Here is a 64,660-nt window from a genome sequence, read left to right on the forward strand (position 1 = left end):
ACAAACTAAACAAACAAAAACATGAGGACCTACCCATCCAAAATGGAGATGTATGGGTAAACCACTTCTCCAATCTCTATAGCCCAATACAAAAAAATGAACAGCAAAAACACATACAACATAAACTACAAAGTCTAGAGTCAACAATAAAAAACTACCAGAACCCGCTAGACTCCCCAATTACTATACAAGAACTACAGGACAAAATAAAATCACTTAAAACCAAGAAGGCCTGCGGTGCTGATGGTATCCTAAATGAAATGATCAAATTCACAGACTCCAAATTCCAATTGGCTATACTAAAACTCCTCAACATTGTCCTTAGCTCTGGGATCTTCCCCAATATTTGGAACCAAGGACTAATAATACCGCTTCACAAAAGTGGAGACAAATTTGACCCCAATAATTACCGTGGGATCTGTGTCAACAGCAACCTCGGTAAAATCTTCTGTATGATCATCAACCACAGACTTGTAAATTTCCTTACAAACAATAATGCCCTGAGCAAATCACAAATAGGCTTCCTACCAAATCACCGTACAACAGACCACATTTTCACCCTCAGCACCCTAATTGACAACCAAATTAACAAAAACAAAAGCAAAATATACTCCTGCTTTGTTGACTTCCAAAAAGCATTCGACTCAATCTGGCACGAGGGTCTGCTATACAAATTGCTAGAAAGTGGCATCGGAGGGAAAACATATGACATCATAAAGTCAATGTACACCAACAACAAATGTGCAGTGAAGATTGGTGAAAAACATACAGACTTCTTTCCTCAAGGCCGTGGGGTTAGACAGGGATGCAGTTTGAGTCCAACCCTCTTCAACATATACATCAATGAATTGGCAAAAACATTGGAACAAGCTACATCACCTGGCATCCCCCTAGAAGACACAGAAGCCAAATGCCTACTGTTTGCAGACGATCTGGTGCTGCTGTCTCCAACAAAAGAAGGTCTACAACAGCACCTTGATCTTCTACACACATTTTCCAAGACCTGGGCATTGACAGTCAACCTAACCAAGACAAAAGTTATGATATTCCAAAAAAGACCCAGCCTCCATCACCACAAACACAAATTCCTCCTAGATACAACTGCCCTAGAATACACAAAAAACTATACCTATCTCGGCCTAAACATCAGTGCCACAGGGAATTTCAACCAAGCTGTGAACGACCTGAGAGATAAGGCAAGAAGGGCTTTCTACGCTATCAAAAGGAACATCAAACTAGACATTCCTATTCAAATCTGGCTCAAAATATTAGACTCCGTCATAGAACCCATTTCCCTGTACGGCTGCGAGGTCTAGGGCCCTCTTGCTAACCAAGATTTTGCAAAATGGGACAAACACCAAATCGAGACTCTGCATGCAGAATTTTGCAAATCCATTCTCCGCACCCAACGGAAAACACCAAATAATGCATGCAGAGCAGAATTAGGAAGATACCCACTAATAATCAAGATCCAAAAGAGAGCAGTCAAATTTTATAACCACTTAAAAGAAAGTGACCCAGACACGCTCCATAACAAAGCCCTCACCTACAGAGAGACCCTAGAGAGATGCCCGCTCAGCCAGCTGGTTCAGGGACTCTGCTCACAAACACAAGCAAAACCACCAGACAGAAACCACACTGGACTAAACCAAATTATAAGAAAACAAAAAGAAAACTATCTGACACATTGGAAAGAATCAACCCAAAACCAGAGCAAATTGGAATGCTATTTGGCCCTACACAGAGAATACACATTGGCAGAATACCTGAGCACTGTGACCGATCCAAAACTAAGGAGATCCTTGACTATGTACAGACTCAGTGAGCACAGCCTAGCCATCGAGAAAGGCCGCCATAGGCAGACCTGGCTCCCAAGAGAAGACAGACTGTGCAACCAATGCACACAGGGTGCGGTAGAAACTGAACTGCACTTCCTAACAACCTGCCCACTGTACCAAGACATCAGAGACATATACTTCCCACAAATGGCAAATACCCAAAGAGAGTTTGAAAACATGACAATTAACGACAAACTCCCATACCTACTGGGGGAAGTAAAGCAATGTGCAAACACAGCAGCAAGATTCGTGAGCCGTTGCGACAAGAAAAGGACATCCAATGGAATACAACCACCATAAAGACTATTCCTGCACTATTTGTACTATACGGACATCTGTACATAGATCTACCCACAAACAGAGCATATACGTTCAAATACACTTGGAAAACTGCTGCTATTTTTAAGCCATCTTTACTTGAATGTATACATATATGCATCTTTATTTAAACGTTTTGCACAACTCTATAGTTTATCTTATTTTATTACTATAATGTTATATTTTAATTAGTCTTAACATTTTTAAAGTTGCAATGTGACACAGCTCTGTTCACACAGCTCTTTAGTATAGTAGACCTATATTTTAATTGTACATAGTTTTAATTTCAATTTCAATAGGTGCTTAAGTTTGATACATTTTAATTGTTTTGATCCTTACTTGAATGTATACATATGCATCTTTATTTAAATGTTTTGCACAACTCTATAGTTTACCTTATTTTATTACTTTTTATTATTATAATCTTATATTTTAAATTAGTCTTAACATTTTTTAAAGCTGTAATGTGACACAGCTCTGTTCACACACATCTTTAGTATAGTAGACCTATATTTTAATTGTACATACTTTTAATTTCAATAGGTGCTTAAGTTTGATACATTTTAATTGTTTTGATTGATTGTTTTAATGCTGGCTTTGGCAATGTAAACGTTTGTTTCCCATGTCAATAAAGCCCCTTTGAATTGAATTGAAATTGAATTGAATTGAATTGAGAGAGAGAGAGAGAGAGAGAGAGAGAGAGAGAGAGAGAGAGAGAGAGAGAGAGAGAGAGAGAGAGAGAGAGAGAGAGAGAGCAAGATTGCATCAAGCATCAGATCACTTACTGTACGGGAACGGATGGTTACGTTCTGGCCAGGAACGCAGGTCTGCATTGGCTTAAGAAACCCAGCCAGATCATCACCGACAGGTGCGCTGATTGCATATTGAATGCAGCTGCCGGCTGCGTGACGCGTGCAGGAGAGGAGCGGCCGTGGGCATGTCCCGAGGGATCCACGCCTAAAATCCACGGGGCTCCTTGAGGAATGGGCATTGGCATGCGCCCGTGCCGTGACAGTACGCATGTTTGCTACGAGTGATTCGAAAAACACCAACTCGGCCTGTCTAAAAGCGATCAATCAATTGCGAGCAAAACCTAGAAGAGTTAAGCGTTTACTAAAGGCAGCAATTATAAATGAATATTTCAGCACATACACAATGTTGACATCTGTGGTTATAGTTTGATAAATACGGGGAAACACGCTACTCGTAAGCGGCGTGTGCAACAGCAACAAACATGGATGCATTTTATCTGGGAGAGTCTTGATAACAATTTCCTTGACCCAGCAGCACACAAAGAAGTTGTAGACCTCCATGTTTTTCCAAGTTTCCATCTGTTTTGTCATGTAGAATGACATCTGGAGCGCAATAGTTTGACATGTCTGGGAACGCATCCAATGTAAAATCCTTGATATCACCTGACAAATCTATTCCATTGCATAGTTTGATTTTTTTACTCGCATTTGCTTTTTGCAGGAATACTTAGGCCTCTTTTGTACTCAGATAGTTTGCGCGCTGCTTGCTGTACAACAGCCATCTTGGCTTGGTCGACCACCACTGGTTTTCACTTCACGTGTCGGAATACCAGCTGTATTGGCTTTATCTTTGTATTTTAATACTTAAGTTACAATAAAATGGTTGAAAAATACTGTACATATTGGAGCGCATGATATCACAGTAGTGTTTCATAACATAAACGGTTACAAATGAAATTGGACTCACCAACACATGAGATTCTTTGGCTGAGCACCGAATATTGAAGTATTATTGTAGCAAAATTATTTGCAAACATCTATCTCAATCTGTGCGCGTGTAATCCAATTTGTGTGTGTGTGTACTAATATGTGTGTCCATATATCAATCCGAATGTGTGTATTCAGATCCGTCGATCTAAAACACATTGATATACGGACGCACAAATTAGTACACGTGCACGCAAATTGGATTACACGCGCACAGATTGAAATACATTTTTGCATATCAATTTTGCTACAATAATACTTCCATAACCAGAGTCTGTAGAACAGGAGTGTCAAATTCAAGGCCCGCGGGCCAAATCCGGCCCGCGAATGAATGATCTATGGCCCCCGGGAGGATATTTGATTAGTATTAGAACCGGCCCGCAGGCCACAGCCACCTGCTGCTGTTTGGTATGCACCAATACTCCCAGAGACCCCATCAAGTCATAAAAATGGGGTCCCGCAGTAAATATTTGGGGTCCCACTTTTTTGTAAGCGTTTTGAAAACAAATGATAAATTATCCTGTTATATCTCACATTCTATATTGTGTTTTGGAAAAAGGTTGTCATAAAGGGGGAATTGAAGCGCTTTTTCTCAAGTGACTCAAAGCGCTTTACATAGTGAAACCCAATATCTAAGTTACATTTAAACCAGTGTGGGTGGCACTGGGAGCAGGTGGGTAAAGTGTCTTACCCAAGAACACAACGGCAGTGACTAGGATGGCGGAAGTGGGGATCGAACCTGCAACACTCAAGTTGCTGGCACGGCCGCTCTACCAACCGAGCTATACCGCCCCATAAACATTAATTCATAATAAAAAAAAATTATACAAAAGAAAACACATTTTTATGGATATGTAGATGTATTCAGTTATAAACATTCATTCACTTTCTTCTTTCCTTCATGGATCTAAAATTTACCGCTGCACATAGTTTTTTCTATATTTTTATTGTAATATTTTCAGAATGTGTTTGCTCTATTTTTGGCCAAAGTAAGGCAAAGAAAACAATCTGAAGTTGTCTTTATTTTTTAGTTTTAATGCCATGATTTTAATAGTCCGGCCCGCGTGTGCACAGATTTTCCTCCTGAGCTAAAATGAGTTTGACACCCCTTCTGTAGAATGATACACGCACAAACGGACGATAACCCTGGCGGCACGCAAAAACTGGGTCAAACATTTGGCGGAAATTTTCATCAAAAACAGAAATTGGGTGTATGGAAACAGAGGTACTCCCATGGAAGAATAATGTCATAATGTATAAGGCAAACATTATTTTTCTTACGAGGAAAGCTGTGATTTTACTAGAATTGTCACGGCCAGAGCGGACACTAGTGCGCATTCATGTATGCGCTGCGGGGGGCACATTTGCTGGAGCGCGCCGGGCGCTAGTCAGTCCGGTTGCAGCAAGCAGCTGCAATCAATCGCCAGCAATCAGCGCACCTGTCACAGATCAGAGGACCTGCCTTCATAAGCCTGCACAACCTGCTATCCCATGCCAGAACGTAGCTACCTGTCCTGTACAGTAAGCCGTATATCATACTCTATGCAAACCTGCTCTCTCTGTGTTTTCTCCCCGGTCGTGTTTATTGTCTCATGTCCTCCTTGTCGTTCCAACAGCAGACCTCCGCTGCCGTGTGACGAGCTGTGTGTCTTGTCTCCCCTTGTTCCCTCTGCTTTCCTGACTGCCTCTTGGATCTCGACCTCCCGCCTGGACACGGACCTTCGACACCTCGCTGTAGCCCCTGACTTCCTGCCTGCTCACGGACCTCCGAGCTTTTCTTGTCCCCCTTTGGACTTCCGCACCTCTCGCTCAACACTCCCGGTAACACTCATTTAATTCCTACACATAGACGCACACCATACACATCTTGGATTAATACACACACTTCGTTTACTATATATATACACTACCGTTCAAAAGTTTGGGGTCACCCAAACAATTTTGTGGAATAGCCTTCATTTCTAAGAACAAGAATAGACTGTCGAGTTTCAGATGAAAGTTCTCTTTTTCTGGCCATTTTGAGCGTTTAATTGACCCCACAAACGTGATGCTCCAGAAACTCAATCTGCTCAAAGGAAGGTCAGTTTTGTAGCTTCTGTAATGAGCTAAACTGTTTTCAGATGTGTGAACATGATTGCACAAGGGTTTTATAATCATCAATTAGCCTTCTGAGCCAATGAGCAAACACATTGTACCATTAGAACACTGGAGTGATAGTTGCTGGAAATGGGCCTCTATACACCTATGTAGATATTGCACCAAAAACCAAACATTTGCAGCTAGAATAGTAATTTACCACATTAGCAATGTACAGAGTGTATTTCTTTAAAGTTAAGACTAGTTTAAAGTTATCTTCATTGAAAAGTACAGTGCTTTTCCTTCAAAAATAAGGACATTTCAATGTGACCCCAAACTTTTGAACGGTAGTGTAAATATTGTGCATATGTATAAATAAATATAGTTTTAACAACGCCTCTCCTGTCTGTGCCGTCTCCTCCTGTACATGTAACAAGAATGAAGTCATAATATAAGGGGGGACATAGATGCATTATGTTGAATTAGTGCACTAAGCATCGAGTTGTCGTTTGGGGTTAAGTCCAGCCTTTTAAAGGGTATTTCAACAAGCAGTACAGTATTTACTTTATTTTGATATAGACTATGTTACTCTCCTAGAGGTAATCTAGTAAGATTTGCACAGAAACGATGTGTCAGTATCAAAATATTATATTGAATCATTTTTGCCAGGCAAGGCTCTAGTGTGTGAATGTTGTCTGTCTATCTGTGTCGGCCCTGCGATGAGCTGACAACTTGTCCAGGGTGTACCCTATCTTCTGCCCGATTGCAGCTGTGATAGGCTCCAGCACCCCCCGAGACCCTGATAGGGACAAGCGGTAGACTATGGATGGATGGAAGAGTACACTGAGTAACATCGGCTCTCTTCTTTTCTCCATGTATATAAACGACCTGCCATCTGTATGTGAGGATGTAAATATCCAGATGTATGCCGATGACACGGTTATTTATAGTTGGGGAAAGGACGCTGAAATGGTTGCCAAAAAACTTACAGCAGCCATGGAGAAGATGGCCAGATGGCTACATGACTCTAGTCTTACATTAAACATTAAGAAAACGGCAAGAATGTATTTTGTAAACAAATATAAAATGTCAATATTTCCAAATATAACTGTTAATAAGGAAATAATACAAAATGTTAGTGAATATCGTTACCTGGGTGTCATTTTGGACCCAACACTTGGCTTTTAAAAAACATATCAAACAGATGTGCCAGAGACTTAAGTACAACATAAAATTGTTCAAATGTATCAGGAATTTGTTAACACTGGAGGCAGCTCAAACTTATTTCAATGCAATGATTATGTCTCGTTTTCATTATTGTATAACATGTTGGTCACAGGCAGCACGGTGGCAGAGGGGTTAGTGCGTCTGCCTCACAATACAAAGGTGCTGAGTAGTCTGGGGTTCAATCCCGGGCTCGGGATCTTTCTGTGTGGAGTTTGCATGTTCTCCCCGTGACTGCGTGGGTTCCCTTTGGGTACTCCGGCTTCCTCCCACCTCCAAAGACATGCACCTGGGGATAGGTTGATTGGCAACACTAAAATTGGCCCTAGTGTGTGAATGTGAGTGTGAATGTTGTCTGTCTATCTCTGTTGGCCCTGCGATGAGATGGCGACTTGTCCAGGGTGTACCCCGCCTTCCGCCCGATTGTAGCTGAGATAGGCTCCAGCTCCCCCCGTGACCCCGAAGGGAATAAGCGGTAGGAAATGGATGGATGGATTGATGTTGGTCACAGGCAAGCAAAATGACACTTAGGCCAATGGAATACTTGCACAAACAATCTTCTCAAAATCTTTGACCAAAAACCACAACACCACCATCACTGTTTAGTTCTCCAAAAATATAGATTGTTAAATTTTGCGAACATTTAAAGATTAGCATCAATACGAATGGCCCATCGAATCCTAAATAACGCTGCACCAGCGCCACTTAAGCACTTTGTCCAGTTTACATCTGCTGTGACAACTATAAACGCACAAGCCTCCACCAGGGGGCAGTGTAGCGTACCCAAGTGTAAAACCTCTTTTGCACAATCCATCCATCCATCCATTTTCTACCGCTTGTCCCTTTCGGGGTCACTGGGGGTCGCTGGAGCCTATCTCAGCTGCATTCGGGCGGAAGGCAGGGTACACCCTGGACAAGTCGCCACCTCATCACAGGGCCAACACAGATAGAGAGACAACATTCACACTCACATTCACACACTAGGGCCAATTTAGTGTTGCCAATCAACCTATCCCCAGGTGCATGTCTTTGGAGGTGGGAGGAAGCCGATCAGCCTTTTCATATAAAGCGAAAAAGGAATGGAACGACCTCACAACAAACTTGAAAAGTCTAACAGATTATTCTTCATTCACCATTGAAGTTAAAAAGTGGCTGTGGAGCAATCAAAGCTGCTCACACAGTCACTGAGGTGGGAACTATGTTTGACACATCAACTTAATGTGTATTACATTTATGCATAAGAACATTTTGTTGTAAGCTGTGAGGTGTTTGTGTTAAAATCATGGTTGTTATTACAAATGATGACAGACGTGAACAAGAGCATGTATTGTATATGTGTTATGATGTAAAGGAGGGGTGGTTGTAATGTATAATAAGTATGTGTCAATGAAAGAGCATTTTAAGACGTTTCTTAATTTGATTATATGCTATAGTTTTATTGTTATAATTGTATTGCATGTTTTTTGTATCTTTTTAATTTAGGTAGCCAGGGACTACAGGTGGAAATGAGCTATTTAGCTATAATCTGGTGCAGAACATATCTGTCTTTGAGCGTAATGTTTCTGTGCATTGTCCCTTCAAATAAATAAAGACTAAACTAATTGATACATCCAAACATCAGTGGCGGCGTGACACAGATGGTACAGCGGCCGTGCCATGCAGCAACCTGAGGGTTCTATGGGTGCGATTCTAGCTTCCGCGTCACCGCCTTTGTGTCCTTGGGCAAGGCACTTCCCCCACCTTGCTACCTGATAGGCCGTGGTTAGCGCCTTGTATGGCAGCTTCCGCCGTCAGTGTGTAAATGGGTGAATGTGACTAAAATGTAAAGCGTTTTGGGTATCATTCCAGGCATAGGCACATTGTCAATTCATTCTTTTACATAATTTTAGAAAAATCTATCCTGTTAATTTTAGTGGCGTGTTTGGTTCGTTTCCCTCTCCCTGTGCTGGTACCTTGCCGTGGTGGAGAGGCTTGTGTGTCTCAATGACTCTTGAAAGCTATACCGGTGGGGGTCTAACCCCTGGCAGGTCCTACCATGCCCGGCAGGTTTCAGAGTAGAGGCCAGACGAAAGACAGCACCTGATCCTCCAGGTTGGGGGTTGGGCGTGGGGTTAACAACCCCACCCTGGAAAAAACACTTTGTTACGGAAACGACAACGACAAAAACCCAAACATACTCGGGACCTAGAGTAGACTTGAGCCAGCCAATTGGCGGAATGACTATCCCTAATGAAAGCCCTCAGGAGGAAGTTAGTGATATGATGACAAGTCTGCTCAGTCCCAAAGCCAAGCTTCGAATAGGAGCATGGAATGTACGTACCATGTATGAGACATCAAAATCAGCCCAAGTGGTAAGTGAAATGAGGAGGTACCACCTGGACATACTTGGAGTTAGTGAGTGCCGCTGGACCGGATCCGGACGCCAAATTATGAGTGATGGCCCGACCATCCTGTACTCTGGACACGAGAAGACTCATACCAATGGTGTAGCCCTGATTATTGCCAAGGAGAAAGTAAACACCTTGATGGATTGGGAGCCAACCAGTGACCGAATGATAAGAGCCCGCTTCAACTCAAAACACTGCAAGCTTACCATCATCTAGTGTTACGCGCCAACAAATGAAGCTGATGACGAGGTGAAGGACGAATGGTACGAACATCTAAACCAAGTCATATCCAAAGTCCCTCGTCATGACATGGTCTTGATCACGGGAGACCTGAACGCCAAAGTAGGAGAGGACAATACCAATTACGAAAGGGCCATGGTTAAACACGGATGCGGTGTTATGAATAACAACGGTGAACGTCTTGCAGACTTCTGTTTAAACAACAACTGCGTCATCGGAGGTACCATCTTCCCCCACAAGTCAATCCATAAGCTCACATGGAGGTCACCAGGTGGTAGATCATTCAACCAGATCGACCATATCATCGTCAATGGAAAATGGCGACGGTCACTTACAGATGTTAGAGCTTTCCGTGGGGCTGACGTTTTCAGTGACCATCACCTAACAACAGCTACAGTGAAGTTGAAACTTCGTAAGGTGAAGAAACAGGGTCAGCAAAGGAAACAACTTGACACCACCAAACTCAAGTGTCCAAGAACGAAACAGCAGTTTGTGCTAGAGATTATGAATCGCTTTCAAGCACTTGCCGATATGACAGAGGATGATACCTCAGTTAACACCAAGTGGGATGTGATCAAGCATACCTATGTGGATGCAGCAACTAAAATCTTAGGATATATGAAGAAAAACAACAAGAAATGGATAACACTTGGAACATGGCAAAAAATTTAAGAAAGGAAACAACTGAAAGCAAAGTTGCTAAGCACCAAGTCCCCAAGACTCCAGGAACAGGTCCAAAAGGCCTATACAGCAAAGGACATAGAGGTCAAAAGGAGTGCCCGGAAGGACAAGCGGTCTTTTGTAGAGGAAATGGCGTGTGAAGCTGAGCAGGCTGCAGCCAGGGGAGAGTTGGGGACCGTCTATAAGATTACTAAACAGCTCTGTGGCAGAAACACCAGCAAGTCAGCCCCCATCAGATGTAAAAACGGGACCGTTATAACAACTGAAAGGGACCAAGCAGCAAGATGGCTCCAACACTTTCAGGAAGTGCTAAACTGCCCTAAACCAGACACACCGGCCAATCCTCAACCAGCAATAGATGTCCTTAACATCGACATTAGCCCAATTACAGCCTCTGAGATCAAGGATGCTCTTAAAGCCATGAAGAGTGGCAAAGCAGCAGGCATCGACTCCATCGAAGCAGAGATGCTCAAGACTGACCCTGTCACAGCAATATCAGTGTTGGTTGATCTCTTCAGAACCATCTGGGAGAGTGAAACCATTCCAAGTGACTGGGATAAGGGACTAATTGTTAAACTTCCCAAGAAAGGCAACCTACAGATCTGTGACAACTGGCGTGGTAGTACACTACTTTCCATCCCCAGCAAGATCTTCTGCAGAGTGCTCCTCAAACGGATTGAACCAGTTATCGACAACAAGCTGAGGGAAGAACAAGCGGGTTTCAGAAGAGGCAGATGATGCATTGATCAGATCTTTGCACTAAGAAACATCCTTGAACAGTGCATTGAGTGGAATGTCCCTTTATATATTAATTTCATAGACTTCAAAAAGGCCTTTGACAGTGTGCACAGAGAGACCCTTTGGAACATCCTGAGGTCATATGGAATCCCGGACAAAATCATCACCCTGATTAGCCTGTTTTACAACCACTTTGAATGTAGTGTGATCATTAACAACAAGACACTCTCAGAATGGTTCCCAGTGGAATCAGGTGTACGACAGGGTTGCATCCTCTCCCCCTTTCTGTTCCTAGTTACCCTTGACTGGATCATGCGTAACACTACATCTGGCATGTGCAGAGGAATTCAGTGGACGCCTTTCTCCCACTTCGAGGATCTCGACTTTGCTGACGACCTGGCGGTCTTGTCCTCAAAGAGAGACCACCTGCAAGAGAAAACAGATAGGCTTAGTAAATATGCAAAACAGACAGGTCTGAATATCAACACCGCAAAGACACAAGTCATGTGCATAAACACCACCAACCCTACACCTATCACCGTCAATGGCGTGCCATTTGATTTTGCAGAGGACTTCACATACCTGGGGAGCCTCATCAGCAAGGACAATGGAGCGAAAAAAGACATCCAAGCAAGGCTCTCCAAAGCTCGTGGGGCTTTCGCAAGACTGCAGCCAATCTGGAAGTCCCGACAGTACCATCTTAGGACAAAGATTCAACTCTACAACAGCTGTGTGAAATCAGTCCTCATGTACGGCTCAGAATGCTGGCGAGTGGTTAAAGGAGACATGAATAAAATCAGTGCCTTCCACAATGGGAGCCTTAGAAAAATCTGTCGAATCTTCTGGCCCAACAAAATAACAAACAAGGAGCTGTACACCAAAACAGGATGCAGAGATGTGGTCCGTGAAATAAAACTTAGGCGACTCAGATGGCTAGGCCATGTTCTAAGAATGGACAACGAGAGGATACCAAAAGCAGCGTTAAGATGGACACCACCGGGAAAACGTAAGCCAGGGCGGCCAAAGAACATCTGGCGAAGAACAGTTGAAGGGGAGCTGAAAGAGATGAAGCTTACATGGGGCGAGGCACAGAGACTAGCACAGCAGCGAGATGAATGGCGTCGAATCGTCGAAGCCTTATTTCCCATCCGGGAAGAAGAGGATTAAGTAAGTAAGTAAGTTGGTTCGTTTCACATAATAAAATAGTCACAGATCAAATAGTCTATAATTAACAAACTCTTACCAAGGCTTTATTTTGCCCGATAACAAACTAATGACACAATCATCTTGACTTTAAACACACTGCCCACGAACGAATGAAGGGCATACTTACTCAACAGCCATACATGTCACACTAAGGGTGGCAATATGAACAATGCCAACACTGTCATAAGTATGTGCCATATAAACCACACTAAACAACAACTAATGTAACTAATGTAAAGTATCAAACAACAGAAGAATAAGTGATTATTACATTTTAACAGAAGTGTAGATAGAACATGTTGAAACTAAGGAGATGTTAACAGTAAATGAAAAAGTAGATTAATAATTCATTTTCTACCACTTGTCCCTCATAATGTTGACAAAATAATAGAATGGAAAATGACACAATATGTTACTGCATATGTCAGCAGACTAAATTAGGAGCCTTTGTTTGTTTACTTACTACTAAAAGACAAGTTGTCTTGTATGTTCACTATTTTATTTAAGGACAAACTTGCAATAAGAAACATGTTTCATGTACTGTAAGATTTTTGTTAAAATAAAGCCAATAATGACATTTTTTGTGGTCCCCTTTATTTAGAAAAGTACCGAAAAGTACCGAAATACTTTTGGTACCGGTACCAAAATATTGGTATCGGGACAACACTAATACACGCACACACCAAGCACCCACTGGCAGATATGTAGATTGGCGCCTATGATTCCAGGTATAGTAAAGCGCTAAATAAATACAGACCATTTATCATTACACTTTATAAAATATTTATTATGCGCATTAACAAAGAACAGTTAATTATATATGTCGATTCTAAACAAAAAATAACTTTTAGCACATCAGTAACAGCCCTGTACAATCTACCATACATAGAGGCCAAAGGCCGTAGTTGCCATAACTACTTTTTGATTAATTTTTGGTTAAAACATTGTAAATTCATTTGGAAAGAAGATTGATTAAGTCCATGGGGTGTAAAATTTATTTTAGCTCAGGTGCCGCATGGAGGAAAATATATTCCCACGTGGGCCCGGGCGAGTAAAATCATGGCATGATAACTTAAAAATACAACTTGGACAAGTTGAGATTGTTTTATTTTGTTTTACTTCCGCCCAAAATAGAACAAGCAAATAATCCTCTTGACAAAACACTTCAAGTTACTTAAATTCTGAAGGAAAAATTGGTGGAGTTTCAAAAACACCATGAAGAACACAATCAACTTAGACGTCATCTCCGTGTATCTACAAAGTAGTGTTGTAACGATACCAGTATTTTGGTACGGGTACTAAAATGATTTCGATACTTTTCGGTACTTTTCTAAATAAAGGGAACCCCAAAAAAATTGCATTATTGGCTTTATTTTAACAACAAATCTTAGGGTACATTAAACATATGTTTCTTATTGCAAGTTTGTCCTTACATAAAATAGTGAACATACAAGACAACTTGTCTTTTAGTAGAAAGTAAGCAAACAAAGGCTTCTAATTTAGCTGCTGACATATGCAGTAACATATTGTGTCATTTATATTCTATTCCGGTACTTTTCAGAGAAGGTATAGTACCGAAAATGATTCATTAGTATCGCGGTACTATACTAATACCGGTATACTGTACAATCCTACTACAAAGCAATTAAACTTTAAGTCACAGCCCGACTAGGATAGAACAAAAAATAAAATAAAGAATAAATGAAAATTATTGGATGTTTTAACTACTTCACTTGTCATTTCCACTCTTCACTTTCTTTCAATTTGCACAGAAGACAATCATTTTCACAGAACTATATCAATGTGCAGCATATTAAGTGTTTATTATACTCCTGTTTGTTTTTAAAGCCCAGCTTTACCGTGTACCTCTCTCTCTGTATACTTGCTCGCACCGGTATTAACTATTTCGAACTACAGGGGTCGGAAACCCACGGTTCCGGAGCCGCATGCAGCTCTTTGACCACTCTGATGCGGCTCAGTTACATACTTTCCAACCTTCCCGTGGTACCCGGGAAACTTCCGAATTTCAGTGCCTCTCCCTGTAATCTCCCGGGACAACTATTCTCCGGTTTTCACCCTATCTACAATAATGAGGGCACATTGTGTTGACACATCATTTAGCACTTTCTACGACCAGCTGTAGCATGCCAGTCTAGATACAAGTTGTTTGCAGTTTCTGCTTGCACACGTAAGTGACAGCAAGGCATACTTGAACCACAGCCATACAGGTTACACTTGCGGTGGTGGTATAAACAACTTTAACACTCTTACTAATATGCACCACACTGTGAACCCACACCAAACAAAAATGACAAACACATTTCGGGAGAACATCCGCACTGTAACACAACATAAATACAACAGAACAAATACCCAGAATCCCATGCATCCCTAACTCTTCCGGGCTACATTATACACCCCGCCCACCTCAACCGACGCACAGAGGGGGGGTAGATGTGTGGGGGGGCGGGGTTTGGTGGTAGCGGGGGTATATAATGTAGCCCAGAAGAGTTAGGGATACATGGCATTCTGGGTATTTGTTCTGTTGTATTTATGTTGTGTTACGGTGCGGATGTTCTCCCGAAATGTGTTTGTCATTCTTGTTTGGTGTGGGTTCACAGTGTGGCGCATATTAGTAAGAGTGTTAAAGTTGTTTATATCACCACCGTCAGTGTAACCTGTATGGCTGTGGATCAAGTATGCCTTGCTGTCACTTACATGTGCAAGCAGAATCTGCACTAAACATGTACCTGAACCTGCATGCTGGTTGTAGAGGGCTAAATATCGTGTCATCACGTTACGCCCTTATTAATGTTTATTGGGCATATTTATCGTTGTTAGGGTAAAAATCAGCAGATATTGAAGAGAAAAGGGGGCTTGAATTTTGGGGATCTCCCGGTAAAATCGGGAGGTTTAGCAAGTATGACGCTGTCAAGCGCCATTCACATAAAACATTATGTGAACATTACATTTTCTTATTAAGGTGCGGGCCGCATGTTTGAAACCCCTGGTTTATACAAAGCAAAAACAAACTTTGTATGCAGCGTTATTTCATTTTAAATTTCAAAACAGTTTTGTGGCTCCCATTGTTTTCTTTAATTTGTGAAACTGGTCAAAATGGCTCTTTGAGTGGTAAAGGTTGCCGACCCATGGACTAACAGAATTGCTATTGCGACATCCAGTGGACTCATTTAAAACAGCAGTTGCTTTCATTTAAATATGCAGCTCAATTTTACACTTAGCAAACTCATCTCGCGGGTCGGATCGAACTTGTCGGCCCGCGGGCCGCATTGATTGATTGATTGAAACTTTTATTAGTAGATTGCACAGTGCAGTACATATTCTGTACAATTGACCACTAAATGGTAACACCTGAATAAGTTTTTCAACTTGTTTAAGTCGTGGTCCACTTAAATTGATTCATGATACAGATATATACTATCATCATAATACAGTCATCACACAAGATAATCAGCAGAGTATGTACATTGAATTATTTACATTATTTACAATCCGGGGTGTGGGATGTGGAGGGGCGGGGGCATGTTTGACCTCCCTGGTTTAAGTAGTTTAAGTCCTGTGCCTCGGAGTTTGATTTGGGGTTGTTTGGTTGTTGAATAAAGACAGAAGAAGCACTGTGGGATCTGAACTGAGGATGTCGTTGTGGCTTGTGCAGCCCTTTGAGACACTATATAAATAATCTTTGATTGATTGATTGACTGTCTGTCTTTACTTTTGGAAGAAGGCTAGCTCATGTGTTTAGTGAATGCTTGTAAATGGTGGAACAAGTGTGAACAGCGTCAGAAGGCAAGAAGACTGCTGTTGAACTAGCAAAGTCATACTGAGGATAGAAAAGACACCGTGGAACTCGACAAAGACAACCGGCATCGTTACAATAACCACGGATAAAAAGTGTCTGTCCCACACGTACTGAAACAGTTGTGTACAGACCAAGCCCCGGTTTTAAATCAAGTTTTGGCACAACACCTGTGCAATTAAAAGTAGACTACAAAACTACAGAGATGGGGACAAGGTCTATGGTTTCCGGTTTAAAATGGTGACCCTGACGTCATTAGCCAGGTGGTCTATGCCACGCCCCTGACCAAGTGACGGCATGTATGTTTATTTACATAAACTGGAAATAAACACATGCACTGTATGTTTTTGATTTCTTATACTTAGTGCATATGTTACCATATCTGAGTTATCATGTAAAATATGGGGAAATAACTACAAAAGTACACTTCATTCACTGTGTTACAAAAAAGGTCAGTTTGAATAAAACATCATGTTGGATATCAAGAACACGCACACCCTTTATTCATTGAAATTCAATGATTTGGTGCATTTGCAAACCTCTAAAACGATGCACAAAGCAAACTATATTAAAAGTTAAAGTACCCATGATTGTCACACACACACTAAGTGTGGTGAAATTAACCTCTGCATTTGACCCATCACCCTTGTTCACCGCCTGGGAGGTGAGGGGAGCAGTGAGCAGCAGGGGCGGCCACGCCCAGGAATCATTTTTGGTGATTTAACCCCCAATTCCAACCCTTGATGCTGAGTGTCAAGCAGGGAGGTAATGGGTCCCATTTTTATAGTCTTTGGTATATAAACTGCTATACCCAAGAATGTGCAGCAATTCTTAAGTGAAATACAACCTTAGGGAATAAATCAAACTCAAAACATTTGTATGCACGTACAACATTTAAAACCTCCAGCATATCAGTATGTGGAAGTAAATTATGGAATGGATTAATAAACAATGTACTAATATGATCTCGTTTTGGAAACTGTTCAAAGTCAGTGTTTAAAAAGTACAAGGAAGAATTCTGATAACCAGCTAGAACACAGGTATCAAACTCAAGGCCCGCAGGCCAGATCTGGCCCGCCACATCATTTTGAATGGCCCGTTAAAGCTTGGAAATACAAACTGTAATATGCCTCTATGAAGTACTTTATCTTTCTTACTTTTTCTATTTTGACAGAAAAAAAGACATACGGCATGCAGTTATATATCTTTTAAATTTTATCTATCTAATAATGCAACAGATATATTATCATTTTTGGGGCAAAAACATACATAAATATATACTTAGCCTTATGATTTCAGAGCAAGTTATCCATCAAATTGTACACTATAAACATTACAATATATAGATTTTTTTAAAACAGCTCGGTCTTCAGAATCCGACCAGAAGAAGAAAAAAACTGTGGTACCATGTTTACATTTACGGTGATACACTGTGAAAACAGCAACCGTATTTTTTATGCAAAAAACAAACAAAACACTGGCAATCACCAGAATTTTACAGTAAAATAGAGTGAGACCATTTTACTGTAAATTTTATGGTAAAATTCAGCCATTTTTTTGACCGAAAAATCCACAATTTTTTTTTTCTTACAGTGTAGGTAAAATATACATTTACTAATCAAATGCATAGGTAATCATTCTTTTATTAATGTTACAAGCGGCCTCTGAGGGCAGCCAAATCTGCAACGTGGCCCTCAATGAAAACGAGTTTGACATTGACCCCTGATCTAGAACCTTCCTGAAAATTACATTATCTTACTTATCTCATTATGTGAGTCCTAATTGACTGAACTATTTATGAAGAGAACTGTTATATTTATTATTCGTTGATTTAAAATTTCTTACAAAATGAGAACAGGAAGTCAGCAAGTGTGTTAGTAATTGCAAAGAATTGGAAAAGTTGTAGGATTAAATAAGGTTTGCTTCTTCCTACTCCTTTTCGGACATGTACGGAGAAATGAACACGTGAAATATGTGATGGATCTGATTATAAATGTTCGAAATAAACTTACTCCACAACAATATGGCATAGTTTTAAAAGTGCACAATGTCATCAACTTACATTAACATGCATTTGACCAGTGATGTAAAAAAAAATTAAAATACATAATCAAATCTCACATTTAAATGATCTTTTATTTATTTTTTTTAAACTTAAATTTTTATTCTGTCACATGCATACATATATCAACAGGGTCAACATCTTACAATATATACATAGTCAATTTATATTCCATATCAAGCATTTGTGGTGTCATTTTCCTGAGTTTTGTATTCAGTCCATTTTGTCCATTTCTCAAGAAATAGTTCCTCCTGTATTCTGAGTCTATGTGTAAATCTTTCCATTACATATAGTTCTTCCACAATGCACAGCCACTGTTCACAGGTCGGTGAGCTGCTACTACGCCACAGTCTTGTAATTGCCTTTTTGCTGGCTGCTAACAAAACCTTGACTAAATAGAAATCATCGAATTGCATATATTCCTGCGTCAAGTTTCCCAAGTATAGTATCATACTTGTTTTTGGAATGTCATATTGTAGTACTTCTTTTATCACTGACCACACGTCATACCAATATTTTTCAATATTGGGACAGTTCCAGAACACATGTTCGTGGTCAGCGTCCATATTTCCACATAGCCTCCAACATGGTTGTTTCTTTGCTGCGACTCTTCCGCTTATTTTTGGAGTTATAAAGTATCTAGTCATGTTTTTCCAGCAAAACTCCCTCCATACCCTAGAACTCGTGGCCGTGCACTGCGTTTTACAAATATTATACCAGTCCTTTTCAGTGATCTGCTCCCCAAATCCTCTTTCCCATTTCTCTTTAATGTACATGGTTGAAGTCCCCTTGCTTGTCATCAATCCCTGGTAAACAGCTGAGATCACTCTACATTTTTTATTATTATAAGCTTGTACCATTATTCTAATTAGCGGGTTCATTGATGCCCTTTTAATTTTTTTAATATAGTAGTCCCTTATCTGTAAATACCGGAAGAACTCATGTTTGTCTAGATCATATGTCGCCCGTAGGTCTTCGAAACTCCTCATCTGCCCATCTTCCAACAGTGTGCACATTGCCGTCAAGCCTTTTCGTTCCCACTGTTTAAACCCATGATCTTCGAACCCAGGCTTGAAATTGGGATCACGTGTCAACCATCCTAGTATCTTTCTTTCATCCTCTAATTTGTATTTTTTTGAGATATTATTCCAAATTCCAATTGTAAATTTAGTAATCGGACTCAGTTCTGCCTCTACTCTCTTTTCTATTGTTTTATTTGCCAACAAGTTTTGGATAAGATCTCTCCCCTGGTCTAATTCAATTCCCTTCCATTTCGCTTCGTATTCTGGTCTACACCAGCATACTAGATACCGAAGTTGGGCTGCATGGAAATATTCTTTCAGATTTGGCAATGCCATTCCCCCTTTTACCTTGGGCAGCTGGAGAGTTTCGAACCTAATTCTGGGTCTTTTACCCCCCCATATGAATCTCGATATATTTTTATCCCACTCATCAAATTGTATTTGTGGTACTGCTACTGGTAGGGATTGAAACAAGTACAAGAGTCTCGGCAACACATTCATCTTGATTATTTCTATTCTTGAGCTTAAGTCCAGACACAGCACCGACCATCTCTCCAGATCCATTTTAAGCCTCAGATTTATCGACCCATAGTTGGCTTCATATAGTTTATCTCTTTCCTTTGTTATATTAACTCCCAAATATTTGACCATTTCCAGGTCCCAATTTAGTTTATACGTCTCTCTAATTTCTAATGAGGGGTTATAGTTTAACAATAATATTTGTGTTTTTGTGACATTTAACTTATACCCCGAATATCGTCCATAATCTTCGAGGGTTCTCATTAATCTAGGGAATGTTTCTTCTGGATCTCGGAGATAGATCAGTACATCGTCTGCAAAAAGCCCCACCTTGTGTTCATTATGTCTAATCTGTATACCTTTAATTTCCTTGTTTTCTCTAATCAGTTGGGCTAATGGTTCTATAAATAATGCGAATAACGTCGGGGATAAACAGCAACCCTGCCTGGTAGACCTCTCCAATTTGAAGCTTTTCGAAAGACTTCCATTTATTTTGACTCTAGCTGATGGTTCTTGGTATAGTGACTTTATTATCTGTACTGATTTTTTGTTAAAGCCTAGTCTTTCCATTACTTTATACAGGTATAACCAATTTACACTGTCGAATGCTTTGTGAGCATCAACACTCACGAGCATAGCACTTGTTTTTGTCTTCTGTATTTCATCAACTAAATGTAAGGCTCTCCTTATGTTATCCTGAGTTTGTCTTTCCCTAATAAATCCAGTTTGGCAGTCCTCTATTAGATCCGACATTAAGTTTTCAAACCTTTTTGAAATAATAGATGTATACAACTTGTAGTCCACATTCAGTAGCGAAATAGGTCTATAATTGTTACAGTCTTCTTTATCTTTACCTTCTTTATGTATTACTGATATAATCGCTTCTTTCCATGAGGGGGGAATTTTTCCTTTTTTAAGGGTGTAATTAAAGGAGGTCTGTAATAAGGGAATCAACTCTTCTTTAAATGTCTTGTAAAATTCGGCACTAAAGCCATCTGTCCCCGGGGATTTGTTATTTTTGGTCCTTTGTATAGCTTCTTCAATTTCCCCAATTGTTATATTAGCGTTTAGCATCTTGTTTTGGCTAACTCCCAATGAAGGCAGGTCCAATGAATTTAAGAGAAGTTCCATTTCCTCCTCTCTTGCCGCAACTGGTTGTGTATATAGTGTTCGATAATAATTTTCAAATACGTTTTCAATCGCTTCTGGATCGTATAATAGGTTGTTGGTCTTGGGGTCCCTTATTTTGTGAATATTATTTAATGTTTGTTGTTTTTTCAGTCTCCTAGCTAACATCTTTGTTGCTTTAGAGCCTCCCTCGTAGTATGTTTGTTTCACAAACCTGGTCTTTTTTTCGACCTCATCCATAAGCATTTCGTTTACTTTTTTTCTCATGTCTTTAATCTGATCCATTATCTCAGAGGTTCCCACTGTTTTATGTTGTTGTTCCAAATCTTTCAATTTTCCGATTCGTTTTTGATATAATTCTAATCTTGCCTTTTTCATAAAAGATGTTTGAGCTATCAACTTCCCCCTTAAGACCGCCTTCAGAGCATCCCATAAAATTGTCGGCTCCACCTCCCCGTTATCATTCTCTTCTAAATATGAGGTTATATTTTTTTTTGTTGATTCTATCACACTTTCACTATTCAGGATGCCCACATTCAATCTCCATAACGTGTTTTTCTTCCTACTATTTAGATGAATTGTCAAGTATATGGCACTATGGTCTGAGAGATCCGTTACTCCTATGTTGCACTCCTTCACTCTGTGTATTTCTTCTTTGTTCATCAGATACATATCTATTCTACTGTACATTTGATGTGGTGCTGAGTAATGAGTATAGTCCTTCTCCAACGGGTGTAGTTCTCTCCATATGTCTATTATTCCCAATTCCTTCATCATTATGTTCACATATTTGCTAATGTGTTCCTTACTTCTAATCGTGCTTGTCGTGTCTAAGTTATAATTCAAAGTCAGATTAATGTCACCTCCACACAGCCAAACCCCCTCTGCTTCTTTGTTAATAACATCAAATATTTTCTCATACGTGGATTTACCGCTATCTGGGGGGACATAGACATTAATTAACGTTACTGTTTGGTTTTCCAATTTCCCTTTCACTATTATATATCTCCCCTCTTTATCACATATTTCCTTGATTAATTCAAATTTAACTGAGTTCGATATTAATATGGCGACACCCCTCCTATTACTCTGTTTTAAGAATGTACTGTAAAATGTATTGTTGTACCCGAGTTTCCTGAATTTTTCATGTTCCTGTTTAGATAAGTGCGTTTCCTGTAAATATATTACCTGCATCTTTTCCTTTTTGAATTTAGCCAAGACTTTGCTTCTCTTAATCGGATTGTTTAACCCATTAACATTCAATGACACCACCCTTACTTCATTACTTTGCATAAAGGTTTTCCTTTCGTACTTTTTCTGTCTTCCCTGTATCACGTCTGTTGCATGTTTCAGTTAAATTTTTTTGAATAATGAAGAAAATAAAAATAAAAATAAAACAAGAAACAAAAGATGACCCCCAAGGTACAGAGGCTCGCTCGCGTGATCCTCTCCAATCCTCAACCTGGCTAGCTTTAACCATTTCCTATCTCTATCGCACAGCGAGCGACTCTCCTCTACACAGGTCCCTCAACCATAACATTGTGAGTTAGAATAAAAGAAAAGATAAACAAAAACCCCTAAGAGGGTATATAGGAGAAAAGTCAATGTTCCAATAAGAAAACAAAAAGTATCAATATCCACGGTTCATGATTCTATATCAAAGTTAAATCCCTGGGATTATATCTATATCAGGACAGAGAGCATATTCCTAGTTATACTACCTAGTAACCAGTGTTCTTTTTTGAACATGAGAGACAAAAAAACAAAACAGAAAAAAACCGGTAATATATATGCGGACCTATATGTGCACATACATGTAAATACATATACGCACTCACCCACAACCCCGCATATATTCACTTGAAAAAAGGAATGTGGTAGTATTCATTTCGCATATCAAACTACTTCCATTGCACCAGGGTACGTATAGACCTGTCTCCCGAGCGCCCCAACGGGCGCCACCGCAGCACCACAACACTAAACCGGCTGTCGACCCAGCTACGGCAGCACCCACCACAGCGCCCCGGAGACAAGCCCACCGGGGACGAGGACAGGGGAGCCCCTCTGCGCTAGCATGTCCAGTGTAAAACAAAGTCAACAACTTATCCATAATATTGATGTATATATAGATCGGTCTCATCCTCAACATATATGCAGTACAACTGAGTAATAAAATAGAAAATAATAAAAAATATAAACAAATAGAAAAATATAGAGGGAGAGAGGGAAATAGGTGGTGAAAGCAGAGACAACAATCGAGCTGAGACGAAGGGGAAATGCCTTCCAGATCCCTCTTTTAGTACACAAGAGTATGAAAAGATATTCAAGTTGAACCCTGTACAGATCAGGTTCCATAATGTTTTGTCGCCTGTATGATATCCAATGTTCAACCAATTTAGTCCCTTAAATATTATACATTCTCCCTTATACCGTCATCTTTCCTCTCTCCCTCCGTGGAAAATATAAATAAAAAAGGTTTACCGTAAAATACATAAAGGATCATTACAAACATGTAGTGCTTCTAAATGTTTATCAGATACCCACGTAAAATCCCATTCACACATACATATGCATACAAAAACATGCGAACTTGCCCACATTCCCACAAAAGCACCCACACACGATCCATGTCCTGATGTGGATACTCACGCACGCACCCACACACATATGTATGAATGGATACACACACACGCACACACCCACACACACCCACACCCACATACACACACACACACACAAACAGAACAAAACAAAAAAAAAGGTTTGTATTCTATCTGATTCCAGATCTAATATCTTATAGAATGAGAGTTCAAACATAGACTAAACCAATAAACCATACCAGCGTTTCCCTTATTTCCCCTGACCATCCCCCTCCCCCCCGTGAGTCCCAAGTTCTTGCAAAAGTCCAAAAGAAAGTAAATCTCTGTCCGTTTCCCATCCGTCTATTCCCTTCAATGTGTCCATTTCCTTGGCAGGCAACCGTGGATGTGTCTATTTACATAAGTGTCAGTTGTAGTGGTGTTCTTACCCCATTTCTCGGATCAATGCTACTCAGTACCGTCATTCTCGTCCAGAGCCCCCATGTTGTCTCCGGACTCGCTGCCGCTGCCGCCGTCTTCTTCTTCGCCGTCGTTCACCTCGTCGTTATATTCTCCTTCCACGCTGATGCCTCCCATCGCCTCGTCCTCTCCTCCCGGACCGTTCTTCCCGTGCGTTCCATCCTCTTCGTTGCCTAGTCCAGCGCCGTTCTCCTCCTCTCTCTCCCGGCCGGTGTCGCCTCTCTCCTGGGTGGTGGCGCGCCCTCTTCTCGCTGGTTTGGTAGTTGTGTTTCTCTCCATGTCCGGGAGTCTGGCTATACGCCGGTCATAGAATCGTTGTGCTTCATCAGCGGTCTTGAATGCATGCGTTTTGTTTTTAAATTCCACCTTTAAAACAGCTGGAAAGACGAGGCGGAATCGGACATTCTTCTTCCACATTTGAGCTTTTACCTTGGTGAATGTGGCACGAAGTTTCACAGTAGCTGGCGCATAATCTGGATAGAGCATAATTTTCTGTCCCTTCCATTGTAGCAGGCTCATGTCTGCCCGTAGTGCACGCATCTTGTCCTGAAAGTAATGGAAGCGGACAATCATCACTCTAGGCCTCGGGTTGGGCCCCGGATTTTCCTTGCCGATCCTGTGCGCTCTGTCTAGTATGGGTGGCTCGGTGAACACGTCCCCAATTACTGTGGCAAAAAAGTTTTGCATGAATTGAACACAGTCGTTCCTTTCCCCAGGACTCGGTAGTACGTTCGTGACGCGCAGGTTGCAGCGTCTAGACCTGTTAGAGGCGTCTTCCATGCGTTCGTTCAGTGACTCGTTCTGGGTCAAGAGCTGCTCACATATAGCCTCAAGAGCGGTGACTCGTTCAGTTAGCTGCGTTGCGTTTTCTTCCAAGTCGACGATCCTTTTGCCTTGATCCTCCACAATTATCTTCACTTCATCCATGGTCCTCTTCAGCGGAGCTATTATATTCTCCATTGATGCGGTCATGAGTCGGTGTAGGCTCTCCATTTCTGGGGGTAGGCTGGCTGCGGTCATGCTACCAGCATTAGCCTCTTTAGCAGCTACAGAGCTACCAGCTGGAGAGGCTAAGCTAGTCCCACTGTTTGTAGTGGTAGTTTTACTATGCCGAGTAAAGTGCGCCTTTATCCCCTGCTGTGGAGTTTTGCCGCCCCGCGAAGCCATAGTGTGCCTATAATCACTTATGTTCTCCTTTCAGCTCGAATTTCCTCACAATATGTGGTTTTTATACAATTTGAGTGTCAAATTCACGGAGAGTCGCTCGGACGCGTCCTCCCTCCTTCACATCTTAACCGGAAGCAAATGATCTTTTATTTAAAAAAACAAAAGGGATCTGAAAAGATTATACAAAAAGGTCAAACGGTGTAATTTCTTTTATTGCATTTGAGTAAAGTAAGGCATTAGAAACATAAAGGTAGTGACAAACCAAGTGATTACAACAAAACTATTATTGCATTGTGAGTACGCCCGTCTTGTACCCCAGTCAAAAAAAAAAAAACGTCATGTGACGGAAAACGTGTTAAAGTGCAGAATGTCATTACGTTTGCAGCATAGTAAACATTCCACTGCCTTTTGTGATATTCCTTTTAGGCAGTTAATTACCCTTTTTTGACATTTTGGCATGGAGAATAAATACAGTACCTACTGTAGATGTAAACTTCCCAGAGAGCCCCAGCTACCAAGAATAACAGAAATAGTATCTATGGTGTCATCACAGCTGCATTGACAGGAACTCCAACATCAAAGAAAATAATGACGCAATTTAAAGTCAGGCAGTTAAACCATTTAGAACTAAGTATTGACACATATGTACCGTAATTTCCGGACTATAAGCCGCTACTTTTTCCCCTCGTTCTGGTCCCTGCGGCTTATACAAGGGTGCGGCTTATTTACGGCCTGTTCTTCTCCGACACCGACGAAGAGGATTTGGGTGGTTTTAGTACGCAGGAGGAAGACGATGACACAATGATTAAAGACTGACTTTTCATATACCGGTAGGCTGGTTATTTTGATAACGTACAGGCGAGCACTTTGTATTACTTTGCAGCGTTGTATTATTTGTACTCTGCACGAATGCTGTTCGCCATGTCAAAGATGTGAAAGTTTGATTGAATGATTGAAAGATTTATAGTTAATAAATGGGACGCTTTGCGTTCCCAAACAGTCATCTCTGTCCCGACAATCCCCTCCGTGGTAGCAGGAACCCCTATATACTACGCTAATTACACTATATACTACGCTAATTACACATCAAAACTCTGCGGCTTATAGTCGGGTGCGGCTTATATATGGAGCAATCTGTATTTTCCCCTAAATTTAGCTGGTGCGGCTTATAGTCAGGTGCGGCTTATAGTCCGGAAATTACGGTAGTTCAATATGGAGAAAGGTGTTTTTTCCCCCCGGAAACAGGACGGCAACTTAAATATCCATCAGTGTTTGTTTTTTTTCCATACTCATACAACTTTCACAGCTCTACATGAAGGGATAGGACGATCATTTCCTTGCACGTTGCATGCCACTGTTAACCAGCAGGATGCTGAGATGAAGACTGCAATAGAAAGATGTCAATTATGACATCTGTAAACATTCAGGTTCAGTCATGAGGTTTTGGAAAATTGCTCACAATAAAGAGCACATAATACAATAATAATCTCTTAAACTATTTTGGTTTCTTTCAGGAGGAATGAAATGCTGAAACCAACACGATGAGCTTGAATAAAATTCCTTAGCCAGCTGGATGATTTGTAATAATTGATCATCTTTTCGTATTGTATTGTTTAGAATGTGGAAATGCTGTTTGTGTAATACAACCTGAAAACTATGAGGTGTGTGGTCATTTGTTACCACTCACGTATCCAGCATGAAATTTGACTAAAACAAAAAACAGCAGAGCTGCAGGCACAGTTGAGCGGGCCCTGGCATCGCTACGCAAATCAGGGTTTCTGCCAGGACTCACTCAAGGAAGGGACATCATGTCGTCAGGGTGGCATCTTCATCATACACCCTGATTACTATTCAAGTCTGACCATGTGAAAGCAAAGTTGTTCAGGTTTGGTATTGCTGAGCTAGGCATCAAAGCCTCCTCTGACATCTCATGGGAGAGCCCAAAATACTTCACAATTTGTGTGTGTTGTATCCGTAATATTAATTTGGGAGAAGTATAACCACAGTTTTTGGCGAAAAATGGCCAACTTCCTGTATGTCTACAAACATGAGCTCTTGAAGCTATTCCTGAACCAGATTTCGTGACGGTCCATGAAACAACTGTCAGGGGCTGATTTTTAACGTACACTATATTGCCAAAAGTATTTGGCCACCCATCCAAATGATGAGAATCAGGTGTCCTAATCACTTGGCCCGGCCACAAGCGTATAAAATCAAGCACTTAGGCATGGAGATTGTTTCTACAAACATTTGTGAAAGAATGGGACGCTCTCAGGAGCTCAGTGATTTCCAGCGTGGAACTGTCATAGCATGCCACCTGTGCAACAAATCCAGTCGTGAAATTTCCTTGCTCCTAAATATTCCAAAGTCAACATTCGGCTTTATTATAAGAAAAGTGAAGAGTTTGGGAACAACAGCAAGTCGGCCACCAAGTGGTAGGCCACGTAAACTGACAGAGAGGGGTCAGCAGATGCTGAAGCGCATAGTGCAAAGAGACTTTCTGCACAGTCAGTTGCTACAGAGCTCCAAACTTCATATGACATTCCAATTAGCCCACGTACAGTACGCAGAGAGCTTCATGGAATGGGTTTCCATGGCTGAGCAGCTGTATCTAAGCCATACATCACCAAGTCCAATGCAAAGCGTGCGATGTAGTGGTGTAAAGCACGTTGCCACTGGACTCTGGAGCAGTGGAGACGCCTTCTCTGGAGTGATGAATCACGCTTTTCCATCTGGCAATCTGATGGACCAGTCTGGGTTTGGAGGTTGCCAGGAGAACGGTACATTTTGGACTGCATTGTGCAGAGAGTGAAATTTGGTGGAAGAGGAATTATGGCGTGGGGTTGTTTTTCAGGAGTTGGGCTTGGCCCATTAGTTCAAGTGAAAGGAACTTTGAATGCTCCAGCATACCAACACATTTTGGACAATTCCATGCTCCCAACCTTGTGGGAACAGTTTGGAGCGGGCACCTTCCTCTTCCAATATGACTCTGCACCAGTGCACAAAGCAAGGTCCATAAAGACATGGATGACAGAGTCTGGTGTGAATGAACTTGACTGGCCTGCAAAGAGTCCTGACCTGAACCCGATAGATCACCTTTGGGATCAATTAGAACGGAGACTAAGAGCTAGGCAATCTCGACCAACATAAGTGTGTGACCTCTCCAATGCGCTTTTGGAAGAATGGTCGAAAATTCCTATAAACACACTCCGCAACCTTGTGGACAGCCTTCCCAGAAGAGTTGAAGCTGTAATAGCTGCAAAAGGTGGACCCACATCATATTGAACCCTATGGGTTAGCAATGGGATGGCACTTCAAATTCATATGTGAGTCAAGGCAGGTGGCCAAATACTTTTGTCAATATAGTGTATATTAACTGTATTTTGAGTTTTTTTTCTTCTACAGAACTGCTGAAATGTGACATTTTTCACCAGGCCTTAAGCACTTTTATGCACATTTAAGGCCCTCAGAAATGCAAGGAGAAACAGAGAATATAATAAACATTGTTCTTTTGTTCCCTTATAAAGCAAGTGTGGTCGCTCATCCGGGTTGGTAGATGTGGGGAGGGAGACAACATGGGGAACTGAAGAGTTTTTTAGGGATTTTTTGTAACGTACAATCTGTCACAGGGTGTGATCCAGCTCTTGGAAGATCTTCTGAAGCATTTTGCCAGGCTTACATCGTTTGTTGTCGTGAGCACATTTGGAAAATATGACTACTGTAAGTAACAAGGAACTGATCTTTAGGGATTTTCATTTTACACTCAACAATCCAAATATTGTTGTTCTGGTTGTTGCTTGGCACGAGCGGTGATTATTTTGGGTTGCTGCACTTCCTCAGTGTAGCAGCATGAGGAGTCCTAGCGGGAGTACGAAGCTAAGCGACCAGGTTATTAGAACAGAGGGAGCTCTATTTTGCCCCGTCTGTTTCTGAGCACAGGCCTCGCCCTGGTACCCGCTGTAGCACTGGCACTGGAAACGTTTGCGCAAAACCGCCAGTTCGGCCTTGCCGAGCTCGCCACTTGCCTTTAGGCGGCCGCCCTGGCGGCTGATAGTGTGCTGAGAGGCGCTGAGGTGGAGGTATGCGTCGTCGTCCGCCCGCTTGCGCAAACAGCGGCCGTGGAGGTGGCACAGCGCCCGGCTGCACTGCTCCGCCGCCGTGGACACGTTGAGCAGGTAGTGGCCCAGCGGTCCCTCGAGATAGACTTTCAGGGCCGAGCAGCTGCTGTTGCTCGAGTAGGAGGAGTCCCCCCAGAAGATGACGCCCGCCGCTCCCAGTGCCACGCTCTCACCAATGGTGGACACCAGATCAGTCTAGGAAAAAGGCACACACAAAAATGACAAACGACAGGGCGCTTCATATGAAATGTTTACCACAAAACATGTTCCTCGCCCCTTCCTGCTCCATCACTTGTAAGAATATAATGACACATTTCTCTAGACATTCTCATTGTTCCCCATGGTGTGCAGCATTAGTGCTGGTCTTGTAAGAAAAAAAAAGAGGTACCGTATTTTTCGGACCATAAGGCGCACTTAAAATCCTTTCATTTTCCCAAAACTTGACAGTGCGCTTTATAACCCGGTGCGCCTAATGTACGGAATAATTTTGGTTGTACTTACCGACCTCCAAGCTATTTTATTTGGTACATGGTGAAATGATAAGTGTGACCAGTAGATGGCAGTCACACATAAGAGATGCGGGTAGACTGCAATATGATGGCAGTCACACATAAGAGATACATGTAGACTGCAATATGACTCAAATAAACAACACCAACATTTTATATGTTCCATTGAAAATATAGAACATTACACACGGCGCTCAAAAATCTATCAAAATGTTTTAGTACGACTTTGGTAAGCTATGAAGCCTCACCGCTTGATGGATTGTACTGTGCTTCAACATACGAGTATTATTATGGTGTGTGTATAAGGTAAAACTTATTATCTGGCGTTTTGTTTCGCAATATTATGCAATAGCAACTTTTCTTACCTTCTGGTACCTGCTGATCTGTATTTGTAGTCCATGCCAACCCCGTAGTCAATAAGTTTCTTCTTTTTCTCTATCTTCTTGTTATGTAACATTCATCCTCCGCTGTTGCCATTTCTAATATAAAGTAGTGTAAAGTTCTTACCTATATCTGTCAGTAAACTCGCCATGAAAGCGCTAAAACATACCGGTATCGTGAGTTTACATTATGCACCCAAGGAACTTTAGTTATTAGAGAGTTCCGGTCGGACGGTTTTTCACGGGACACATTTCCGGCATTGTTATTTCCCTTTTGAAGTAAAGTCTGAATGTCATTAAAACAGTTAGCTCCATCTTTTGACACTTCTTCCACTCCCGTCCTGGCACGCTACACCGCTACAACAAAGATAACGCAGAAAAGACCGAAGATGATCTGTAAAACATAATCCTGAGATCGGTAGGTTGGAGTTCAAATCCCAGCCGAGTCATACCAAAGACTATAAAAATGGGACCCGTTTCCTCCCTGCTTGGCACTCAGCATCAAGGGTTGGAGTTGGGGGTTAAATCACCAAAATGATTCCCGGGCGCGGCGCCGCTGCTGCCCACTGCTCCCCAAGGGGATGGGTCAAATGCAGAGGACAAATTTCACCACATCTAGTGTGTGTGTGACAATCATTGGTACTTTAATCTTTAATAACCTATGCAACATTTTGACCAAAGAACCACCATTACATGTTATGTAGACCACAAGGAAGTGTTTTCCTTTTAGACAAAAATGAAAATAGACCTGACTAGACCCGCTCATCGGCAGTGCGCCTTATAATCCGGTGCGTCCTATGGTTCGGAAAATACGGTACCAGTGATGACACAAAGAGGAATTGTGATAACCATAGAACACCATGTTGTCAGTATCTCATCTTGTATAACAATGATTGCACACTAATTGATTTCTATTTTTCAAGTTAGACAATGTTAAAAGTTTGCTAGTTTAATGATGTGTTATGGTGGACTATATCATAATTACATGCAGTATGAAAGCAATTCATACCTTCACATTGCAGCCACCATTTTACCAAAACCATTAGAGTAGTCTGTGTAAAGCTTGGACATGTTCACTTATGAGGTGTACTCAAATTTAGACAAAAATGTTTGTGTGTTGACTTGATTTTAGTAGACATGTACACCGTTATACAAGCTGTACAGTGACTAGTCCAAAGTATATCCAAGTTTATTTCCTACAGTATTGTCCCTTGATAAGGTATAACAAAATGGTGAATCCAATGTGAAGGGTAAGAAGGGATTTCATTCAAATAAGATAATGACTATCAGGATTTTATGCTGCCGGTTCTGATACCCATTACTCATGAGGGAGATCGGCTGAGACTAATACCGATACCAATTACATGTATTAACTGTACATTTTAAAGTGTATTTATTATGAGTGCTATTGACAGTTTAAAGGCCTACTGAAACCCACTACTACCGACCTCGCAGTCTGATAGTTTATATATCAATGATGAAATTTTAACATTGCAACACATGCCAATACGGCCGGGTTAACTTATAAAGTGCAATTTTAAATTTCCCGCTAAACTTCCGGTTGAAAACGCCTTTGGATGATGACGTATGCGCGTGACATAGCCAGTGAAACAGAAGTATCGGTACCCCATTGAATCCAATACAAAATAGCTCTGTTTTCATCTCATAATTCCACAGTATTCTGGACATCTGTGTTGGTGAATCTTTTGCAATTTGTTTAATGAACAATGAAGACTGCAAAGAAGAAAGTTGTAGGTGGGATCGGTGTATTAGCGGCTGGCTGCAGCAACACAACCAGGAAGACTTTGACTCGGATAGCAGACGCGCTAGCCGACGCTAGCCACCGACCGCACGGATGATCGTTGTGAAGTCCTTCGTCCTTCCGTCGATCGCTGGAACGCAGGTGAGCACGGGTGTTGATGAGCAGATGAGGGCTGGCTGGCGTAGGTGGAGCGCTAATGTTTTTATCATAGCTCTGTGAGGTCCCGTTATACTAAGTTAGCTTCAATGGCGTCGTTAGCAACAGCATTTTTAAACTTCGCCAAGCTGGAAAGCATTAACCGTGTATTTACATGTTCATGGTTTAATAGTATTGGGGATTTTCTGTCTATCCTTCCCAGTCATGGGTTTATGTATTTTGTTTCTATCTACATTTGAGCCCGATGCTATCACGTTAGCTCCCTAGCTAAGTTAGCTTCAATGGCGTCGTTAGCAACAGCATTGTTAACCTTCGCCAGGCTGGAAAGCATTAACCGTGTATTTACATGTCCATGGTTTAATAGTATTGTTGATCTTCTGTTTATCCTTCCAGTCAGGGATTTATTTATTTTGTTTGTAAATGCAGTTAAGCACGATGCTATCACGTTAGCTCCGTAGCTAAAGTGTTTCGTCGATGTATTGTCGTGGAGATAAAAGTCACTGTGAATGTCCATTTCGCGTTCTCGACTCTCATTTTCAAGAGGATATAGTATCCGAGGTGGTTTAAAATACAAATCCGTGATCCACAATAGAAAAAGAAGAGAGTGTGGAATCCAATGAGCCAGCTTGTACCTAAGTTACGGTCAGAGCGAAAAAAGATATGTCTTGCACTGCATTCTAGTCCGTCACTCTAACGTTCCTCATCCACAAATCTTTCATCCTCGCTCAAATTAATGGGGTAATCGTCGCTTTCTCAGTCCGAATCGCTCTAGCTGCATTGAAAACAATAGGAAAATATGAGGAGGCGATCAACTGACTACGTCACGCTACTTCCGGTAGGGGCAAGGCTTTTTTTTATCAGAGACCAAAAGTTGCGAACTTTATTGTCGTTGTTCTATACCAAATCCTTTCAGCAAAAATATGGCAATATCGCGAAATGATCAAGTATGACACATAGAATGGATCTGCTATCCCTGTTTAAATTTTTAAAAAATCATTTCAGTAGGCCTTTAACAATATCAACACAATATTTAAACCAGTTTCTGATTCTTATTTATTAATTTTTTTACATACAATTGTTTGAAACAAAGTCAATAGTACAAGGAGCAGTGTTGTTTCAAGCTAGGTTAGCTTAGCTATCTGCATGCCTGCTCTTAGCTTTCTGTGTGTAACATGTTAAGCCCCGTACTCCAGTAATAATGATACTTAGAGAGAACTGCACTTGTTTGGAATTATGCTTATCATTCACAATCTTTATGTAAGCTAAGCACAAGTTTTTCTTTTTTTATACATTCTAACTCGTAAAACAATGCGAGCAAAAAGTCTGCTTACAATGGAGCCTATGAGAGTTGCTCTATTCCGCCTTTTAAGCGCTTGAAAAAACATCCAAATACCTCCATCAAGGTTTTATATGCACGCTGTGATAACGTATTATTTACATATTTTGCAAATTTTAAGCATACGGCTGTGCATTAATTTCAAAAACGCATCACGACGTTCCCTTGAGAGCCAACGAATACAAAACATCACTTACTGTATAATGTCTGCCGTCAGTAAGATGCCGATTGTTAGGTTGTTGATATATTCCCATTTAAAAGTAAAATGACTCACAATTCCCACAAAAGGTTTAAAAAGGGGATGGAGGGGTCTGGAACCAGGCGTCTTTTCTCTCTTTCTCACCATTTACAGGTCTAAATTGGATGCCAAAGTTCAACAACTTGTCAGATTATGTCCTCATCATTCTATCAAGTAAGAGGCATTATTTATGATTAAAGAATAAACTTCCACGAGCACCAAGGCGAGAAAGCAGCTCACCGGCCGATGATGTCAACACAGCGATACAAGCTAGTTAGCTCTCTGGGATCACGGTGCCATTATAGTGTCTGCGTTAGCACTTAAAATAACAATAACACTTTTAAGGCTGAAACGACGCGTCGACATGGTCGACGTCATCGGTTACGTAAATACGTCGACGCCGTTGTTGTGCATCGACGCGTCGCATATTTACGTCACACTACCGTCATGGCGGACCGCAAAGCAGACGATCAAAACAGACGATGCGAGCGGTGCGAGCGAGGGGGGAAAAGCATGCCAAAAGTGGTCAAAAGTGTGGGAGTATTTCAATAAACGGCCTAATAATGTTGTTGTATGCACACTGTGTCGAGCGGAAATGGCCTATCATAGCAGCACAACGGCTATGAACGAACATTTGAAAAGAAAACCATCAACTAGTCAATCGTCCGCGCGAGCATACGTTGTCATCATTACACAAAAACATGAATGTGTCATTTGTATCTGCTAGGGGTGTAACAGTACGTGTTTTGTATTGAACCGTTTCGGTACGGGGCTTTCGGTTCGGCACGGGGGTGTACCGAACGAGTTTCTAAGCTAAAGCTAACTTTAGCTGCTAAAGTCTTACCAAGCTGCTTCGCTCCTCTGCCTCTGTCTCAGCATGCAGCATTGTCCCACCCACACAACCATCTGATTGGTACACACGAAGCATTATCAGCCAATCAGCAGTGTGTATTCAGAGCGCATGTAGTCAGTGCTTCAGCGTGGAGCAGATAGGTGTTTAGCAGGTGAGCATCAGGCAGCGGACTCTCCCCAAATGATAATAAACACCTCCCAGTCAACTGCTAGTAACATCACTATGAGCCCGTTGACCTTCTAGAAATATAAACTGCAGCTCAGCTCACTCGCAGTCCTGGCTTGAGGTGAAGGCTAATTACCTCTCAGTTCCAGCCACATCGACCCCTTCTGAGCGCCTATTTTCAGCTGCTGGGAATATTGTAAACAAGAAAAGAACCAAACATGTAGACATGCTAACCTTTCTTCATTACAACTGTTAGTCACTCACTGGAATGAGTAGAATTGGTTATTGTGTACTGTGTTGGACTGGATGTTTATTTTGCACATTTTAAAAGCAATACTTAATGTTTACAGTGCTCCAGAATATTTAGATTGGCACTTTTTTGTATTGGATGTTTATCTTTATTTTTGCACATTTTAGCAAACAAGCAATACTTTCACTTTTGTTGAAATGTTTACACTGTTGTTACAGAATATTTTGTTTTGCACTTTTTTGTATTGGATGTTTATCTTTATTTTTGCACATTTTAAAGCAAAATAAGCAATACTTTTACTTTTGAAATGCTTATACTATTGCAGAATATTAAGATTTGCACTGGATGTTGACTTTTATATTTGCACATTAAAAAGCAAATAAGCTACTTTTAATTTTGTTAAATGTTAAAAGTTTTAAATGTTTACATTGTTACAGAATATTTAGTCATGTTGTTGTCAATGTTGACTGAGTGGCCATACTTCTTTTTTTTTGTAAATAAAAGCCATGCCTTTTGAAAAAACGGGCCTACATTTATTTTTTCATCTTCATTTTGAATAAAAAAATAATCGGTAAAAGGAAAAATAATCTATAGATTAATCGAAAAAAAAAATCTATAGATTAACCGATTAATCGAAAAAATAATCTATAGATTAATCGATAGAAAAATTATCGTTAGCTGCAGCCTTAAACACTTTGTTAAATTTCAAGTCACGAAATGTAAATGGGGTATTGTTGGTGATTTTTGGATGGTTATTTAGAGGTCTCAATGAGCGGGATAGAGGACCTCCCATTAAATCCATTGTAAGTGGACTTTTATTTATGAGTTAGAATGGTTTACAAAAAATATATCTGTATTTTCTTACATAATTGCGAACATACAAAAAAGTGCAGTTTCCTTCTAAGATACTGAGAAATGCAGTTTACTTTCCGTGATAAAGGAGACTACTAGTTCAGGGAAGCGGCTACACACAGTGTATGGAGACACAATTAGCTGCGAGGCACTTGTCAGCATTTGTGCGGCTCGGCATTTGTGATCGTCATTAGTCGGCAATGGCTGATGACGTACGTTTACACCGCTCGACACATCTCTACTATATTGCGTTGTATTATGTTATTGAGTTATTTTCTGTAAGATTAAATTACTACAAAACATGTCTGCTGAAATGTGAGGTGTGTACTTCATTGTAATGCATGAAGTACAAGCTGCTAAAAATGTATTCAATTGCTGAATGTGTCTAGCTATCTGACAAAGTGTTAAAAATGTGCTCCACATTGCCCCTAATACAGTGTTTTTCAACCTTTTTTGAGCCAAGGCACATTTTTTACGTTGAAACCGGCAGAAATCATTAAAAAAAGTTGTTGTCGCAATTGTTGGATATGAATTTAAACCATAACCAACCATGCGTCAATATAGCTCTTGTCTCAAAGTAGGTGTACTGTCACAACCTGTCACACAGCGCCGTGACTTATTTGGAGTTTTTTGCTGCTTTCCTGTGTGTAGTGTTTTACTTTTTGTCTTGCGCTCCTATTTTGGTGGCTTTTTCTCTTTGTTTGGTATTTTCCTGTAGCAGTTTCATGTCTTCCTTTGAGTGATATTTCCCGCATCTACTTTGTTTTACAAATCAAGAATTTTTAAGTTGTTTTTATTAACATTGTTGATTGTCATGTCATGTTCGGATGTACTTTGTGGACGCCGTCTTTGCTCCACAGTAAGTCTTTGCTGTCGTCCAGCATTCTGTTTTCGTTTACTTTGTAGCCAGTTCAGTTTTAGTTTCGTACTGCATAGCCGTCCCTAAGCTTCAATGCCTTTTCTTAGGGGCACTCACCTTTTATTTATTTTTGGTTTAAGCATTAGATAACTTTTTACCTGCACGCTGCCTCCCGCTGTTTCCGACATCTACAAAGCAAATAGCTACCGGATGCCATCTACTGATATGGAAGAGTATTACACGGTTACTTTGCTGAGCTCTAGATTTGTAAAAAATATTTTTAACCCAAATATGTGAAATTATATACTCTCCCACAGCACACCAGACTGTATATGGCACGGTGGTTGAAAAACACTGCCCTAATGGTTGCCGGTTGTACTCCGTGCTTGTGAAGTCAAATTGGACATTAGGTAATTAGGTGCTCCAACTAACCTCAGTGAGGAGGGTCATCTGGTTCATGTACGTGGGTCGGGTGTAGACAAAAACAGGGCGTGCTAATCCATCACCAACAGACGCCAGGCGCGTAGCCTCCTTCACCCTGTTGCGCACAAAGAGGCGGCCATGCTGAGTGGAGTTCAGCACAGATCCCATGTAGATGGACGGGAAGAGCGCCGTGCACTCCATCCACAACCAGTTGAGCTGGTCGTTGCGGGCCATCTCCAGTGCAGGGCAGCGGCCCGTGTAGTTCTTCAGGCCACTCCTGTAGTCGTGGTTGTAGCAATCCGGAAACAGGTAGAAGCCCCACAGCTGATTGGGCCTCAGGTTCTTCGCCAGCTTCAGAGTTTCCAGCATGAATTTCTGAGCAGACAGCTCAAACTCCTGCTGGGCCACCTTTGCAACTTGCTCCTGGCTCCATGTCGGGTTCTTCTTCAGCACCATCTTCCGGGACTGACTGCGATAGATGTCTTTAGAATCCCAATTCCTGATCCACAATGGCCGCCACTCCTCCCAGTCGATGACAGCCAAACCTTTGGCCTTAGGCTCACGTATGTACTTCTGCACGCCTTCCGGCATCTTTTCGTAGTGTTGGGTGATGCTGGCGAGCTGCGGGAGGCCCCCGTTGACTGCGGTTTCGTCCTGTTCGTAGTAGGGGTACAAACCGAGGCGCTCCTTGTAAAATATAGTGAGATTTTGCCGGGTGAAGCCCTCGTTGGGTGAGGCCACAATGTGAAACCGCTCCAAAGGTAAAGTGACGCCGTGGCGCGGGGCGCAGTCCTGCGTGGGGGCATTCCAGACAAGAAGAACGGGCGTCTGGGAATATAGAGGCCATCTTGTTTGCTTTGCATGCGTCACGCACACACCTTTCCATGTCGTTATCGCCGTTAGGATCAAGCAGTGCAGCAAAAAAGCTGCCATGGCCAACGCTCACCTTTGCTCCTTTGACACTGCAATCCAACAAAACAATCATTATGCAACCAACCATACCACTCAGTTTGTCCTTTAGGGTTAGGTTCTCCAGTAATGCAGGGATTCTGTTATTGGCTTTCGACAGAAATTAATGAACTTGTCTTTTACAGGACAAGTTCCATCTGCTGCCATTTTTACACGTCAGTTAGCTGCAACCCTGTTATTATACTAGTATGCTTTTATTCTGTTGCCTGACTTTATTGGCCGGGTTGAAAGGTGCTATCGATCATGAAAGTCAGTTATTGTTCCTGTGCTAGGGGTTGGGGGAAAATATCGATATGACAATATCGCGTACATTTTTATATCGATATTATTTAATTCAACTTTTATTTTTGTTTTGGGTCGATTAAAACTTAAGGACGACTGCCGCAGCGCAAAGTGTTGCTGTACTACTACCTCGATGTGCAGGGGTTAGTCCTGAGTAGGATCGTAATGATAAACCGCGGTGAAACTTCCCACGGTTAGTATTACCGCTTTATAATAAATTATTGTAAAACCATTATGGATAACTGATAAAGTCACGAACCTAGCTCAAAGCCTGGTGTTTACGCTCACGTCACGTAACTCTGACGGCATCTTATTTGATTTATAGTTCTTCTGTAGGGGGGTGGCGCCAGACTTGTAATTGTCTTCCAAAACACAGAGTCTTCAGAAGGAGCAACTGCAGCTGTTGTTGACTAGATCAGTATTTTTCAACCTTTTTTGAGCCAAGGCACATTTTTTTCCATTGAAAAAATCCGGAGGCACACCACTAGCAGAAAACATTAAAAAATGAAACTCAGCAGTTGATATTGACAATAAAAAGTTGTTCTCGCAAGTGTTGGATATGAATTCAAACAATAACCAAGCATGCATCACTACAGCTCTTGTCTCAAAGTAGGTGTGCTGTGACTTATTTGGAGTTTTTTGGTGTCTTTCTGTGTGTAGTGTTTTAGTTTTTGTCTTGCGCTCCTATTTTACCAACAAAACAGTTTTCCTGTTTTGTTGGTATTTTTCTGTAGCAGTTTCATGTCTTCCTTGAGCGCTATTCCCTGCACCTGCTTTGTTTTAGCAATCAAGGCTATTTAAGTTGTCGCTATCCTTCTTTGCGGGGACATTGTTGATTGTCATGTCATGTTCGGATGTACTTTGGGGATGCTGTCTGCTCCAGACGCTGTAAGTCTTTGCTGTTGTCCAGCATTCTGTTTTTGTTTACTTTGCAACCATTTCAGTTTTAGTTTCGTTTTGCATAGCCTTCCCTAAGCTTCAATACTTTTTCTTAGCGGCACTCGCCTTTTGTTTATTTTTGGTTTAAAGGCCTACTGAAATGATTTTTTTTTTATTTAAACGGGAATAGCAGATCCATTCTATGTGTCATACTTGATCATTTCGCGATATTGCCATATTTTTGCTGAAAGGATTTAGTAGAGAAAATCGACGATAAAGTTCGCAACTTTTGCTCGCTGATAAAAAAAAAGCCTTGCCTGTACCGGAAGTAGCGTGACGTCACAGGAGCTAGGATTCCTCACAATTCCCCGTTGTTTACAATGGAGCGAGAGAGATTCGGACCGAGAAAGTGATGATTACCCCATTAATTTGAGCGAGGATGAAAGATTCGTAGATGAGGAACGTTACAGTGAATGACTTGAGAGGCAGCGATGGACGTATCTTTTTTCGCTCTGACCGTAACTTAGGTACAAGCTGGCTCATTGGATTCCACACTCTCCTTTTTCTATTGTAGATCACAGATTTGTATTTTAAACCACCACGGATACTATATCCTCTTGAAAATGAGAGTCCAGAACGCGAAATGGACATTCAGTGCCTTTTATCTCCACGACAATACATCGGCGAAATGCTTTAGCTACGAGCTAACGTGATAGCATCTTGCTTTAACTGCATATAGAAACAAAACAAATAAACCCCTGACGGGAAGTATAGATAGAAAATCAACAATACTATTAAACCGTGGACATGTAAATACACGGTTAATGCTTTCCAGGCTAGCGAAGGTTAACAATGCTGTGCTAACGACGCCATTGAAGCTAACTTAGCAACCAGACTGCACAGAGCTATGCTAAAAACATTAGCTCTCCACCTACGCCAGCCAGCCCTCATTTGCTCATCAACACCCGTGCTCACCTGCGTTCCAGCGATCGGCAGAAGGACGAAGGACTTCACCCGATGCGTTTGGCGGCCCGGAGACGTAGGAAGTCAAGGTGAAGTCGGCGGCTAGCGCGGCTAGCGCTCCAACAAAGTCCTCCTGGTTGTGTTGCTGTAGTCCGCTGCTAATACACTGATCCCACCTACAACTGTCTTCTTTGCAGCCTTCATTGTTCATTAAAAAAATTGCAAAAGATGTCCAGAATACTGTGGAATTATGAAATGAAAACAGAGCTTTTTGTATAGGATTCTACGGGGTACCATAACTTCCGTTACTCGGACTTCGTCACGCGCATACGTCATCATACCGCGATGTTTCAGCCGGATATTTCCCGGGAATTTTAAAATGTCACTTTATAAGTTAACCCGGCCGTATTGGCATGTGTTGCAATGTTAAGATTTCATCATTGATATATAAACTATCAGACTGCGTGGTTTCTAGTAGTGGCTTTCAGTAGGCCTTTAAGCATTAGATACATTTTTACCTGCACACTGCCTCCTGCTTTCGTTTGCATATTGTGATCACGACAAACCATCGTCGTCTCGCACAACGTGTTCCCGACATCTACAAAGCAATTAGCTACCGGCTGCCACCTACTGATATGGAAGAGAATAACATGGTTACTCTGCCGAGCTCTAGACAGCAACGTCACTCAACAACGGCACATTATTTGCGGATTATAATTACTGGTTTGCAAAAAAATATTGTTAACCCAAATATGTGAAACTACATAATCTCCTACGGCACACCAAACTGTATCTCACGGCACACTAGTGTGCCGCAGCACTGTGGTTGAAAAACACTGGACTAGATAGATACGATAGACGACAACCACAACAACATTGACATCCTTGTCTACACTGGAACTAACCATTCTGAATCATCAGTTTGCTTTAACGGATGTTTACTTATAAACCAGAGGAAAATACTTTCAGCCCTTAACCAACCACTGCTTTATTACTTTAACAATAGGGCCTACCGTTAAAGACAAGAGTATAAAAGCTACTGGTAATGTATCACGAGTTTGTTAGAAAATGAGGATTATTGCAATAAAATTAAAAACTTTATAAAAAGTATAAAAATTATATTGAAGATGATGATTGAAATTATAGATTATATCAAACGGGAATTCAAACAATCAATTTAAAATTCAGGGAATGTAGTATTACATTCAGTAAAGAATTTAAGAAAAAGAAAAGGAGTTATGAATGTAATTGTCTTCAGGAAGTAAGCAAATTGTGCATTGATGTTGGTGTTAATAAGTTAAAGTTAAAGTTAAAGTACCAATGATTGTCACACACACACTAGGTGTGGTGAAATTTGTCCTCTGCATTTGACCCATCCCCTTGATCACCCCCTGGGAGGTGAGGAGAGCAGTGGGCAGCAGCGTGGGCAGCAGCGTGGGCAGCAGCGTGGGCAGCAGCGTAGCCGCGCCCGGGAATCATTTTTGGTGATTTAACCCCCAATTCCCCAATAATACTTTAAAAAGTAACAAATTCATAAAACAACAATGTAAGATGGATAAACCTTATCTGGAAAAAGCAAAAGGGGCCTTCATAAGGTCACGTGCTAAATGGACTGAGTAAGGAGAAAAATATTCCTACTTCAGTAGTCTGGAGAAGAGTAGACAACAGAAAATTCTATAAATAGTTTATTAATAAATGGAAAAGAATACGAAAACGCGAAAAGCATCCAAAAAGAGATTTTCTCCTTTTATTCCAAGTTGTACTCTTCAAGTGCTCCTTAGACTAGACTACATGAATACCTTTTTTCAGAAAATGCAAACATTTATACCACAAATAGACGACTTTTTCAAAGTCTTATGTGAAGCAGAACTTAAAATAGAGGATTTAAATTTAGTTGTCATGAAAATGTCCACAAATAAATCACCCGGCACTGACGGACTAACTGATCAATTTTACCAATTATTTTGGAAGGATTTAAGGCACATTGTATACAAAGCATTATCAATGTGTATGCATAAAAACAAGAATTAAGTACAAACATGAAGTAAGGTCTAATTACCTTCATGCCTAAAACTGGCAAGGATAAGAGAATCCTCAATAATATAAAACCAATCACTTTACTCAAAAATATTGATTATGACATTTTTTCAGGCGCTATTTGTTCTTTGTTATCACTATTTGTATCATATTTGTACATATCATATTTGCTGATGCTGTTGTGTTGTTGTGGTTGTTATTGTTGCTGTTGTCTCTCTGTCTTATGCCCCTCTTGTCCCCACTTTTCCCCCCTCTGTCTTCCTTTTTTTCTCTTTCTGTCCCCTCTTGCTCCAGTCTGGCTGTGCCAAATATTAATACAAATAAGGCAACAAGAGAAGTATCCCACACTTCCCTTTTGTAAAGTAAATCTGTACAGGAGATATGGCCATCTACATCAACAATATGGTTTTCCTCAGCGACTGGACAGAAAAGAAAAAAAAAATCCCGATTGAGAATTCTCAAAGCGCTTTGAGTACCTTGAAGGTAGAAAAGCGCTATACAAGTACAACCCATTTACCATTTCTAATTTATTTTAATATATATATATTATATATATATATATATTATATATATATATATATATATATATATATATATATATATATATATATATATATATATATATAAGTTTTTTAGAACCAAATTAACCCTTTAGATATTTTTTTAACTTTTAGTGAGCTACTCAAAATCAACTAGCGAGCAACAGGGATGAAACTACAATTATCAATATATTTGAGGAAAAAGCAAATGACTGTTTTGCGCATTGTTCGAAGTCCAATTTAGAAATGTCCATGTTCCATTATGTTGCTGAGATTGAATATATATTTTTCTGTGGCTCCCTACCTGAATGTAAGCTGCAGCAATCAACCCAGGCAGTTGACAAGAGAAGTATACATGCATAATAAATATGCTCACCTTTGCTCAGTCTGCAATAAAAAAAATATACGACCCTTACACAACGACTGCTCTGATTTTCCCTTGATATCAATAGGCGGTATTTAAATTGTATTAAAACATCTTGTTGTGATAGTGACGGGAATATTACAGGTTTTAGTGAATGTCAATGAAAAAAATGTGCAAAACCTGTATTGCAATTTGAATGGAAGCACTATGTTAATCATTAACAGTCCATGAACGCATCATCTGCGTTTTAAGGGTATTTGAAATTAAATAAATAGTAAAATTCGATTCAAACCAAACAATTTTAAACTGTGGGTGTAATCCACCACATATATTAACATTCTTAACTATATTCGGTTGAACTTAACCGACCTTCTCTTGTTTAGCAAATATGCTGAGTTAGCTCTAAGTGTAGTTTCCTCGTTTTTGACTGGTTGAGTTGCTTCTACTCACCAACTGATAAATGACTTCTCCGCCGTCCTGCCATGAGAGAAAAGGCCGTCATACTTGTTTTTTTTAGTCCATGTTGGCGATTCTTTAACGGTATGGTCTCGCTGAGGGGGAGACCGCGGCAGGAGAAGGTGAAGAGCCGAGCAACGTTGTTCATTGACCAAACCTTTAATGGCGATCCAACGATCAAGGGTGTCACGGTTTTGAAGATAAATACAGCGCTCAATTCACGCTATTCTGGATCATAAAATATTGCGTTTATCATTTTTAATCATATATCTTGCTAAATGTATCGTCCTTTGGCATACACATAGCACAAATTAGCGCTAATTTGGATATTACCTAATAATAAGCCCCCCTTACTACACATCTATTAGTATGGTCCTCACTGGTTGCTGTGTGTTAACTCCGATGATACAACTTCCGGTGCCCCTAAAGAAAAAAAGGTTCCTACTTTGCGAGGACATGTGATTTCCTTTCTGCATTGACCTACAAGCAGCAAAATAATACACATTTGTATCTAACTATATTAAAAATATATTTAAATTGTATTTTATTAAAATTTTAATGAAATTACTTTTTATTTAAAATTTAAATATAGTATATTTTATATTTCTATTATATTTATTTCTCCACATCGAGAGGAGCCAGATGAGGTGTTTCGGGCATCTGGTCAGGATGCTACCCGAACGCCTCCCCAGGGAGGTGTTTAGGACGCGTCCGACCGGTAGGAGGCTACGGGGAAGACCCAGGACACGTTGGGAAGACTATGTCTCCCGGCTGGCCTGGGAACGCCTCGGGAGGGAAGTCTGGGCTTCTCTGCTTAGGCTGCTGTCCCCGCGACCCGACCTCGGATAAGCGGAAGAAAATGGATGGACGGATACATTTTTAAAAAATCACAATTTGTCTTCTATTTTATCTGAACATATGCAAGTATTTAGATGATTATGAATGTATTTTGCATTGTCATTAAAACATCCAAATCATTGGTTTAATGGCACACGCAAAGTTTCTTACCAGCAGCCTGTCTGTCTCAGCGTTATCTTCAGGAGGTAGAAAAGGTCTTGTGAGTTGCACCTGATGCTCGTATTTAAATATCCATCGGACTCTGCCTCCTGCTACCATTACGTGTGCAAAGCCTCTTCACGCCATGCAATAATACTTAAGTTTAACCAAAACAAATCGTGTTATTCAGTAACTTTACATTCCTAACTTGTAGACATGACACAAGTGTTCCCCATTAGATGTGTTTATAATTAATGCCCATGGCTTTGCATGTTATTGCAGCATTGAGGAGATAAATCACTGTTGTGTTTGTGCGAGGACACAATGCTAGGAGGTACAAAAGCCATAAATAATTGAATCTTTTTTGAATAAGCAATAAAACAGGGGTTGGAGTTTGGCACGGATCTTTTCATCTCTTGATCCTTTAAGTGAACAATATTGAGAAGCTTTACAGAAATTTTTTTCCCATGGAAAACAGATCTAACCTTTCCTGCTTGTTTCCTCTACTTCAGAACACACAACAGGCAGATTATATTTTAATCATCAGTGGTGGTCAGGAACACTTGCTTGAAAGATACATCTCCTGGATGCACTGGGACACATCATCAGTGATGCATCCTGGATTCATCGGGTGTTTCGGGTCTCACATCATCATACACCCTCGTCCAGGCGACCCAGCCGGGGTGATCAAGTCCCTGCTTGTGTCCCAGTAGCAACCCACGGATCTGCCCTTTTCAGCCACAACCACCTCGTGGCTTTCTCTGCCGCTTCACTTGCGGATTGAATGGCCCTGCTTTTGGCCGCCCCTGTGACTCCCAATCGGCCATGCACTTTGCAGAGGGAGCGTCCTGCAAAGCCACGGCAGCCAACTTCTATTGGCTCATAGAAAGTCCTCCAGCTCCTGGTACTTGGCACGTTTCCTTTCGTTGGCTTCCTCAATCCGCTCCTCCCAAGGCACTGTTAGTTCCAGCATGATGAGGTGTTTTGAAGCCTCTGAGATGATGATCATGTCTGGCCGTAGAGATGTTTTTACAATGTGCTGGGGGAACCTCAGTTGTTTTCCCAGGTCAACGTGTAGCTGCCAATCAGCGGCTGTGTGAAGGAGTCCTGTTGTTGTCTTTGGACATGCACGAGGTCTCTCTCCAGCTTTGATGAATGAGATTGCCTTCTTTGGCGCATGATGTTGCTTGCTGGTGCTAATGGCTGAGGCTATGCTCTCAGCAACTGCTTTGAGTACCTGGTCATGACGCCAGCGATAGCGACCATCAGCCAGAGACTTTGGGCAACTGCTGAGGAGATGTTCCAAGGAGCCTCTTCCGGAGCAAAGGAAGCAGGAGGGTGTCTCACTCTTCCCCCAAACATGGAGGTTTGCTGGGCTCGGGAGGGAATCATAGACTGCTGCCACGAGGAACCGGACGCGGTGGAGGTCTGCCTGCATGATGTTTGACCAGGTGACTTTGCGCTGCAACGTGCCCTCCCATCTTGTCCATGCCCCCTGTTGCCGGAGTCCCACTATCCTGCCCACTCGCTCTTCCTCCAAGCCTGCTCGGACCTCCTCCTGGAGTAGATGTCGTCTTTCTTTGCCCCGGGCCTGGCCAACTTGGGTCTTTGGGAAGTAGCCCAAAACTGCTCTCCCTGTTGCTATGGCCCCAACCAGTGCCTTTTGCCTAAGGCGTGACTCAGCCACCTCCACTGCCTTCTCTGCCTTCCACTTCCTTCCTGTCCTCACTTCAATCCCAGCTGATGACACCTTGCAGTCCCTGGAGTCTCTGTACTGTAGGGCTTCTCTTGTGCGAGCCACCTTGAATTCTTCAGTGAGCCCACTGAAGGGTAGCTGCAGGATGTTGCTTGTCCCGTACAGAGCAGCGCTGTTGAGGCTGCGGGGGAGACCCAGCCATTTCCGCAGAAAGCTGCTGATCTTCCTCTCAAAGGATTCCACTGTTGTTACTGGGACTGCATATACAAGGAGAGGCCACAGGACTCTGGGAAGGATGGAGTGCTGGTAGATCCAGGCTTTGAATCTACCAGGTAGGCCAGACTTATCTACTTTGGTGAGCCACCCTCCAAGCTCTTCAGTAGACTTCTGGATAGCAGCAGAGTCCTTCAGGCTGGAGTCAAAGAGCTTACCCAAGCTCTTGACTGGTTGCTCCGTGATGGATGGAATGACCGTTCCTGAGATTGTGAATTGGAATTTGTTGACCACCTTCCCCTTCTTCAGCACCATAGACCTTGACTTTGCAGGCTTGAAACTCATTCTGGCCCACCCAATGAGCCTCTCCAATCCCTGCAAGATCCACCTGCTCCCTGGTACTGATGTTGTTGTGATGGTAAGGTCATCCATATAGGCTCTAATGGGGGGCTGTCGAACACCTGATCTGGATAGAGGCCCTCTGCATTCCACCTCAGCAGACTTTACCACCATATTCATCGCCAGTGTAAAAAGGACAACGGAGATGGTGCATCCTGTTATTATTCCCTTCTCCAGGCGATGCCAGTCAGAGGTTATTGACCCAGAAGTGACCCGGGAGCCTTAAGTTATTGTAATAATCCAGGATCAAGTCTTTGATCTTGCTGGGAACATGGTGGCGGTGTAGCGCAAGCTCAACTAGCTTGTGTGGGATGGACCCATAGGCGTTAGTCAGGTCCAACCACAACACAGCAAGTTCCCCTCTGCTCTCATGGGCCTCTCTGATGAGCTGTGTGATGACACCGTTGTGCTCCAGACAGCCGGGAACTCCAGGAATCCCCCCCTTCTGCACTGAAGTGTCGATGTAGTTGTTCTTGAGGAGAAACTCGGTCAGTCTTCGGGAGACGATGCTGAAGAACACCTTCCCTTTCACACTTAGAAGTGATATAGTCCGAAACTGGTTGATGTTTTTCGAGTCCTCCTCCTTGGGGATCCAAACTCCCTCTGCACACCTCCACTGGTCGGCCACTCTCCCCCTTCGCCAGATCACCTTCAAGGTCTTCCACAGATGCTTGAGAAGCCCTGGACAGCGCTTGTAGACGAGGTAAGGTACACCACTGGGGCCCGGGGAAGATGCTGAGCGGGCTGCCTTGATGACCTCTTCAACCTCCTTCAAACTGGGCTCTGTCAACTGGAACTCTGCCGTTGGTGGCGCAGGGCTGATGAGCGCTCTGTTGGGTCCTAGATCTTGTCCCCTCAGTGGGTCGCTCATGGTATTCTGGAGGAAGCGATTCACTTCCTCTCTTGGGCACTCGAGCCGGCCACTGCGCTTGTCCCCGAGCAGCTGTTCAGCAAACCGAAAGGGGTTGGCAATGAAGACTGCTCGCTTCCTAGCTCTCTCTCTTCCACGCCTCCTATGCCACTCTGCTCTGCGGAGAGTTGTCAACTTCTTCCGCAGGATGTTGCGCAGCTCTTCTAAAGGTTGTTTGTCCTCCTCAGCAGCTCTCTTGAACTGTTTCCTGAGGGTTCGAAGCTCCTGGCGCAGTTGGTGTATCTTAGTGGCCCTGCGGTTCATGGTGTAGGGGGTGGCCTCAGTGTTGCCCTTCTCCATCCGTCCGAATCTTTCTGAGCCATAGCTGACGATGATGGTACTCATTGCCTGGAGCCTGCTGTCGACATCTCCTTTGGCTGTGGCTTGGATGATGTTGGACACGTCCTCATCAAACTGCAGCCACTCGCTCCGTCTGTTTGCTTGGGGCCATTTAATCCGCTGCTGTGGAACTACTCTGCTGGGATTGAGAGACTTTGGTACGTGGAGGGACTGGGATCTGTGGGGTGTCTCCTGTCCGGGCTCCTCCTGCGTCTCACCAGGTCCAGGACCTGTGCGTTGAACCTCGCTCTCCCGCTCCAAACATTTCATTCTGGCCTGATGGATTCTTAAGCCACGTTGATTTTTGCACAGCTTGCCGCAGATACATGTCATACTCGTAGTCAGCTCGTTTGCGGGGGTCGTTAACCTTTGGTCCGTCCGATTGGAGATCTCATCCTCCCACCCTCTCGGGATCTCCTGGGGGTATTGCTCTGTAGGGTTTTCCGTAGCTTATTTGTTTGTTGAAAAACTGATGCATTGTTGTGTAGAAAAAACTCATATCAAACCAGTAAAAGGGTCTTTCATGAGGAATTGCCTGCAAACTAACACCATCGTGCTAAGAAAAAAGGGCCAAGACAAAGTGGGGCATTTTTAAAGTGTAATTAAAAAACAATTATAATAAATTACATGTGAAATATGATACGCAGAAGCAGCAAAAGAAAACGGTGTCTCACAGCAGACGTCTCTACCGGTGTTGCAATTGTGTGAAAGCACGCCAAACTCATTAAGGTAAATCACTTTCAATTCAGGGCCTCTGATTGTCAGCTCCTTGTGTTACTGTTAGCAATCATCGGATCATTTCCCATGCATGACAAAGTAAAAGACGGAAAACAATCCAAAAAAAAGTGTGCATCTAAACTTTCCTTTTCTAGATAATACCACGTGACGGTAAGAATCCCCCTCAAAGAGTTGAGAGAATCACACCTGCAAATAAACAGCAGCAATTGATTGAGTCTGCGTCAGCACACATACATGCATACATACATACACACCATGTAAACCGAATATCATGATCTCCCAAATTGACGGACATCCTTCATTCTTCTTTAGGTGTCCTATGATGTGTTCCGACTGCACACAAAGCTGCTAACAACAGATCACATGCAGAGACCCAGCTCACATGACATCATCCTGAACACGGGTGTTCTTCATATATATAAATATATATGATACATACATATATATATACTATATATATATATATATACACACAGAGAGAGTGATGTGTTATTTGAAAGTGTCTGGTCTCCAGCTTTGCAGGGCTTAACCGCCAAACGGAGCTGACGTTGCAATTTTGTCTTGAGGACGATGCTCAAACGTCGTCAGGCTTCGCAGAGGACGACGGGGAAATCGACATGGATGCAAGGGTGGTCCAGCTTTATGATTCCCTGTGAGACACACAAATTGTGTACAACTTTTGAAAAGGTCAGATATTGTCGAAAGATGGTAGTCATCACCATTGAGAATTCTGAATTGCGTGAAGTTGATTGTTCATGCAGTTAATTCCAGACAGTACAATGTAGTGATGTAACGATATTAAAATTCCATATCACGGTTATTGTGACCAAAATTACCATGGTTATTATCAGAAAAATGTTTTTTTGGCCAGGTATGTTTAACACACAAGGAATTTGACTTAATAGACTGTACTCTCTTTTTTCAATGTAAAAAATAAAAATTAACGACTAAATATATACAGTATATATATATATATATATATATATATATATATATATATATATATATATATATATATATATATATATATATATATATATATATATATTTTAGCGTTGTCCCGATACCAATATTTTGGTACCGGTACCAAAAGGTATTTCGATACTTTTCGGTACGTTGATACTTTTCTAAATAAAGGGGACCACAAAAAATTGCATTATTGACTTTATTTTAACAAACAATCTTACAGTACATTAAACATATGTTTCTTATTGCAAGTTTGTCCTTAAATAAAATAGTGAACATACAAGACAACTTGTCTTTTAGTAGTAAGTAAGCAAACAAAGGCTCCTAATTAGTCTGCTGACATATGCAGAAGTATTAATTTACTTGTTTACTGTTAATATCTGCTTACTTTCTCTTTTAACATGTTCTATCTACACTTCTGTTAAAATGTAATAATCACTTATTCTTTTGTTGTTTGGATACTTTACATTAGTTTTGGATGATACCACAAATGTGGGTATCAATCCGATACCAAGTAGTTACAGGATCATACATTGGTCATATTCAAAGTCCTCATGTGTCCAGGGACACGTTTCCTGAGTTTATAACCTTGATATACATCTAAAAAAACGAAAGAAGATGTTGTGATGCCAAAAAATATCAATGTAATCATAGTAGTATCGACTAGATACGCTCCTGTACTTGGTATCATTACAGTGGATGTTAGGTGTAGATCCACCAATGGCGTTTGTTTACATTTTGACGCAGGTGAGCTACGGTGTGTAGTGAAGCATGTTTAGCTATTCCTCGTCCTGCAGGGATGATACTTGTAAGAAACTTACTTTATTTGTCGCCATGGAGGCGAGGATTAGTGATGTAGAAGTAGCTAAAACACTGTAGACCGGGGATGGACTTTAACCGCTAGCTAGCTAGACATGTCTTAAAGCACCTCTTCCTGATGGCGTTTCAGTGTTATAACTTCATCTTTATCATTAGTTTTAAGCCAAAATGCGTCCGTTCTCCCTTTTCTGTCTACACACTGTGTCTGCTTGTAAGTACTCAGTGATTGTACATTGCCAAACATGCTCGTCTGCTCTTAAATCAGCAATGTCATGACGTAACGACGCCGCGGATGGGGGACAGGTACTTTTTAGAAGCGGTATAGTACCGAATATGATTCATTAGCAACGCGGTACTATACTAATACCGGTATACCGTACAACCTCAGTGCATACACAAGACTAGAGAAGCGATCGATGCTACTTGCAATTAAGAATGACTGGCCATGTCATTAGGTACACCTGCACAATATATATATATATATATATATATATATTTTCACACACATGTATGTGTATATACATGTATACACATGTATATATTTACACATATATACACACACATTATATATATATATATATATATATATATATATATATATATATATATATATATATATATATATATTAGGGCTGCAACAACTAATCAATTAAATCGATTAAAATCGATTATAAAAATAGTTGGCGATTAATTTAGTCATCGATTCGTTGGATCTATGCTATGCGCATGCGCAGAGGCATATTTTTTAATTTTTTAAAAATAAACCTTTATTAATAAACTGCAACATTTACAAACAGCTGAGAAACAATCATCAGAATAAGTATGGTGCCAGTATGGTGTTATTTTCAATAAAATACTGGAAAGGATAAAAATGTAGTTTGTCTCTTTTATCCGATTATTAATCGAAGTAATAATCGACAGATTAATCGATTATCAAATTAGTTGCAGCCCTAATATATATATATACACACACACACACACACACACACACACACACACACACACACACACACACACACACACACACACACACACACACACACACACACACACACACACACACACACACACACACACACACACACACACACACACACACACCTTAGCTGTTCAGTCAGTATTGTGTTTATACAGGTTTAGAATGGGGTATTACGTTTCTTATTGGGGAAAGACAATAATGTTTCTTGTGTTAATTTTAGCATTTAAGCTAGCAAGCAAATTAATGCTAGTCGGTCGATACATTTATCAAAGTGTGGTTATAAATAACGTTTTTTTCGATCACTTTAATTTAATAAGGTAATACAAACCTCTACAATAACACTTTGACTGTCGCAAATAGAATTTCCGATTGACGTCCGTCTTCTTCGCGGTGTCGGTGCAGAATTTAATCGTACTTGTAGCAAAATTAAGTGCTCTATTTACAACCAGCACAGGCTCTGTTAGTTCCCAAGAACACAGCATCCACGCGCAACTCAGCTAGCTCAATGCAACATTAACATTAAAACAGGAGCTCGGAACATTCAGTGAGGGATTATTCAATCCTTTGTTTGCAAGCCTACGCACTGATGATACAGTGAATACTTAAGACAATTTTTACCCACACTAAATCGTTCCGTTTCCAGCGGTTAGTGCGGCAATCAACTGATCAGAAATTCTCCTTTAGTCGATTAATTAAATTAAGTTAACACCATCTCATTATTTTGTGGAGTAATCTCCTTACCTGAGGTGTCAAGTTTTTATAAATCCTTCTCAGCTTGGCTTTCTTACGCCCATTTTTTGTCACAATAGTCTCTTCATAGAACTCGTGGGCCAGGTCGCCATCTTCGTCCAAGTATAAAGAACTGCAGAGAGAGTGATTGAGGGAGAGATAGACAGATAGAGATAGAGAGATGGGGCAATATAAGGTGCTTGCAAATCTTCAGAGTTTTTCAAATGAGCAGATTGAAAGGGTTTAGTTGTGTTTATCATGCATGTAGGGGTGCAGGTTGTACACAGGAGGGGTCATAGCCCCAAGCAGCTCCCTCATTAAACCTTTGGACAGCCTCAGCATGGAATATGATCCTCCTGAGCCTATAAGACTAATGTGACTGGGGGTCCTTAATATCAGGGATACTGTGAAGGGAGTTAGAAAAACAAACCAGGAGAATTACATTTTGGATGTCCCTTACTGGCAACTTCCACTTTTGTGTCAAGTCTGCATTAAGGGAGTGACCCACCAGTCGTTTCTCTTTATTTGTATATTTAAAGGTGCCATATGTATATATTTCATGTCAAGTCATCATTAAATGGCCCTGATATGTCATGGCGTAGTGGGTAGAGCGCCCGTTTCAGAAACCTGAGGGTCGCAGGTTCGCTCCCCGCCTCTTACCATGCCGTTGTGTCCTTGGACAGGACACTTCACCCTTGCCCCCGGTGCCGCTCACACCGGTGAATGAATATTGAATGAATGATAGGTGGTGGTCGGAGGGGCCGTAGGCGCAAATTGGCAGCCACGCTTCCGTCAGTCTACCCCAGGGCAGCTGTGGCTACGAAAGTAGCTTACCACCACCAGGTGTGAATGAATGATGGGTTTTTAACATGTAAAGCGACTTTGGGTACTTAGAAAAGCGCTATATAAATCCCAGGTATTATTATTATATAAATCCCAGGTATTAAAAGGCATTAATAAAGCATGTTCTTTTTGAATACCTTTATAACTGATAGCGGTAGTTCAGCCGGGATATTCAATATTTCAAATTTAGATTTATTACCCCGAAATATTGTTATTGCACTCTGCACTGAAAGATGGTGATGTGCGTACATGGAAGAGAATGCAGTTCATCAGGTTGGATGCAACATGGAGTTATGCTGAACAAAATGTGGCGGTCATTTTACTGTTGGCCTTGGCTTGCCATCAAAGTAGGACTATGCGATATGTGATATATTATACATTATTATATATAATTATTTCCATGGTGGTCCGTGCGGTCAAACTAGACATTTTAGCAGGGTAATGCCAACAATCTGCAGTGTTTCCCACACATTAATTTATTTGTGGCGGCCCGCCACAAAAGAATTACATTTTTTTAATTTTTTATTTTTGTCCTGTCCAGCTTCTCTGGCAAATCATATAGTTGATGTAAATGCCCATATCGGCTGTTCAGATTTACTTTACAAAAGAGAAGTGTAGGATCAAGATTTTTGGAGCTCTTTGTTCAGTGGATCAGATGTTTGATGAAGCTTTGTGTCTATCTACCACCACTACTGTTTTCTGTTTATTTGTTACTGACTGTGGCAGGACACCTCTGCCTCTGTTTCACTTTATGTTGCTGGTAAATAATATGGTTGTAATAGTAGGCTAAAGTTAAATTATTTAGTATGCACTAATTAAAGGGGCAGAGCTATAAGAGACATTTTAGCTTTTATATTTTTATAAGATATATTTTTTGTAAGAACCACAATTAATAAATATATTTCAATGAATAACTTATTGTTCAAATCTGTATATAAATATGTACATAAAGTGTTGTAATTATATTGTAAAATGGATGGATGGATGGACGGACGTTTAAAACAAAACTGTTATTATTAATTAGTAAGTATACATTTTTTGAGCCTTTTTAGAGAAAATCATATCATTGTAGTATATTATGCAAATTACTCGATGATGTCATGGTGACCACGCCCATAGCCACGCCCCCACCGCCACAGGTATCTTGGCAGTTTATGGGAAACACTGAATCTGTCCCGACTCCCGACGAAAATATTACGCCCATAAAGTCCGATAAATAACCATTCAAAAAGCGGCAACAATACTCAATTTACATTTTGTGACTTGAATATTAACCAAGTATTAGTGATATTGTTTTTATAAACGCTAACACAGCGACCCCGAAAGGGATAAGCGGTAGAAAATGGATGGATGGATAACACAGACAAACTATTTATAGCGACGACGTGATCACTTCCGTGTCTCCCTATGTTTACATCATCGAGTGGTCTACAGTTGCCTCTCTTCTTTGCAAATGTATTGTAGATCATAAATCATGCCTCTTACCAGAAAAGTAGATGGCTGAAAATATAATCAGACAAGTTGAGACACTTTGGCAAGAACGACACAAAAAGCACTTGTTCCCCCCCGCCTCGTTTCTTCACGAGGATTATGAGAAATGTTTCATGTACCGTAAATGGGAATATATGAACATCCTAGCAGTTGGCATCCTAATGACAGCAGAAATACACAGTAAGTGATGTTTTATTATGTTTGTTGGCTCTCAAAGTCTGCAGTGAGCTTTTGTGTCAACCACAAATTCTGCCTAGCAACAGAGGGATGGGAATTACAGCAATTCTGTTGATCTTAAATGTTGCTAAAGAAGTAATATTTTATTAAAAAATCTCCCCTATTGTACAAAATATATATTTTAAATAACGTTCTAACAGCAATATGTTGGAGCTGTAAAACAGGTGAAACTAAAAAAATTTGAAAATGGTACAAAGGTTCGTTCATACCAGCAATTAGATTTACAAGGTAAAACAAATATGTAACATGCAACTCAAGATATTTCAAACATTTTTTTGATATAATTCTGATGATTAAGGCTTACAGCTTGAGAATTTGGGGTTTTCAAAAACCAAACCATTATCATCAAAATTATAATGAATATAAGCTGGACATATTTGTACAGTATGTATGTAATAGGGGTGTCAAAAACATTTTTATGAATCAATTGCGATTCTTATTTGTAACAATTCTTAATCGATTAAAAAATAATAATTATTAATTATTGTTTCTTTTAATCTGTCCTTTCCAGTCAAACAAATCATTGTTGATGTCGATGCCCATATTTGCTGTACAGATAAGTACCTGTAAGTAATACAATTTTATTTTAAAGCGGTTTGTCTATTTTATGGAGGAATATCATTAATCATAGAACTGGCACCCAATGTTATTAAAAAAGTATTTATTATGAATCGAGAATCGTTTTGAATCGAATCGTTACCCCCAAGAATAGAATGGAATCGTGTAGTGCCCAAACTTTCACAGCTCTAGTATGTATTGAGTTTATATAACATAATATTTTCGCGTTTGACATTGATTTGCTGAAATGAATGGACTTTTACAATATATTCAAATATTTTGAGGTTCACCTGTGTATAGTTATGCTAGTGTTGCTAACGTTTGTGTCCTCTTGTCCTTAGTCTTACATTGATGTAGGTGATATTTGATTATATTGGACAAGTGCAGAGTTACAGTGTGTATGTAAAAAGTGAATAAAGTACACAATGGCGCTTCTTAGAAACGCACACTGTATCAAAAATTAACACAGCTCATTAGCTTTAAAGCTACAAACACACAAAATATCATGTTCCCAGCCTGGCGTACTAAAAGTCTTTTTTAAACGGTCTAAATTCCAGCATGGCATTGCTGGTTTGTACCACAAGCAAGGGAGCTAATATTGGGTAAAAAAAACAAAAAACATCTGTGAAATGCAAATACATTTTGCGGAGGAACCACTTACCTTCGTCGGGTAAACACAAAAGGTGTTGCACCCGGGAAACTTCGCACTCTCGCCAACATCTGCTCATTTGCATCTTTGGTTTGGTCGTCGCCACTGCCGCCTGAGCCAGAAAAAGGCCAAAATCCTTTGGACTTGGAGCCGCTACCACCCATCTTCAGCTGCAGCACATTATTTACTTGGGTCACAGAGCGGCCAGTGGTGCTGCAGTGTTGCTCTACCAGGTGAATGTGACACTATAGGATGCAACACCTGGGGAACTGACAAATCAAGAGATAACGATTATGTCTTTTTAGTGCATGGGGTACACTTTAATGAAAAAGACGTTAATATGTCTTGTATTTAATCGATTTAAACTATTATACAAACATCGGGTCTGGTTCAAATATAGAGATGAGGGTCTTTAATTTGACCTGCTATTGTCTCAAAGTGTTTTATCGTGTGCTCAATGTTTCCTTACCATTATTGCTATGTTGTCTATTACCATTGTTGGTATTTGTCTATTACCATTGTTGGTATTGTTCATTCTTCCTACATTGTTGATGCAAATTATTGTTACAGTGTAATAATTATTGTTAACTGTGGTAATGCCACCATGATACAACATTTGTATTATAATCCTTAAACAAAGTAACAGTGAAACTCAATGTATTAATCACTGAATTGAGAACTGGGGGTGGAATTAAATTAATTATCTTCTTCCCACTCCCTTTCAGGCAAAACTGGACCATCATGCTTACATACCGGTACTGTACATTACCTTTTGTATTATATGAATTTATATTAATACGTGTTGTCTACCATGTACTTTTTTTTATGTCATTGGCTGAAATAAATGAATAAATGAAAAAAAAAAGAAAGAAAGTCAGCATTTAAGCTAGCTAGCGGTCAGCGCACTAGATAGGTAGTACTTTATTGATTCCTTCAGGAGAGTTGCCTCAGGAAAATTTAAATTCCAGCAGCAGTGTACAGAATTGAGATCGAATTTAAAAAGTAAATAATAAATAGTGGGGGTTATTGTTATTGTTTTGCATCCCCTGTCATCTTGGTACCCCCCTCCCCCCAGAGAGGAGTTGTACAGATGGCGTGTGGGACAAAGGAGTTTTTTTATTCTACTAGTCCTGCACTTGGAATGAAGCAGTCTAGCCCTGAACAGGCTCATCTGGCTACTGATAACGCTATGCAGAGGGTGACTGGCATCATCCATGATGCTCACTAGTTTTTCCACAGTCCTCTTCTCTGCCACCGTCACCAGTGAGTCCAGTTTTATTCCGAGCTAGCTGCTTCTCCAGGAAATGAATACAATCACTGTGTGAATCACGATTAATCATTATAATGGTAATCATTACATCCCTACTCCAAACACAGAAATGATCCGAACCTAAAAAACTCACACAATGGGGATAAAAATGCTGCAATTAAATAAACGCTGCAGGATAAAAAATATATATATAAAAAATGCAAAAGAAGACATGCAGGATGCTGACAAGAAAGTCGGCGGAGTAAAAAGGTAAAAATGTTTTATTTTTAAAAATATTTTTTAAATATTAGTCTTTAAAGGCGGATTTTCCTAGGTTTGGCACTCATGGTATCCTCGCTAACTTCTGTTTTGTTCTTTGAACTTGCAGCATTTCTGTCATGCAGTTGTTTTGACATTTGCAGCTTTTCCTTTGCTTGTTTTTAATTCAGCAGCATTTGTGGTATGTGTGTGTGTTTTTAGTCTTGGATCATTTCTGCGTTAAGCGCTTTTTGGACGTTGCTCGCGTTTGCCACCGTCAGTGAGTATTACTAATAAATAGAGGTGTCCGATAATATCGGACTGCCGATACTATCGGCCGATAAATGCTTTAAAATTTAATATCGGAAATTATCGGTATCGGTTTCAAAAAGTAAAATGTATGACTTTTTAAAAAACTGCTGTGTACACGGACGTAGGGAGAAGTACAGAGCGCCAATAAACCTTAAAGGCACTGCCTTTGCGTGCCGGCCCAGTCACATAATATCTACAGCTTTTCACACACACACACAAGTGAATGCAAGTCATACTTGGTCAGCAGTCATACAGGTCACACTGAGGGTGGCCGTATAAACATACTTGCCAACCCTCCCGAATTTTCCGGGAGACTCCCGAAATTCAGCGCCTCTCCCGAAAACCTCCCGATTTACAGCCGCAGCTGGAGGCCACGCCCCCTCCAGCTCCATGCGGACCTGAGTGACGTGTCGACAGCCTGTTCTCACGTCCGCTTTCCCATGATATAAACAGCGTGCCTGCCCAATCACGTTATAACATCTATGGCTTTTAGAGAGTGCACAACTGCGCACACAACAAGGAGACGAAGCAGAAGAACGAGGAAGATACAGCCATGGCGACGCCAACGACGAGTAAGATGAAGAAATACACTTGTAAGTTCCAAAACGAATGGAAAGAAGAATTTCAGTTTATCCAGGACAGTTTGAAAGGGGAGGGGTATGCTGCCTGTAAATTTTGTAGATCAGACTTCTCCATTGAACACGGTGGCCGAACGGATATACTCACTCATGAACGGTCAGCGAAGCACAAAGCGGCGGCAACGCAGCACCGGTCCCAGCCCAGTGTTATGGGCCACCTCGCTAAATGGAGTCCCGAGGGTGTAATTTATGCCGAGACAAAGATGGCTATGCTGATAGCTGGAAGCAACATCCCGTTTTCATTTGCGAACGTCTACAACAAATCCGTGAAGGATATGTTCCTGGATTCAGAGATCGTTCGCCAGTACGCAAATGGCAGAACAAAGGCTACTCAAATAGTGAAAGGTAAGTGTTTTTTTTTTTAGTAAGCAGCAAGCACAGTACAGTTAGTAGAACAACTGTGTTTTCATTACTGTGTATTTGATCAAGTCTTTCAAGTACAACAAAGAGTAGATGAGTGTATCAACTGATTGCAATAATGTAAATTTGTTTTAACTATTAAATGAACCAAAAATATGACTTATTTTATCTTTGTGAAAATATTGGACAGTGTGTTGGCAAGCTTATGAGATGCGATGCAAGTGTAAGCCACTGTGCCACTATTGTTCTTTTTTTTTAATATAAATGTCTAATGATAATGTCAATGAGGGATTTTTAATCACTGCTATGTTGAAATTGTAACTAATATTGATACTGTTGTTGATAATATTCTTTTTTTTTTCACTACTTTTGGATTGTTCTGTGTCGTGTTTGTGTCTCCTCTCAATTGCTCTGTTTATTGCAGTTCTGAGTGTTGCTTGGTCGGGTTTGGTTTTGGAATTGGATTGCATTGTTATGGTATTGCTGTGTATTGTTTTGTTGGGTTGACTAATTAAAAAAAATAAATAAAAATTTAAAAAAATAAAAAAATTGATTTTTTAAAAATGAGAATCGATTCTGAATCACACAACGTGAGAATCGCGATTCGAATCGATTTTTTCCCACACCCAGACGAAGTGGCTGGGGAGAGGGAAGTCTGGGCTTCCCTGCTTAGGCTGCTGCCACCGCGACCCGACCTCGGATAAGCGGAAGAAGATGGATGGATATATATATATGAAATACTTGACTTGGTGAATTCTAGCTGTAAATATACTCCTCCCCTCTGAACCACGCCCACAATCACGCAAACCCCGCCCCACCCCCGATCACGCCACCCCACCTCCCGAAATCGGAGGTCTCAAGGTTGGCAAGTACACGTATAAACAACTTTAACACTGTTACAAATATGCGCCACACTGTGAACCCACACCAAACAAGAATGACAAACACATTTCGGGAGAACATCCGCACCTTAACACTTGCAGCACTGACTCTTCCGGGACGCTACAATATACAACATTGTTTAATGCATCCAGCGGGGCATCACAACAAAATTAGGCATAATAATGTGTTAATTCCACGACTGTATATATCGGTTTCGGTTGATATCGGAATCGGTAATTAAGAGTTGAACAATATTGGATATCGGCAAAAACGCCATTATCGGACATCTCTATTAATAATTAAAAACAAACCGAGGCAATTTATTATTTTCATCATACGCTAAACTACAGACACATACTGAGGTTTGGAGTCTTTCGGTTAGCTCGCAGGTCAGTAGCTAACACTTAGTTGGACAAGGTGAACAACACACCCTTACACGACTTGAGTGACGTCACTAGCTCAAAAACATGAGTTACAATCAGGATTTGGTTGAGTTAAATAAAACGAGTGGTCCAGATATTAGGTAGATGATGTCAATATGACATGATGTGCTGTCGCGACTGAATAAACCCTATCAGAATATGGCATTGACTCAGGTCAGACCCGACTTATAGTAGGGCTTTGCAGCATGACGCTGTTAAAAGCTAACATTAGACGCTTCACAAACTCTTGACAGTTATGGCATTCGGCTTGGTTCAAAACATACCCACTCTATTTTATGGTCCAAAATGTATGTTTTCCTTGGCGAACTGGGCCCGATGGCTGGCTGATTTTGGCCGCACAATAAAGACCGAGCAGCAGAAGTAGCTAGCTAGAAATGCTAGTGGGAGGGAGTTCTTCTCTCGTCGGTCACTGCTGATGGAGAGAGCCTAGTTGAAATGTACTGCCCCCTACAGGACAGGAGTGAAATTGCAGTATTTGAATCACACTGTCAGAATCCTGCTGAGATCCACACAGGGCAGTAGATGGATAGATAGATAGTACTTTATTGATTCCTTCAGGAGAGTTCACTCAGGAAAATTACAATTCCAGCAGCAGTGTACAGAATTGAGATATAATTTAAAAAGTAAATAATAAATAATGGGGGTATATTTTGTGTATGTTTTAGTCATTTGGAAATTGAAAAACAAAGACCACTGGTTTATTTGGATTTTTCATTTTCATTTTTTCATTTATTTATTTATTTCAGGCAATGACATAAAAAAAAAGTTGTCAACACATAATAGTATAAATTAATATAGTACAAAAGGTAATGTATAGTATGTAATGCATGATTGTGCCTGAAAGGGAGTGGGAAGAAGATAATTTATTTAATCCCACCCCCAGTTCTCCATTCAGTGATTATTCCCATGAGTTTCACTGTTACTTTGTTTAAGGATTATAATACAAATGTTGTATCATGGTGGCATTACCACAGGTAACAATAATTATTACACTGTAACAATAATTTGTATCAACAATGTAGGAAGAATGAATATACCAACAATGGTAATAGACAAAATACCAACCAATTTCATTTTAAGGTACAAAAAAAGACCATAAAAACAAAAAGTGTTCTTCTTTTTTGGGGTCGAAGGTCAACAACTACATCTGAGAAATATGACCTTAGAGGAAATATAACCTTAGAGCAGTGGTCCCCAACATTTTTTAGACCATGGACCGGTTTAATGTAGCCATTATTTTCAGGGACCGCCTTTCCACTTGTGCCAGATAAATACAGCAAAAATAAGTGCGTGAAAAATACACCTCACTATAACGCTGAATTAGTGGGAACCCTGGGCTTGTTATTTTTGCAATGAGATGCAGATGGAAATCAGCCTTTGGCTACAATCTGTCAAAATTATATTTTATATGTTCATTAATGTGCATTGTATCATGCCACAAAGCTATAACAAATATAACAAATGGCAAATTACTATGAGTGTTATTGTACATCTACAAACAAGCTTATTGGTGTGTCTAGAGCAGGGGTGTCCAAAGTGCGGGCCAGTTTCGGCCCGCCGCATGTTTTCTATTGGCCCTCGGCAGGTCGTAAAAATTGAATGAGTTCATTATTATCGAGATGTTATCAGTAATGCTGTCAAATGATACCCTTTTAAAATCAGATTAATCACACTTTTGAAGTTGGATTAATCATGATTAATCACAACTATTACTCGCTTGCATGATTTCATTTAAAGGCCTACTGAAACCCACTACTACCGACCACGCAGTCTGATAGTTTATATATCACTGATGAAATCTTAACATTGAAACACATGCCAATACGGCCGGGTTAACTTATAAAGTGCAATTTTAAATTTCCCGCTAAACTTCCGGTTGGAAACGTCTATGTATGTTGACGTATGCGCGTGACGTCACGACGGCAACGTAAGTATTCGTACCCAATGTGTCACCATACAAACTGCTCTGTTTTCATCAAACAATTCCACAGTATTCTGGACATCTGTGTTGGTGAATCTTTTGCAATTTGTTTAATGGACAATGGAGATTGCAAAGAAGAAAGTTGTAGGTGGGATGAGTTAGTTAGTTAGCGGCTGGCTGTAGCAACACAACAAAGAGGACTTACTTGGATAGCAGACATCTGTGATCGGGTGAAGTCCTTCGTCGCGCCGTCGATCGCTGGAACGCAGGTGAGCACGGGTGTTGATGAGCAGATGAGGGCTGGCTGGCGTAGGTGGAGCGCTAATGTTTTTATCATAGCTCTGTGAGGTCCGGTTGCTAAATTGCTAAGTTAGCTTCAGCGTCGTTAGCAACAGCATTGTTAAGCTTTGCCAGGCTGAGAATTATTAACCATGTAGTTACATGTCCATGGTTTAATAGTATTGTTGATCTTCTGTCTATCCTTAAAGTCAGGGATTTATTTATTTTGTTTCTATCTGCATTTGAGCCAGATGCTATCACGTTAGCTCAGTAGCTAAAGAGCTTCGCTGATGTAATGTCGTGGAGATAAAAGTCACTGTGAATGTCCATTTCGCGTTCTCGACTCTCATTTTCAAGAGGATATAGTATCCGAGGTGGTTTAAAATACAAATCCGTGATCAGCAATAGAAAAAGGAGAGTGTGTGGAATCCAATGAGACCTTGTACCTAAGTTACGGTCAGAGCGAAAAAAGATACACCCTGCACTGCCTCTCTAGTTCTTCACTCTAACGTTCCTCATCCACAAATCTTTCATCTGCGCTCAAATTAACGGGGTAATCGTCGCTTTCTCGGTCCGAATCTCTCTCGCTCCATGGTAAACAACGGGGAATTGTGAGGAATTCTTCCTCCTGTGACGTCACGCTACTTCGGGTATAGGCAAGGCTTTTTTTTATCAGCGACCAAAAGTTGCGAACTTTATCGTCGTTGTTCTATACTAAATCCTTTCAGCAAAAATATGGCAATATCGCAAAATGATCAAGTATGACACATAGAATGGATCTGCTATCCCCGTTTAAATAAAAAAAAATCATTTTAGTAGGCCTTTGACTTCAAATTTAAATTCAATTAAAAAGGCCTCAATATTTGGTCACAAATGTAATTTAATTGTTAGAGTCCGTTTACGGTAAAGGAGCAAAATATGTGTGATTAATCTGCGTATTTACATGATTAATGCAATGTTTTTTTTGATTGATCGCATGAAGTAACTCGTTATTTTTGACAGCCCTCGTTGTTAGATGACACTTATTTTCTTTGTCACCTACAACACAAAGCTAACAGAGATATTTTGTTCAGCTAACTTAGCATATATTGACATACACTGGTTGGCTTTTAGCATCTTTAGCGAACAAAATTAGTCAAAAATGGCCCCCGCAGCCTTCCGTTGTACTGAATGCGGCCCTCGCCGGTTAAAGTTTGGACACCCCTGGTCTAGAGGGACAGGCGAAAGTTAAGTCGGAGAAAATGTGGTAATTTATAAATGATTTAAGGTTTCTCTGCGGCCTGGTAGCAAATGCGTCACATATATGCGTATATATACATATATATATATATATATATATATATATATATATATATATATATATATATATATATATATATATATATATATATATATATATATATATATATATATATATATATATATATATATATATATATATATATATATATATATATATATATATATTCCTCGCGCATTAATTGACTGAAAGAGCGCGCACTTGCTGCGGCGTGAGCGTAATGTCACATTATTGATGGGAAAATGCATTTTTAAACAATATGATTTGCTAAGAGGCTAGGAGACACTGAGAGTAACAAGCGGTAGAAAATTGATTAGAAAGGACAGATTTTTAAAAATAATAATAAAAAAAAATATTTAAAAAAAAAATATATATATATATAAATGGGTTATACTTGTATAGCGCTTTTCTACCTTCAAGGTACTCAAAGCGCTTTGACAGTATTTCCACATTCACCCATTCACACACACATTCACACACTGATGGCGGGAGCTGCCATGCAAGGCGCTAACCAGCAGCCATCAGGGGCAAGGGTGAAGTGTCTTGCCCAAGGACACAACGGACGTGACTAGGATGGTAGAAGGTGGGGATTGAACCCCAGTAACCAGCAACCCTCCGATTGCTGGCACGGCCACTCTACCAACTTCGCCACGCATATATATATTTTTTTTAACCTGGGACTTCCCACAGGCTGGATTTTGGATGCTTTCAGGCCATATCTGGCCCGCGGGCCGTAGTTTGGGGACCCCTGGTATCAGTGTGTGGCGCTCCAGACCTTAATTGATAGCTGTGGTCTTACACAAATAATAAATGAACCCATGCATCGCAACGGTAATACGATAGAT

General features: G+C 40.8%; 3 protein-coding genes and 1 pseudogene across 6 annotated transcripts; all 4 read right to left on the reverse strand.

Annotated features, from left to right (window-relative positions):
- Positions 1-23,473: 23,473 nt before the first annotated feature.
- On the reverse strand, positions 23,474-25,336 carry LOC133647043 (uncharacterized). The gene is made up of 2 exons (XM_062043102.1): positions 24,484-25,336; positions 23,474-24,387 (listed from the first exon to the last, which is right to left on the reverse strand). The coding sequence occupies exons 1-2, from the start codon at positions 25,219-25,221 to the stop codon at positions 24,043-24,045; spliced, it is 1,083 nt and encodes a 360-aa protein (XP_061899086.1). The 5' UTR covers positions 25,222-25,336; the 3' UTR covers positions 23,474-24,042.
- A 57-nt stretch (positions 25,337-25,393) lies between these two features.
- On the reverse strand, positions 25,394-44,684 carry LOC133647051 (hyaluronidase-2-like). Of its 3 annotated transcripts, XM_062043126.1 has the most exons (4): positions 43,606-43,788; positions 43,096-43,178; positions 37,132-38,084; positions 25,394-29,534 (listed from the first exon to the last, which is right to left on the reverse strand). In XM_062043126.1, exons 3-4 carry the CDS (start codon positions 38,053-38,055, stop codon positions 29,058-29,060), a joined length of 1,401 nt encoding a protein of 466 aa, XP_061899110.1. In that variant the 5' UTR covers positions 38,056-38,084; positions 43,096-43,178; positions 43,606-43,788; the 3' UTR covers positions 25,394-29,057. The 3 variants fall into 3 exon arrangements, with proteins under 3 accessions (XP_061899110.1, XP_061899102.1, XP_061899095.1); XM_062043118.1 differs by lacking the exons at positions 43,096-43,178; positions 43,606-43,788 and adding an exon at positions 44,620-44,684; XM_062043111.1 differs by lacking the exon at positions 43,096-43,178.
- A 574-nt stretch (positions 44,685-45,258) lies between these two features.
- LOC133652590 (uncharacterized) lies at positions 45,259-48,290 on the reverse strand (annotated as a pseudogene).
- A 459-nt stretch (positions 48,291-48,749) lies between these two features.
- On the reverse strand, positions 48,750-60,736 carry LOC133652654 (tumor suppressor candidate 2-like). 2 transcript variants are annotated; one of them, XM_062051678.1, is made up of 4 exons: positions 60,579-60,736; positions 56,186-56,442; positions 52,408-52,528; positions 48,750-49,552 (listed from the first exon to the last, which is right to left on the reverse strand). In XM_062051678.1, exons 2-4 carry the CDS (start codon positions 56,335-56,337, stop codon positions 49,487-49,489), a joined length of 339 nt encoding a protein of 112 aa, XP_061907662.1. In that variant the 5' UTR covers positions 56,338-56,442; positions 60,579-60,736; the 3' UTR covers positions 48,750-49,486. The 2 variants fall into 2 exon arrangements, with proteins under 2 accessions (XP_061907662.1, XP_061907747.1); XM_062051763.1 differs by having other exon boundaries at positions 60,583-60,734.
- Positions 60,737-64,660: the final 3,924 nt, after the last annotated feature.

The sequence above is a fragment of the Entelurus aequoreus genome, linkage group LG01 (assembly GCF_033978785.1).
Source record: "Entelurus aequoreus isolate RoL-2023_Sb linkage group LG01, RoL_Eaeq_v1.1, whole genome shotgun sequence".
Lineage (NCBI taxonomy): Eukaryota > Metazoa > Chordata > Actinopteri > Syngnathiformes > Syngnathidae > Entelurus > Entelurus aequoreus.

Bases quoted from the DNA above. Each gene is read 5' to 3' on its own strand.
- LOC133647043 (XM_062043102.1), bottom strand. From the start codon at position 25,221: ATGGCTTCGCGGGGCGGCAAAACTCCACAGCAGGGGATAAAGGCGCAC. The intron at 24,388-24,483 runs GTAAAAGCTCAA...CATGCATTCAAG, and splicing joins TTCGTGCCACATTCACCAAG to ACCGCTGATGAAGCACAACG.
- LOC133647051 (XM_062043118.1), bottom strand. From the start codon at position 38,055: ATGGCAGCTTTTTTGCTGCACTGCTTGATCCTAACGGCGATAACGACA. The intron at 29,535-37,131 runs GTTAGTTGGAGC...CCTTTTTCCTAG, and splicing joins AGATGACCCTCCTCACTGAG to ACTGATCTGGTGTCCACCAT.
- LOC133652654 (XM_062051678.1), bottom strand. From the start codon at position 56,337: ATGGGTGGTAGCGGCTCCAAGTCCAAAGGATTTTGGCCTTTTTCTGGC. The intron at 52,529-56,185 runs GTAAGTGGTTCC...CTCTCTCTGCAG, and splicing joins TTTGTGTTTACCCGACGAAG to TTCTTTATACTTGGACGAAG. The intron at 49,553-52,407 runs GTAAGGAGATTA...TGTGTCTCACAG, and splicing joins ATAAAAACTTGACACCTCAG to GGAATCATAAAGCTGGACCA.